The sequence below is a fragment of the Crocuta crocuta genome, unplaced genomic scaffold (genome assembly GCF_008692635.1).
Source record: "Crocuta crocuta isolate KB4526 unplaced genomic scaffold, BGI_CrCroc_1.0 scaffold551, whole genome shotgun sequence".
NCBI lineage: Eukaryota > Metazoa > Chordata > Mammalia > Carnivora > Hyaenidae > Crocuta > Crocuta crocuta.
The window spans coordinates 1,978,755-2,050,843 of NW_027530969.1; the positions used below are offsets into that span (position 1 = coordinate 1,978,755).

The 72,089-nt window shown below is 40.0% G+C and overlaps 1 pseudogene; it reads right to left on the bottom strand.

Moving 5' to 3' along the window:
- Positions 1-36,736: 36,736 nt before the first annotated feature.
- On the bottom strand, positions 36,737-37,230 carry LOC144236105 (large ribosomal subunit protein uL11 pseudogene; annotated as a pseudogene).
- Positions 37,231-72,089: the final 34,859 nt, after the last annotated feature.

The window sequence follows — 72,089 nt, forward strand, 5'->3', positions numbered from 1 at the left end:
ATTTATTTCTGAGAGAGAGAGAGAGAGAGAGAATATGAGCAGGGAAGGGTCAGAGAGAGAGGGAGACACAGAATCTGAAGCAGACTCCAGGCTCTGAGCTAGCTGCCAGCACATAGCCCAATGTGGGGCTTGAACCCACAAACCATGAGATCATGACCTGAGCTGAAGTTGGACGCTCAACTGACTGAGCCACCATGGAGCCCTAATGTTTACTTATTTTTGAGAGAGACAGAGAGCGAGAGAGAGAGTGTGTGTGTGTGGGAGAGGTAGAGAGAGAGGGAGACACAGAATCCAAAGCAAGCTCCAGGCTTTGAGCTGTCAGCACAGAGCCCAATGAGGGGGTTGAACTCATGAACCATGAGATCATGACTTGAGCCGAAGTTGGATACTTAATGAACTGAGCCACCCAGTTGCCCCCAAATAGAAATGATTTTAAAATAAACAAACATAGGGGCACCTGGGTGTCTCAGTCAGTCAAATGTTCAACTTTGTCTCAGGTCATGATCTCACCATTTGTGAGTCTGAGTCCCACATTGAGCTCATTGCCGTCAGCACAGAGCCTGTTTTGGAACCTCTGTTCCTCTCTCTCTCTGCCCCTCCCTTGCTCGTGTTCTCTCTCTCTCTCTCTCTCTCACAAAAATAAAGCATTTAAAAATAAAATAAACAAATAAATTTGGTTATAAACAATAAAGAAACAAAGTGAGTGCTTGGCTATCATCAGAGGTCACAGTTCTCTTTCTTTCTTTCTTTCTTTCTTTCTTTCTTTCTTTCTTTCTTTCTTTCTTTCTTTCTTCTTTCTCTCCCTTTCTCTCTCTCTCACCCTTTCTTTCTTTCTATCGAGAAATTATTTCTGGTGTTAAGGAAGCTTAAAGACAAGGAGAAATGCAGATATGCATTCTGAATTTTCTATTTAGGCTAAGACAAGAGTAAACTTCTAATTTTCTGAGGAGTCTTGAATTAGATTATGAGCTCTTTTTTTTGGTAAAAGTTTATTTATTTTGAGAGAGAGTGAGAGTGTGCACACAATCTGGGAAGGGAGAGAGAGAATCCCAAGCATGTTCTGGGCTGTCAGTGCAGAGATGGATACAGGGGTCAGTCTCACAAACTGTGAGATCATGACCTGAGCTGAAATCAAAAGTTGGATGCTTAACTGACTGAGCCACTTAGGCACCTCTAGATTGTGAGGTCTTGAAGCCTTCTCTCTCTTCTCCCTCCCCTCTCTCTAGTAGCACCTTGAGTTTAGTGGACACAGTGAGATTCATAAGACAGCTATCAGGAGACCCATTCATGTTATAAGGTCGAACCACATGAGCTTGCTAATGCTCTACCATTTTTGATGATAAAAAAGGCAATTTCATATGGTCCAATGTACTATTTAGGTTTCCAGGTTTACCCATTTCATCTGGGGGCTCTTCCCACAGCTCTGTTGAGTCATCCTTCTCTGGGAATGGAATGCTTCCGTTTCTAGATGCTCACAGAAGTCTCAAGTCCTGGGTGGGGAAGGATGGCTTGTTGACCTCATCTTGCCTCTGTGTCCTAGCTTTTCACAGTTGCTACTGGAACCCAAGTTCAAGGAGTGACCTTCCTCCCATCCGAGGAAGGATCTGTTTTACCATTAAAGATGGATGAAATCTGGCTGACTTGAGAACTGTTAAAGAAAAATTACTTGTGACACTTGTTAGAGATGGTAAGAAAGACGTTGTTCAAAGGTACCTACTACAGTGAGGTTCTGTGGTAGGAGAGAGAGAATGGGCTCAACTTCAAATACAAGAAGGAAAGGGGGGATTTGTAGGTGAGGAGCAGAGAAGGGATAAGTGTATGGAACATTACTAAGACAGCATGCCAGGAATAGGGGCATTCTTGCCAAACAGACTCAACATGATACTTGCTGAAGGCAGGCTACAGGGATCCCATATTACCAAAGGTGGTGGCAGATGAGCAGTCTGAGCAGATAGTGAGGGTGATCAGCTATTGAGGATGGACACTCACTCCAAATTGACTTATCAAGATTCTTGTTAAAACTGGATTTAGAAGATCAGAGATGGAAGCCCAAGGTAGGGCCTAGTCGAGCAGGGCTCAGAGAACTCTGACTAAAGTTTGGTCAAGGAGAGAGTCTTTGTCAGAACATAACTATTGATCAAAGTTGGGATGCCTGGGTTCCTCCCCAAGCTCTGCTGTGAGTTTGCACAGAGTCATTCTGTCTCATAAATACAACATTCCTGCAGCAACCCAAAGACATCTACATGTTACTGAGATCAGGATTTAAATCAGGAGGTAGTTCAGAGCTTCTTCTGAGCTAGGAAGTCTGCTATTTATTTTTAAACTATTAATGTTCACGTAAGAGTAGGGGTCAGAGGCTCTGTCCATCTGATGTGAAAATAACTGTTTTCAGTTCTAACAACTAATCAGTTCTGTGAGGGGAAAAAAACCAGAAAAGCTGTTTGAATTTTAGTCAAAAAATCGTCAATCTATCGACCCTGGATTAACATATATGTTTTCTGAAAGTCCCAAGAGATGAATTTTCATTGTCATCCTATCTGAGAGAGGGAACATGTCAGTTTCTGCCTGCTGAAATCTGCCATACAAAATTCATGCCTGCCACTGGCCCTCAGACTGAAGGATGAGCTGCCAGAGGCTGTCACAGTTTACTGATCCTGTGCTCAGAGGTGTGTGCTTGAGAGAGCAGGAGCAGGGCCACCCTGTGGTAACCTCAGCCTCACTCCTTCCACAGACACACGTGCTGAGGTTTGCACACAGCCACGTTCATGCAAATGCACACTTGTAGATACAGACACATAGATCATCCACAAACCTCCCCAGTCCCACATTCATACCATAAGCACTACCACACACCCCACTGCTAGTGGGAAGGGAACAGGAAAGATGGTTAAACTCAATCTCAGCATAATTAGTAGACAGTATCTCACATGGGGTAAAGGGTGAGGAAGACAAGCACAAAGAATAGTCTAATTCAGAAAAGTGGTAAGGGAGAAAAATTAAGAGGTTGTGCAAGCAGCAGGTGGACTGAGATGGGGAAATTACCCTGGGAGTGGTGGTGGTGGTGTACATGACAGTCATTCAGCGGCAGGTGGTTTGGTTTGGGCAGTCTGGGTCTAAAGTAGCTGTGCAACTTTGGGGCAGTCACTTTACCTCTCTGGGTTTTAGATTTTCTACCTGTAAACAGTGAGTGGGGGAGTGTTGGTATTAATATCACCTAGAAGGCTTATTAAAACAGAGTGCCTGGTTGCACCTCTAGAGTTTCTGACTCAGTTTATGTGGGGTGGAGCTTGATACTTTGCATTTGTAACAAGATCATGGGTAATTCTACTGCTGCTGGTCTGTGGACAACACTTTGAGAAGCACAGGAATAGAGGAACTCTTATTAGGTTTGGAATCCTGTAACCACGGGCAGATATGAGGACTAAATATAACTCTAAGTTGTTGCAGTTCTCAGTCATCAGTGACTTTGTCCTGCAGAGGTCATTTGATGATGTCTGGAGACATTTTTGATTGTCTTCAATTAGGGCATGTGCTATTGGCATCCAGTAAGTAGAGGCCAGAGATGCTGTTAAACATCTTACAATGCACAGGACAGCCCCAACCCCCAACAAAGAATTACCTGGTTTAAAGTATCAGTAGTGCCCTGGTTAAGAAACTCTGTTCTGAGTGATATTCAGCTAGGTTTGGTTTTGGATGAGGTTGGCAGATGCTGAAATACACTGGGCGGTAAGATGGATATTGAGTTCTCCCATTTCCTAGGAAGGAAAATCTTCACAAAAACCACCCAAGATTCTGCGAGCCAGATTCTGTTCTTTGTTCCAGGACCTCACTCAAGGCTGAGCATGGCAATTGCGACCCTTCAGAATTACAGATCTCAGATCCCAAGGAGGCTGCCCAACAAAGCACAAGGGCTGGTTCCCAGCAGAACACATTCCTGAACCCACATCCATCCAGGCTCTGTACTGGATTAGGACAGTACTAGGTGTTGATTGCATTGTGTGTCCTTTCTCTGCTTCCAACTCATGGGCTAGTGAATGAGGGCAGCCGTGAACATTCTGATTACAAGCTTCACATATCAAGTCCCTAAATTTGCAGAATGTTGTAAGCCAGAAAGACTCGTGTGTGTGTGTGTGCACGCGCACGCGTGTGTGTCGTGTGTGTGTGTGTGTGTGTGTGTGGTGAGAACCACATATTCAAACCATTCCCTATTTCTGCACCTCATCCTGCCAATTACAATCTGCTTGGTGGTGTGAAACTGACAGCCGGCAGCAGTGATGGAGACAGGAGAACGATGAACAGGGCTTTGTGCATTCTCAGCTTTAGAGAGAATGTTCAGTGGGGCGGACAGGCATGTAACTGGCAGGTTTAGGAATCAGTAAAAACCAAGAACTGGAAGTCCTAATTTATTGTCTGTTTCAATACAAGGCTAGACACAGGCTATTTAATATAATGCATTGTTTACAAGTGGAGGAGAGTGGAAGTTATTGATGCATTACAAATGCAGGCAAATGCATCTCATAAGCCAAGGGGTAGGTAATAACAATTGCAGAAGACTAAATTTGACTTTAATCCCCTGAAGAATGGCATGCATACAGCTTAAAATGATAAAAGCTGTAAGGGTGTGGGGTAAGGGAAGAGGGAAAGAAGGAAGGGAGAGAGGGGAAGAGAGAAAGAGAGAGATAAAAAGAGATAGAGAAATGAGAGCTGATTTTCTTCTGGGATTATGCGTTTCTCAATTAGGAAATAGAGTGGAAATTGAAAGAAAAGATTTTTTAAAACTTGTTTTGATCAACAGCAACATGCTTGGCAGGGTGTTTTCGGTAGCAGGTCTAGCGTCATGGTCAAGCAGCTTGGAGTGATTTAAAGACCTGCCAATCCCTTAGATAATCCTAAAGACAGAAATAGAAAACAAGTCTTCGTTTGATTAGTGCATGTAGCCTGTTCTGTGTTGCCCTTTTCTGGGGTTGTTAGAGCCAAGGCCACAGTGACTGGGTGTGTAAATCAGTGGGTTTGTACCACTGGGTGTGTTAACACGCTTGCCCTGCCTTTGTGGTTAAAATTCCTCACTGCTGACACTTTGTGCATGATGCTTTGGAAAGAGCAGGTGTCCCGTGAATGTTGGCTGAGTGAATAGGGGTGATGCAGATGCTGATGAAGAAACGATGTAGCTAGACTCCATGTTTCAGAGACTCAGCAGCAAAGTGGCTTAAGAGTAAGCAAAAATGAGTCTGCTCCCCACCCACGTCAAATCTCCTCTGAAATATTATTGACAAAAAGTGTTCGGGGGCACCTAAGTGGCTCAGTCAGTTAAGCATCCGGCTCTTGTTTTCGTTCAGGTCATTATCTCATGGTTAGTGAGATTAGACCCTGTGTAGGGCTCTGTGCTGATAGGGCAGAGCAGCCTACTTGGGATTCTCTCTCTGTCCCTCCCTTGCTCTCTCCCTCTCTCTTTCAAAATAAATAAACATTAAAAAAGAGTGTTCAAATGCTGACTGAAAAATCATGTGATAGGGCACCTCTTGTCCCTGAGGCAGCCCAATCCTTCATGGATGGGATTTAATAACTGTTAACCTTTATTGGGTGCTTACTATGTAGCAGTCACTGTGCTAAAATCTCTATGTGGTTTATCTTTATGCTTATATCCAACTTAGGAGGTATTACACATCTTTTCCTTTTAAACATGTGGAAATTGAGGCACAGAGAGTTTTCACCACTGGTAACTGGTGGGGGAGGCTCACTTGGTGGGTCACACTCGGAACTGTTGGGGACATTCTTTGTTTTGACCCTAAGTTGTGCTTTCCATTGCGCCCAATGGACCCACGGTAGGCGTCAGTCCCATGGGCTGGTATGCCCAGTGTTGGATTTCTATTATCAACATGGTTCACATTTGCCTGGTTTATGGATGTGTTTGCAGTGCACCATCTGCCTTCTCTGGTGATCCAGTGGCAAACAGAGGGAAAAAGAAGATTGGCAATGGAAGATCTTTCTATGACAGCTTTCTAAATGTGACAGCCAAGTGCATCCAGCCTGGGTCATGGAGCACAGAGTCCCTGGTCATAACTGCAGGAAGGCACTATTTGTGGATCACTCTAAGATAAACAAGTGAACTTACTCTGGAGAACGAGCAATGGTCTCAGTGACCCCATCTGTGCACTTAAGCTGGTTGAATCCTAAGGGGAGCCAGAATTTCCACCTCTCCAGGCTACCCCCAATGTGGTAGGCCTTTAGTAAACATTTGTCAACTATCTGATCTGACAGCATTTCTGCTGATGGTAATGCTGCCAGCTTGTGTCCTCGGAAAGCCTAAGCCTGGAGAAAGGAAACATTTTTTATTTGGAAGAATGATCTTGACCATTTGTCTGTGACTTTAGGGTAAGAAGACGTCACAACCTGCGGTCCTGTTCTCTTCCAACTGGCTTATATTTTCGTGCCTTGTGTTATGGGTGTTTGCCCTTTAGGCACAATGGGGGTCTTTGCTTGCACCTGGTTTCCTATGGAAAGCTGTGGACAAGTCATTTCCTCTCTCTGGAATTAGAAAGGTCTCTCTAGATGCTTCAAAGAGAGAAGCTAAACAATTTCAAACAAAATATATGACACCCCCCCAAACTATTGTGATTATTTCCTTCTCTTTCTGAGGACTGTGTCTTCTAATGGAATCTTAATTGTTGCAGTCAAACAAACTTGAAAAATCAGAGGTATCTTTGTCCTCTCTCCTGACTCTCACATCTCATCAATTGCTCATCCTAGTGACTTTATTTCAGAAGTGTCTTCTAGGCCAGTTTGGGTCTTCATCAGCTCTCAGGTGAGCAGTTGTGGGAAACTCCTAACTGGCTTTCTTGCCCCCAGCTCTCAATCAACTTTGCTCCTGCACACAGGCAGAGAGAATTCCCTAATGTGATGGTTTTCAAACTGCCCTTGGAGCCCTAGGGTTTCCCAGAAGTGTTGTAAAGTGAGAGGCCAGGGCTCCAGTTTGCAGAAGTCTCTGGGGGTCCTCAGCGCACTTTAACTGCTTCTAATTTGAAAATCTTTTGAGACTTGAAAAATAGACTTAAAAAGCCATAGAAAATCAGCTCTACTTGTTATCTGTTGTAGGACTTTTGCATGAAATTTCACTTAGAGAAATCTATAACTAAGATTTTTGAGAACCCTGGTCTAAAATACAAGACTTTGTTGAAGAAACTATAAGATGGAGATTTAGTCTAGATTTGAAAGCTTTCCCAGTGGGAGAACCATTTCCTCAACTTATATCTTTGTTCCCAAAGGTTAGTGTAGCCTGGGGACATTTGGGTTTCTTACAAACTGAGGTGGGGGATAGTAAGAGTGAGGAGAGTCCAAGGAAAGGTTGGTTGAGTTGATTCAGTTAGTCTAAGACTTGTTATTCAATCCCCAGGAAGACAAAACAGGAAATGGTTTGAACTGAAGCTGAAATTGAACAGGGGAATCAGTTAGATATCCCTGCTATAAACTAGGGAGAGACATTTGTTTCCTTTTCTGCTGTTGGTAGGGTGACATACTTTGGAAATCTGGAGAGGGAGAAGATATTTAGTGAGTCCTGGTCTCATTTGTGTTTTACAAGCAAAACCAAAGATGTTTTCTCATTTGTGTTTTATAAGCAAAACCAAACAGTTTGGTTCAAAGTTCCCAGAACACAAGAAACGAGGTATCTGTTCTCTATCTTTCTTTCTGGTCTCTGTTATAGAACATGTGAGGTTTCCCAAAACTGGGGTCAGGTATGCACTGCCCTGGAAAAGCTGTGACCTTTGGTCAGAAATTTTCATAGGTTCTGATTGTCATGTACATGACCAGACTTGGCTGGGATGGATGGTTGGAATAACTGAGTCAATGAATGTGAAAGGAAATTTAATATTTATCAAGTTCATTATATATGCCAAGATTCAAAGCAGGTCAGTCTGATGGCCATGCCTATGTTCTTACTTAGCATGCCATTGAGATAATTTAGAAAGTCTAATTGCTATACAAGTGTGGGATATGATGATGATGATGATGATGACGATGATGATGATTACTCTTAGTGTCTGAGAAAGCATGAAACTACAGGTCTCAAAGAGGAATGTGGATGTATTTTTAAGTGATTGTACTATGCCCTCTCCAAAAAATATTTAAATAAAAGACATAGAACTAATAAAGCTTAAACCATGAAAACAAGAGTAAGATAACAAGAACCAAGTAATAAAAGGGAGTCAGGAAGTACTTATAGACAAGAAAATGTAGGCTAGATAGCCATTTTTCCTGACTTCAAAGAACCAGTTTTCAATATCTCCTTTAAATTCCACACTCAACAGTATCCCATCCAGAAGTAACAATGGTGGGAGTATTCACACCACGGAAATTGACAAATACCTCAGATCAGGGATCCCTTCCCGCAGCCCACCCCTCCCCCCAAAGCCAGTTGTTAAGTATTTACCAGCATATCAGTGGGCTATGGACACTACTACACTAGCATGGCATGCTTCAGGCATTTGGATCTGCTCTCCATGAAGTGTGGGTTCCCTACAATCAGTGGGAATGCTTTCCATTGTGATTACTGGTGGCAGTGGTGATGGCATCACCCAGTTGGTGAGTGGCTAGGATGAGAAGTATTTTCTCACCTCTTCTCTTCTCACTCTTCAGAGAGTCTTTGTTTTTAAGAGACAAAACCCCCTAAAACTGGCTTAAGCAAAAAGAGAAAGTCATCAGAAGGATAGAGGTGTCTCTCGAAGATCCCAAGGACAGAGTACACACTTGGGTCTCACAAAGGGCTGGAACCAGCAACTGGAAAACTCTCAAGAGGAAGGCTTTCTCTGTCTCTCCCCATGCCCTCTTTTCTCCCTCTCTCTCCCTCCTCCTCCCTCCTGTGCATATTCTCATTCTTCTCTCCAGACATCTACTTTATTTTTTCTCTCTGCAGACCACACTTCTCAGTTCAACTTCCATATGGACACAATATAGTATACTTTGTCTTGACCATATTCCAGTTTAGTCCCCAAAGGAGGCTACTAGAATTTGTGAAATGATGATCACTCCTTGGAAGAAAGAATCTTGTTGGCACAGTTTGGATTAAGTGGTCATCCTTGGTCCACTTGGCTGTGGTTGAGGGGATGAGGTCACTTGCTACTGTTTCCTCCTCAGCATTGGGAGAAGGAAAGGCAAGAAGATGAGTTGACTGAGGTGTCTGTTGTAAGTATGCATTAGTGTCCCCTGGTGTTTGCACCAATACTGAGGGATATGGATGCCAAATCTGGACAATAAGACATACCATATTGGTTAGATTCCCTTTGACTGTGCATGGTCCTCCCTTACAACAAAGAATGAATTGTATTAAAGGAAAAGTTAACTCTGTTCTTAATCTTTTAACATTCATGTTTCAGGTAGTTCATTCTACATAAAAAGAAAGAGAAGAATAATGGTATGGGGAAGGACAAAGAGAATCATGGCAGTGAGACAAAATATCAAGCAGTCTTCTGGCCTGCACCTTGTCTCTTGATAGTCTGCATGTCATTTTCCCAAAACAGATAATATATCATATTTACATGCTGAGTGTTAAAGCCTGATGCAGCATTTACTGGTGAAGAAATTCTTTAAAAAAATTTTTTTAATGTTTATTTTTGAGAGAGGGAGACAGAATGTTGGTGGAGACAGAGCATGACTACAATTTATTGAGCACCTACTATGTGCCAGGCATTGCTTAAAGACTGTTCATACATAATTTCTAATTCTTGCTACAGCTTTGTAGTATAGATGCCTGTATTATCATCCCTATTTTGCAGATCAGCAGCTAGGGTTCCGTAGAGAGCCAGAGCTACATAGTTGCTACATAGTTGGTACTTGGCAGGGCCAGGAATTGGATCTAGTTCTCTGTCTTTAAAGCTCGCCCCTCTGTTCCGNCCAGAAAGAGTCAAGAGATGGAAAAAGGAATCAAAGGCAGAGTCATCTGCAAGTTACTGAGAAAATAAAGGGGGGAGGAGGGGAAACACTTATTTAAAAAAATTTTTTTAATGTTTATTTTTGAGAGAGACAGACAGAGCATGAGCAGGGGAGGGGTAGAGAGAGAGGGAGACACAGAATCTGAAGCAGGCTCCAGGCTCTGAGCTGTCAGCACAGAGCCCAATGCGGGGCTCAAACCCACAAACCATGAGATCATGAACTGAGCCAAAGTTGGGAGCTTAACCCACTGAGCCATCCAGGCACCCTGGTAAAGGTTTATTTTTGTTGGAATTTCATTACGGCTTTATTTTATTTCAGTTTCCACGTGGTGATGATATATGCCTTATTTGAAGTTGCTATCACTGACAGTTATAAGGCGGATGACATGGGGCCTTTAAAGGTCTCTCTTTAAAAATGAAAACATATATTATGTGTAAATTTTATAATTGGCCCCTGATGTAAGACATTTCCAGAATACATCACAGCTGGAGAGCAGTGGACAGGGCGAGGGGGCGCCAGAGGGACTGAAGTCTGAGAGGCAGAATGGTAAACAACACTGCTTCTAGGGGCATAGGCTTCAAGACAAAGAATAGCGTTCCTGTGTGATTTGTTGTGGAGAACTATTTGCCATGCATTTGTCTTTGTAGCCATGTCTGCTCCCCTTGAGATGAAAACAGCATGACATACCTGTTTTAATTTTGAAGAACTGAAAGGGCTTTTAGGAGAATTGTCCAGAAAGCCAAGAAAAAGCATCAGTGATTTATTGCTCTGAACTTTGAAATCTTTGTAGTTGGATATCACTCCTTTCCTGTATTCCTGATGCCTAGATAGTCTGTATATATTGTTGAGATCACATAGCAACTAATTCAAGTCATTTGGAAATCATTTCAACCTCAGAGACAGGTATTTTGGGAAATATTAGTAAAAATTCTCACTAGAAAATGAATTTTTATGTAATATTTTTTAAAATTGTGGTGAATTAGGGGCATGTGGGTGGCTCAGTCAGTTAAGCATCTGACTCTTGGTTTTGGCTCAGGTTATGATATCATGGTTCATGAGTTTGAGCCTCATATCAGGGTCTGTACTGTCTGTGTGGAGCCTGCCTGGGATTTTTTCTCTCCTTCTCTCACTGCCCATCCCCTCCTCATCCCACTCTCTCTCTTCAAATAAATAAACTTAAAATTTTTTTAAAATTGTGGTGAGTTATGCATAACACAAACCCCACCATTTTAATCATTTTTAAGTGTATAGTTCAGTGGTATTAAATATATTTACATTGTTGGGCAGCCATCAGCACCATCCATCTCCAAAACTTTTTCATCTTCCCAAATTGAAAGTCTGTCCCCATTGTTAAAATTTTTTTTAAATGTTTATTTATTTTTCAGAGAGAGAGAGAGACAGAGAGTGAGTGGGGGAGGGTAGAGAGAGAGGGAGACGCAGAATCTGAAGCAGGCTCCAGGCTCTGAGCTGTCAGCACAGAGCCCAACATGGGGCTCAACCCATGAACCATGAGGTCATGACCTGAGCCAAAGTCAGATGCTCAACTGACCGAGCCACCCAGGCACTCCTAAAATTTGTCCCCTTTATACTCTAACTTCCCATTTCTCTTTGCCCCGGCTCCGGGCTACTACCATTCTACTTTGTTTCTATGAATCTGACTACTCTAGGTACCTCATATATGTGATACTGCTTTTCATCTTGCTCCTGGCTTATCTTACTTAGCATAATGTCCTCAAGGTTCATCCAAGGTATGGCATGTGCCAGAATTTTGTTCCTTTATGAGGCCAAATAAAATTTGTTGTATGTATAGATCACATTTCATTTATCCATTCATTCCCCAACAGGCACTGGGTGTTTTTACCTGGAAATGAATTTTATTTTATTTAAAAAAAATTGTAGTGTTTTTATTTATTTCTGAGAGAGACAGAGAGACAGTGTGAGCAGGGGAGGGTCAGAGAGAGAGAGGGACAGAATCTGAAACAGGCTCCAGGCTCTGAGCTGGCTGTCAGCACAGAGCCCAACCCAGGGCTCAAACCCACGAACCGTGAGATCATGACCTGAGCCGAAGTCGGACTGAGGCCACCCAGGCGCCCCTGGAAATGAATTGTAAAACAGTGTTTTATGTGGGAACAAATACTGATGACTCACAGAGACAACTGTCTTAAGCTTGCTTTTCAGGGCCATTGGAAATATTTTGATAAAAATTCTGTTTTATAGATTCAGAGTCTAAACATTTTATGTAGGATTGTAGTCAGGTTGCTCATAGCTAGATCTAAACCAAGTTGGGGGCCAAATATTCTCGTGACATAGATTCTGTCATTTAAATACAGTTGATGCCAAGTTTAGATTCTGCCTATGGTAATCGACCCTGAACCAATCCCTAGAAAGTAAAAGGCCTATCAAGGCAAAAAATGTGATTCGTTTTCTAGGGTCATATATCCTTGAAACTTTTAGGGTCTTAATTTAATTGTTGATGCAATTACACTGTTACCAGAGTCAGAATGCATGGAGAGCCCACTTCAGCCAGGAGTGAACCTGGTGAGTTTGTTCTGACACAACAGAGTATGTGAAGTGGTTAAGGGCTGCTGCAGGCAGGGACAGAGTGCCACAGGTAGTCACCTAGCAATGTTTTCACAGAGGCAGGGAGGGGAAACAATACCTATTTGAATTTGCAAATTACTGTTCCCAACAAAATAAGTAAACTTAGAAGTTCTCTATCTTCCTCTAGGATTGGGGAGAACATGGAGGTTTCAGGCAGAGGTACTTGGGGAAACAGAAAGCCAGTCATGTAGGAGGAAAAACCAGTCCTGAGGTGACAAATAACTGGCAAATAGGCATTCAACAGAGAGCACTGATCAAAAAGCAAGCATTCTTCCTTAACTACAGTAGTTGAAGGCTCTTAAAAATTGAGGCCAAGAGACAGGTACTTTCTGAAATTAGTAATAATGACACTAATCTCAGAAAGTAACCATTCCAGCACAGAATGGCATAGAACAAGAACAGCCTGGGATGCACAGAACCAGCATCACATGAGAAGAAAAGAAATCCCCGCAAGACCAGACAAAAGCCATTCCCTGCCACACCTGACTTAAAGGCTTTTCACCAGTTCCCCAATGAGGGGAGACTGGAAGTTAACATCAGAACATTGCTGTATACTTCTCATTGCTGTTGTTTGTTAATTGTGTTTAAGTTAACTGTATATTAAACCGTAGGTAGTTCTCATTCCATGGTGCAGATTCATTGATTTCCAACCAACCTTTTTGTTATCTTCATAATGCCTTGATTTAGAAAGCCTCTTCAGGTGTTCTTGTAGACTGATTTGTGAACCAGCTGGAACCTTCTTACTTCTGCAGGGAGAATTCTGGTCCTGAGCATCTTCCTTATGGAAGACGGCCTTAGCCTGGATTATTCCTGTCTGCAGGGCTGCATGGTAACCCAGCTATGGTTATGGAAATGAAAGGTTAGCTTCAATTTACTGCCTCGATTGATTTTTGTGTTCTACCATCCTTTCTGTTTCTTTCCAGTTTTTTCTTGATGCTGCTAAAGATCTCAGCAGATGCAACGCATGTGTGGGAGGAACTGAGTTTCCCAAATGGCTTCACTCCCGATAGAAAGCAAAGAAAAGGCTAGCTGGGCTAGTAATCACTAGCCCAAGTTCTCAAGACTGACCTTGAGAACAGGTAGGGGCCATTTGCAATGATAATATAGCAGCCTGAACACAGGGCAGGGAGCAGCTAAGGGTGGCTGCAGGTCAGTGGCTGCCTCTTGAGGTACAACCCTAGAGCTTATTAAAGCAATTAGCCTTTGGGGTTGCCTAAATCTTCCCTCCTAACGCCTGTTGACACACCCAGGTGCAGAGCACTTGCTCAGCTAAGGTAACATGTCCCTCTGCAGGGCTGCTCTGTGCCAGAAGGTGTTCCCTGTGTTCATTCCCCTCGTAAGTTGACATGCCTGCCGGACTTCTATGTATGGAGACACTGAAATTCCTTTTTCCCTCCAATTCTTCTTTTTTTCTGGTGGGGAAAGGGAAAATGGATAAGGGTAGGCTCATTTTCCACTGACTTAAAGCTAACTGCCTTTTATTTTTAGCTGATTCCTTGGGGGGCCTGGATTCTGGGATGAAATATGACTTTCGTTCATCAATTTCTGAGTCAAAATTGATTTTCTGGATTACCTCAGATGGGACCTTCCCCTTTGCCCCTGTTTTGACATCTGTGAATTGGAAAATTCTAGGTTGTTTTTCTGTATATTTCATAGGCATATAGAACAACCAACAAAGCTGTGTTCTATTACAATAAAATAAGTATTGGGGAGAAAAGAGTCTAGGTTCAGTTTTCTGAAATGTTTTTATAGATAGGAAAGGCAAGTTGAGAACATTTACAGTTAGATGCCCTCTATTACATATGACAGAACTGTAGTCCAGAGAAGGCATATGACTTGACAAAGGTCACAGAGTGGCTTCATGGCAGAGCTGGGTCTGGGACTCAAAGCCTCTGACTCTCAAATTATGTCTCCCCCTGACCCCCATTGTGCTTTGCTCTTTTCCCATTGTCTTTGTTTAATGTGTCTTGTCAATTCTGAAACCCTAGACATTTAGGTGCCTGTGTACACCACTCAAAAATGATTCTGTGTAGAAATGAATGTAATTAAACTAGCTTTTCCTTAACAATGGGGCAAGATTGACATTTTAGCGGCTTAAGTCCTTTTTTCCCCCTGACAGATTATTTTCTTTATTCAGATAAAGCCTGTGTTCTATTTTGAATGCTGGGAGAATGTAGTTTTTTTTTTTTTTTTTTCATTTAGAGTTTGAGGCAATTAGAGCCACAAATTAATTTCTCACATTAAGAGGAATGTTTTGTCTTCTGATCTGCACCTGCTCAACCCCATTTCCAGCGATTTGTAGGTTGTGATACTAAAGAGGAAGAGGAAATACTTAGGCAGGGTCAGAGGGAATTACTAATGGCAATCAATAACTACGGAGGATTTCAAAACTCTGAAGAGACATGGCATAGTGTTATGGAAGACAGTGGAACCACTTAGTTGTGGTTTCACTTGTATGGGGCTTCCGGAAAGATCCAGAATTGACCACCAAGCATCAAACAACTCCATTTATATGTCTTTTATTCACTTCAGACTCAAGGACAAATTCATGTATCTCCTTTACCTCTCTGTCCTACTCCCAAATTTACTTCTCTAGTATTTGCAGTCTTTGTTAAGGGTGTCAATGTCCACAGCCATCAGAGCCAGGAATCTTGGTGCCTCATTCCTCCCCTTCCAGCATGGACAGGTTGGCTTCTTCCCCAGCATCCATTCCTTCCCTTTTCCATTGCTTACAGGACCTTGATTTCCTTTGGGGAAATCACTCCACCACCACCCCATATTTGTTACGTTGTTTGGGTAGAACTTACCCTGCCCCTAGTCCTGATTGTGCACCCTGATTAACCAAAGCCAATCAGCACGGCTCCATCTCTCTTGCTACAGAGATTGGCTCAGAGGCCCAAGCCATTTTGTGTATGGCTCTTCCCTGGCCCAGAGATTGGTTTGGTTGGCCTAAATAGAGTAAATACAGGGGTTTTGTGCAATGGCTGCAGGAAGAAAAATGTCTTTTTTTGTTTCAAATGGGGTGATATGCAAATCACTGGAGTCTGGAGACTCTGAGACACTGGGGTCTGGAAAAGCTGAGCCCATTTTGCTACCATGAGAAAGCCGGTGCGAGGGTGCAGCCCATTCATCTGGGACAGCAGAGCTAAGTGAATCATGGCAAAACAGAGTCAGAGCCCAGGGTCTCTCTCACTGAGGCATGTTTGGGCCCATTCTACAGCTGGATTCTTTCAATTACATGGGTAAACCAGTTTCCTTTATTTTTTATGCCAGTTTGTGTTGAATACTCTAGCAATCAAAAGTATCCATAGCTCATATACTCTCCTCTAGTCATTCATTACATCCTCCTGATTTTACTTCCTTAATATATCTCAAATCCTGCCTCCCTTTGCTCTCCATACTTTCACTGGATAATACACTAGTCACTATCTTAGTTATTGGGACCCAACTTAATTTTTGAAATAACATTTTTATGATTGAGAAACTTTCTAATAATAAGGAAGCCAAAAAAGTCAGAGAGTAGAAAGCTGACTGATGATCCCCAAAGCTACCAAATATGTAGAGTGTTTGTTTGGAGAGAGAGAGAGAGAGAAAATGAGAGGGAAGGAGGGAAGGAGGGAGAGAATCCCCAGCAGGCTCTGCCAACACGGGGCTCCCTCTCATGACTGTGGGATCATGACCTGAGCCAAAATCAAGAGTTGGTCACTTAACAGACTGAGCCACATGGGTGCCCCTATGTGGAGTGTTTTATATTCCATGGAAAGGCCTTAGGTAAACAAGCCCTTCATGAGTCTATTCCAGTTTCCTAAACTCACCTTCCACACCCCTTGTTCACATGACTCATGCTACAACCACCCCATGTTTCTTGACGTTTCTTGAGTTCCACAGTCTGTTATGGCTCTGTGTTTTCTATTTCTTTTTAATATTTATTTTCTTATTGTATTAAAAAAACACATAACATAACATTTAGCATCCTAACCATTTTAATTGTATGGTATTATTGTGTTATTCACACTGTTGCAAAATAGTTTTCCAGAACTTTTTTATCCTGAAAATCTGAAACTACACCCGTTGAACAACAGCTCCTTTATTCTACTCCCTCAGCCCCTGGTAACCACCATTCTACTTTCTTTTTCTATGAATGTATCTACTTTAGATATCTCGTATAAGTGGGGTTGTACAGTGTCTTTTGTGAAATTATTATTTCATTTAGAATAATATCTTCAAGATTCATCCATGTGTTAGCATGTGATAGAATTATTTCCTTCCTTTTTAAGGCTGAACAACATTCCATGCATGCATATGCCATGTTTTTTTAATCCATTTATGTGTTAATGGACATTACATTGCTTTCCCCTCTTGGCTATTGTGAGTAATGCTGCTATGAACATGGGTGTGCAAATATCCCTTCAAGACTCTGATTTCAATATTTTGAATATATACCTAGAAGTGGAATTGCTGGATCACATGATAATTCTATTTTTAATATTTTGAGGACTCTCCATACTGTTTTCCATTTATGGAAATGTTGTATCATTTTTCAACCCCACCAACATGGCTCAATCCCTCCTTTTCCTACCTGGAAAGCTATCACTCATCCTGTAGTGGAAACTGGAAATGTATTTGTCTACCATATTGGGACAGATGTAGAAACACACAAGCCTGACCAGGACCAGGGATCAGAATAGATTGACCCCAGGCTCTTGAGTCAGGTGGTCCAGAGACTGGTGATGGAAGCATAAATAGAGCTCAGGTGGATATAACAGAGTCGCACAGTCCAGAAATCAGGGCCAGAGGGTCTGGCAGAGTTAGAAGGGGGTCATGCAATAGCAACCCAGTTAATGGTGATTCTGAGCAGGAATTGAAAAAGAGGGGGCAGACCCCAGAGCTTCAGGTTCTGTGTGGATAGCCCTGAGCTCAGTGTGGTTAATCTTAACCAAAAGAAGTCAGAAGATAGGAAGAGAATCCTAACCTTGATGTAAGGACTGAGAGAGTGATGCTGAAATTAATTTCAATAGTCATTTTAACTTAGGATATGAATGACAGGAAAGGAAGGCTAAGAAATGGCTGAGAAATCACAATTGCATGGGGAAGAATGCCCACATTGTTTGCTTATTTTCAGAAAGAATTTGTGAGGCCACTGAGAAGAAGGTATTCTCCCCCTCAGGGATACTAGGATCTGGGGATGGGAAGTGTGCATTTTGAAGAAATTCTTCAAGTAATCCTGATGCCTCCTTGACCTGCACTTCATGCCCCAGGATTGCCCTGAGGGTGATCCTGCATCTTCTTGTATCTTTGATTCTTCTGCCCTCACTTCCTCCATATATACTATCAGACTATACCAGTCTCTGCCTTTGCTTGTGTTGTTCCAGAATGTTCCTTTTCCACATTGCCTTCTGTCACACACCAGTGCATTCCATTCATATCAATCATCCTCAAGCCTTCTATTCTTAATTCTGTCCCCAACCTTCTCTCCCCCTCCACTCCCACTCCCTCTGCTGCCACTGTAACATGACATTCCACTTTAGGATGCATGCTTTGTCTTACCATTATTTACCTGCTCTTCTCTCCTACCAAAGATGAACTCTTTGAGGGTTAGGACTGTTTTCCCTCTTCGGAACCTTAGCTTTCCTCTCTAGAGACATCATAGTAGGCTCAACACGCACATGAATATATGCTTGGATCCATCAAATGGAATAAAGATGTGAGGGTACTTTGTAAGACAGTAAGTACAGCTGAGATGGAAAGCATTATCACCGCTAGTCAAAAACACTGAAAAATTTCAGAAGTCTTCAAATTTTACATTTCCCTTGAATGTCCCCCCAAGACAGAATCAATGACTACTTTCTTGGAATTCTCTCAGTATGCTGCACTTGACATTTTTTTTTCCAGGATGCTTTATGCAAATTTCCAGCTTATGCACTTGTCTCTTTTGGTAGCTAGAAAAGTCCTTTAGGGGAGAAATGTGATGGCTTTATCCTGGGGATCCTTCCTGGAACCAACCCAGTGCTTTGAACATTAATATTAGTGGGCTTCCTGCCCTCTTCCCTCCCCAGGGCAAATACATTTATCTGCTTCTAACTTCTCTCCTTTCCTGCTCTCAGAGGAAGAAGCAAACCTTTACTCCATTCTCCTGTGCCCTTGGGTGTTGAAGATGGGGCTGGATCTAGTTTACTTTAATCACTGACAGCTAATGTGTCTGCATGATGGATAAAGAGAAGAGGCCTCTTTACCTCCCTGAAGAGAAGCCTCAGGGAGAATTAGACAGAGAAGGGACACAGGGGCCATGTGGAGGACAAGACTTCAGATGGTGAGGGTTTCCTGAGCAGCTGAGGGAGCCCAGTGGGGTTCTGCTGGTGTCTGTGCAGAGCGCAAAGCATCCCTGATGGGGACTGGGCCTGGGATTGGCTGGATTTAATCAGGTTGCACAGCACCTTGCAGGAGCAGCCTCTGAGCTGACCTCTGCATCTAGCCTAGGATTTGGTGCTCGCCTGAGCTTAACATATATAGTGTTACCCTGCTTATTGATCCTGTCTGTCTGTGGTGAAGCAGCTGCTGTTTTCCTCAAATGGAGGCCTGTGTGAGCGTGCTGTGAACTGATGACCAGCCCAGGGAGGAGTCTGGGGGAAGGGGAAAGGCTGCAGCCACAAATAAAGCCTGGAGCCTCAGGGATGGCAGATGGAGCTAGCTGGCATGGTGTGGAATCATGAGATTCTGGGGCAGGAGGAATAGAGATCATACAGTGCATCATTTAATGGATAAGGACCTTTCTAATGAGGCCCAGGGACTTGCACAACGTCATTGAGATAGGCAGAGCCTCAGTGAGAACAAGTCTCACAGCTGACAGACTAGAGCTCTGTCCATGGTACCATCAATTGGGCACCTTGGTAGACAAAAGGGCTTCAGGGAAGTCAAACCAAGGACAGCTCTTCACTATCAAGGGCTGAGAGTCCATGGATGGATCAGGAGAGAAGCTGGCTTGGGCCAAGAAAATACTGGGATGGGGCAGAGCAAATGGGTCATGACATCTCTTGGTGGTCCCTTGCTCCAGTAATAGGCCTTACCTATCTTATCCTGCAGCTTTATTACCTCTGTTCTTTCTTTTTAAAAAACTTTTTACTGTCTATTTTTTAGAGAGAGAGAGAGAGAGAGACAAGCATGAGCAGGGGAGGGGCAGAGAGGGAGGGAGACACAGAATCTGAAGCAGGCTCCAGATTCCCAGCTGTCAGCACAGAGTCCAACACAGTGCTCGAACCCATGAACCATGAGATCATGACCTGAGCCAAAGTCGGACACTTAACCTACTGAACTGCCAAGGTGCTCTGATTACCTCGGTTTTGTTAGTATGTGCTACTTGTCTATTAATGTTGAATAAGGCTGATTTCCTCCTTTTCTCTGTCTTTTTCTTATCTTTCATTACCTCCTTCCTTCTTCCCTCCCTTTCCTTCTCTATTCCTTCATGTGTTTTTCCTCCTCCCTTGCCTCTCTCCTTCTTTCCCTACTTTTTTATTTCCTGAGACCCACTCTTGTATCAGACATTGTGTGCTGTTGATCCAGAGATGAAAAAGATCAGTTTCTGTCCTCTAGGAACACACGGTCTAGAGGGGAAGAGATGGGCAGCTGGTTGGGTCCTGTTGGGGAATTAATCTTTGGCTTGAGGACTCCTTTACATGGAAATAACAAAAGAATGTCTAAAATAACTCTGGAATAAAACAAGATGCTCTTAAAGGCAACCCTTATCTCTCAGTGTGAGAATCATTCATGTATGACTCCTACACATATATATTTCCTCTACTTCCCTGACACCTCCTTGAATTTATTTATATTTGACCTTCAGCAAACTTTCATCTACATTCATGTATTTTTATAAACAATAAGCAAGTAGAAGGACATTGCACACAGATACACATTTATGGAGTGACATCCCTACACAAATACATATCCCTCCTCAAACATTCTTGAGTATAAATGTATACAAATGTCAGTTTATGTAGGGACACATACATACAGATATCAGCAGAATGACATAAATATATACATATACACATACATGAAAAAAATGCTGTATTAGGATTTGCATAACAGCATTTTGGTTGGAGAAGGACAGATCAGGGCTTTTTCAAAACAACAATGACCATGAGAACAACAGCACATCATACCTGAAGAAACATGGCCAGGTTTTAAGTGATTTAAAACTTTGAATGCCTTGATCTCATAGCAGAGCTCAGACAGAGAAATTTCTTCCAAAAAAGCTTGTGTTCCATCAAAAGAAGCAGTAGAAATCTAGTTTATTCTCTTGGAGGAGCACTTTGTTCAAGAGAAGCCCTTCCTCTGTTGTTATTGATTTGTTTCTGTCACTAGACCATGAGTTTCTTAAGGCACCCAGTGTTGTAGTCACCCAGCTCCTAGCACAGTGCCTGATTCAGGGTAGGGGCTCAATAAATATTTATTGACTGGTCAACGTGACTAACCAAAAGCAAATGTAATACCCATGCACATGCACACACACAATGGAATACTAGTTAGCCATAAAAAGGAAGGAAATCCCACCATTGGTGACAACGTGGATGGACCTTGAAGGCATTATGCTATGTGGAATAAGTCACACAGAGAAAGACAAATACTGTATGATCTCAATTATTTGTGGAATCTAAAAAAACCCCAACCAACAAAACTCAGAATAGAAATTAGATTTGTGGCTAGCAAATGGAAGTGGGGAAATTGTGCAAAGGTGGTCAAAAGGTACAAACTTCTAGTTATAAGATAAATATATTCTACAGGCGCCTGGTGGCTCAGTCAGATAAGCATCAGACTCTTGATGTGAGATCAAGTCATGCTCTCAGTACAGAGCCTGCTTGGGATTCTCTCTTCCTCTCTCTCTACCCCTGCCCCCCTCAAAATAAAATAAACTTAAAATTAAAAGATAAATATGTTCCAGGGATGTAATGTACAATATGATGACTACTGTGAATAACTATATAGTTATGACTATAGTTAAGAACCATATAGTTAATTACTATAGTTAATATCCTAATACTGTTTTGCATATTTGAATATTATTAAGAGAATAGATCTTAAATGTTTTCATCACAAGGTAAAAAAATGTGTAACTGTGTGAGGTGATGGATGTTAATTAAGCTTACTGTGGTGATCGTTTTACAATATACAAAGGTTACCCCTTCAATTTTGGTGCATTTCCCTTCCTCTCCGTGTAGATGATATCCTCGATTTCAAACTCCTTCTCTGCATAGTCATATTATTATAGAGTCTGGAAAGCCAAGAATGACACTCTCTTTTGAAGCTACACTTCTGGATGTGATTTAGACAGTATCAATCGGCTGCACTAGGGGCAGACGCACAGTTGATGCTGAGAGGGGCAGGAGACTGCATTGCAGTAGACATGGTGGGGTTGGGGTTCATTTGTGTAGTGGTGGCTCTCTGGTTCATTTAGGAATTTCCTGATTGAGGCAGGAAATTAGGTGGTCCAATTCTGCTCTGTGATTTTTGTGGGTTTTTTTGGGAAGGTCAGTATGGAGTCTGTCTGAAACTATCTGTCTCTCATACCATGAGCCGTGCATGGGATTCCTTGTTGTAAATCCCTTTCTTTTCAAATCAGGGAGAGTGGGTATGTTCTTTGCAGCTTATCCTGACTAATCCACTGTCTCAGGGACAAGTGTGATCTGCGCTTCAATTTTAGGGAAGCCAGGAGCACAGTTCACATTGAACAGATTAGCTTTCTTATTACAGTATCCATGTGAAATGGTTATGAGATATAAAGACTGCCCATCTTCTCAAATAATAAAACCTGACATGTTATTTGAGATACAGAGATGAAAAAGACCAATTAGCTTGCAGTCTAGAACTGGAGAAAAAACAGGAAAGCTGCTAGGAGGCTTTTGGGCAGCAAATCTAGTAAGAATGCAACAGAAAGTGGGGGTCAGCTGACACACCGGGACCCACAATGGTCAGGCCCTGTAGGAGGATACTATGGACTGAATATCTGTGTCCCTTCAGGATTCATATGATGAGGCCCTAATTCCTGATGTGGTGGTGTTTGGAAACGGAGACTTTGGGAGGTAATTTGGTTTGGGTGAAGTCATGGGTGGAGCCACCACCATGAGACTGATGCCCTAATAAGGAGCTGAAGAGATTAGAGTTTGCTCTCTGCCGTGTGAGGACACAGGGAGAGGGCAGCCATCTACAAGCCAGGAAGAAGGCTCTCACCAGACACCAGATCTGCTGGCCTCTTGATCCTAGACTTCCTTACTTCTAGAGGTGTGAGAAATAAATGTTCGTGGTTTTACCCACTCAATCAATGGTATTTTTATTATAGTAGCACAAGCTGCCAAGACAGAGGGGTAACTGATGCAGCAGTGAGCAAAACAGATAATGTTCTTGCCATCATGGGGCTCACCTTTTGGTAGGTGAATATGGACAGAAAGTAAAATGACAAATATATAATATATCAGGTCAATTCACTGACAGTTTATGTATGCTTGCCTCAACTTTTCAGGAAGTCTTAAGAACCTTGTGGGAAAATGACCCCATAATATTGCCTAGCATTGTGACCCCATAATAATGCCTAGTATTGGACTCATGGTAAATAAGAAATAAATGCTTGTTGACTTATTACTTGAGGTTAGCTGGATTTGTATGGAAAGGCAGAGATATATGAAAATTGGGTCTTGCTTACATAATTCCAAATGCTATGGACAATTTGCCTCTCACTGGGCTGGAAGTAATATCTCTTGCTTCAAGTTCTATGAAATTTTTTTTCTCTGTAACTACTATGATTGTTTTAAAAACCCAATGGTACAAATACATGCTGAACATATATTACATTTATTTCATCATGACTTGGTTAAGGAACAATATAAAAAGGAAAGAGAAGGAATTTTATTAAAATCTTTCTAAGCACTATCCCCAAAGTACCACTCTAATATGTGCTATTATCCTATACTCTCCCCTTTAAAATAGATTTTTTTCCTACAAACCTGCATAAATTTTGCTTTATAGCCATTTGCCTTCTATATCTATATATCATTAAAACTTTATTGCTTTAATACAAAATTGTATGCTCCTTCTAATTACAACAAAGCAAAATGATGTTTGCACATGGACAAAAGCCAGAGGAGACTAAGAAAAAAGGAAGTCAGTTATTGGGCGAGGCTACTGAGACTAAGGGTGGTTCTCTCTTCTCTTTTAGATGTTCCTTTAATGTTCTTATCTCATATTTATAAGAGGCTATAATTTAGCATTGATTAGGTTTGAAAAAGAAGTTTCTCTGATTGAAAGGAGTTTAATGCCCAGCAGAATGACCCAGAGAGTGCTGGAATGTGCCAAGATGCTGCTGGGCTCAGTGAAGCGGGCTGAGGGGTGCCCTTGCATGCACTCTCCACACCTAGAGCATGCAGAAAGGATTTGCCCTTCCCAGATGTTGCAGCCTCCAAGGTCTAGGATCTTAGCTTTAGAAGGGCCTCAGAACTCTCTGGAACTAGCTTCAGCCAGGGAAAGCACTGGGCAAGGAGGTCTATGGGGAAGCCATTGCCATCAAGGCCCCTTTGGATCTCTGTTTATGTCCCTTATTTGTTCTTGCAGGCTTGATGTTATCATTTTGCTATTATCTCCCTTCCTTGTCTCCCCTGCCCCCACCCCAAAGATGTAACACAAAGAGAAAGGAACTATGAGTCTGGAGAAACTCAGATCTAGTTATAGTTCTGCCACTAATGCTTAGTACATCCTCTTAACAAATTACTTAATCTCTCAGAGTCCCAGTTTCTCACACACAAAAATGAGGATTTTGGCGATCATTTATGGTATTCCATGACTCTACGATTCTAAGAAAAAAAAAGGACAGTCATTCATTTTGTTCATTAGGCAGAGCTTTGGGGACTAGTCCAGGAATACTACTGTTGTGGCTACTTAAGAGGTCCCCAAACTCGGAAATTTAGGTGCCCAATCTAGTTTCTACAAATCAACAGTACTGCCTTTTCTTTTTAAGTTTATCTATTTATTTATTTTGAAAGAGAGATTGAAAGTGGGGAAAGAGCAGAGAGAAAGAGAGAGAGAGAATCCCAAGCAGGATCCACAAATGCAGAGGCCAATGCAGGGCTCAAACTCACACTTAACTGACTGAACCACCCAGGCACTCCTCTACTTTCTTATTATTTTTTTTAATGTTTTATTTTATTTCTAGGAGAGAGAGAGAGACAGCATGAGCAGGGGAGGGTCAGAGAGAGAGGGAGTCACAGACTGAAACAGGCTCCAGGCTCTGAGCTGGCAGTCAGCACAGAGCCCAACGCGGGGCTCGAACCCACAAACCGAGAGATCATGACCTAAGCGAAAGTCGGACGCTTAACCGACTAAGCCACCCAGGCGCCCCTACTTTCTTATTTTTAAAGACAGCATTGCTAGGTAAGCTTGGACTTACCAACTAAAAAAATTCTACTATTCACATAGCTAGGAACTTCTACCTTGTTATGCAAATGTACAACAGAAGGCATGAAACAATGCAGGTTTATAATGACAGGAAGACAAGGACCTCAACTGGAAGAGGGGGGGGGGATAGAGGGAATGGGACTGTTGTTGCATATTAGGCTTTTAAAAAATTTTTAATTGAGAGAGAGATAGCAAGTGGGGGAGAGGCAGAGGGATAGAGAGAACCCCGGGCAGGCTGCACACTCAGCACAGAGCCTGATGGGGGGCTCAATCCCATAACCCTGGGATTATGACCTGAGCTAAAATTAAGAGTATGATGCTCAACTAACTGAGCCACTCAGTTGCCCCCATACTGGGCATTTATAAAGGTAAGTTCCAGAAACCCAAGTCAAAAGCAGACTTTATTGGCTTATGCTATGAATGTGTTCCCCCCAAATACTTATGGTGAAATCCAGCCCCATGGTGATGGTATCAGGAGGTGGAACCTATGGAAGGTGACTAGGTCATGAGGGTAGTGTTCTCATGAATGGGATTAGTGCCCTTATGCAAGAGGCCCCAGAGAGATCTCTTGCCCCGTGTATCATGTGAAGGCACAGTGAGAAGATTCTCTGAGGAAAATGTTCCTCCCCAGATAGTGAATCTGCCAGCACCTTGATCTTGGACTTCCCAGCCTCCAGAACTGTGAGAAATAAATGTCTCTCGTTCACAAGACAACTGGATTATGGTATTTTGTTGGAGCAGCCCTAAGAACACACCAAAAGAGCTCACATAATAAAAAATCCAGTTCTGCACTCACCTTGACTGAGGAACTCTAACAATATCATCAGATCTAAATTGTTCTCTTTCTCTGTCTCCTTATCCTGGTTCTTCCATGCTGGCTTCATGCACAGGCAGGCCCTTCTCTCAAGGTGGCCTCTGTCACCCGGAGCATATATCCTGCTCACTTCCAATCTCACCCCCCAGGGCACCCACTTTTTCAGCTATTCTTGTTTTGGGTTCTTTTGATTAGTCACTTTTATAGTCTGTAAACAAATAATAATATACCAAGATAATGAGGCTTCTTTCAGTGCTTCTTTCTTTATCAATATCAATTTCTTTTCATGATAGAGAAAGATCAGGTCATTCTTACCTTGTCTAGCCCAAGAGATATGGGCTAGACATATCATTATGCTCGGTTTCTTCTTCCCTGGATGACTTCAGCAGCTATCAACAACATATTTACTTTTCATTCTTGTCCTAGTCACTGTATTTTTACTCTTTATTTTTAAAAAATAGTTTATTGTCAAGTTGGTTTCCATATAACACCCAGCGCTCATCCCCGCAAGTGCCCTCCTCCATGCCCATCCACCACCCTTCCTCTCCCCCAACCCCCATCAGCCCTCAGTTTTTTCTCTGCATTCAAGAGTCTCTCATGGTTTGCCTCCCTCCCTTTCCCCCACTATTTTTCCCCTTTTCCCCCCACACTGTCCTTCGTTAAGTTCCTCCTAATTCTCCTATACGTGCAAACATATGGTATCTGTCCTTCTCTGCCTGACTTATTTCGCTCAGCATAACACCCTCAAGTTCCATCCATGTTGCTACACATGGCCAGATTTCATTCTTTCTCATTGCCATGTAGTATTCCATGGTATAGATAAACCACATCTTCTTGATCCATTCGTCAGTTGATGGACCCTTGCCTCTTTCCATGTTTTGGCTGTTGTTGAGAGTGCTGCTATGAACATTGGGGTACATGTGCTCCTATGCATCAGCACTCCTGTATCCCTTGGGCAAATTCCTAGCAGTGCTATTGCTGGGTCATAGGGGAGTTCTACTGTTAATTTTTTGTTTACTTTTTATTTTATAAGAGGAGGAATCCTCTGCTCTGCTTCTTCCTTTCATTCCTCCCAACTGCCTTCCACTTCAAAGCTGGAAACAGCTACATTGTATTCTGTAACCACTGTGGATTTTTCCAAGATTTCTGTATGTTTTGATTCTATAAGCTTAAACCAGGAAGCATTGTTTATATTATTATCATCATGTAAATATTATTCACTGATGTGCAAAGTACCACACCTGGGTTTATTCTCTGTGGGAGTAATACCATCGCACTTTGCCACTCGATGGAGATTGTGCCTACTTTTTAGTTCAAGTAGATAAGTTTTTACACTCCACTACTTGCTTCTATCATATCCTCAACTTTTTATAACTTCAAATCCTATTTCTATTGTTGTTGTTGTGGCTATAGTTTATATTAGTGTATGTGTTTTCTTGCTTTTTTTCTACTTACTTTTACAATCCCTTTATCCTTGGTATTCTGAAATTTCATCATGCCCTGTCCAGGTAAGGATATTTTTTCATCCTTTGAGCCTTTGCTCAGAGGCTTTCTTTTTAATCTAAAGACTTGTGTCTTTCTTCAGCTCTGGGATGTTCTCTTACACTATTTCCTTGATAATTTCTTCTCTCATGCTTTCCTTGTTACTGCTTTCCAGAACACTTGTTAATCTAATGTTGACTTCCTGTCTGATCTCTCCCTCTTAAAATATCTCTCATATTTCTCAAAATTTTTTCTTCATCATCTCTGGGAAATAGTCTCAAACTTATCTTTCCATCCTACTACTGCACTTTTTAAATCTCAACAACTGTACAGCCAGATTTTTGAATTCTAACAGCTCTTCCTTATTCTCTCTTGGCTCATTCATAGAATATAATTCTTGGTTTTACAGATTTTGCTTTGCTTGTGTTTTTAGTTTTCTTCTGTTCCCTGAATTTTGGTGTGTGTCTGTGTATGATTTTTCCTGCTTGATTTTTCATTTACATTGCAAACATTTGTTTACATTTAATACCAAAACAATAGAAAATGACTGGGATTTCTGTGTATAGAACTGGGGTTGTTGACTGTGAGGCTTTTGGACAGGACAGTTGGGGAGTAGGCTGTTATGGAAGGGCCTCTACATGGAATTAAATGGAGGACTCTGTGGAGATACTGATTAGTGGGTGCCTTTATTCTCCCCCTCCCCCCCGATAGCATTTAACTGTTTTTAAAAATTAAGAATAGCTCAATTTCTGGCCAAGGAGAAGTATCTGACTATGGCTGTCCTGCATGGAGGGGCCACATATCCAGCAACTGGCCTCCATTTTCTCCTGGTGTTCTCAGCTCTGCTTCCCACACCTGTACCTGAGTCACCTGCTATCTATCTCAGAACCTAGAGTTTTTCAGGTCCTTCAGATCCCTTCATTTACATCCGAGGTGGATGCATCCTTTGTTTCCTTTCACCAGTCAACATTCTTCCATCTGCTTTATGTCTTCCAGCAATTTATTGAAACTCTTCATCTATGTTGTCTCTTTTCTTGGTTCTTTTGGGGCAATATCTTTGAAATGATTTTTACCATATTCATCTTTTTTTAAAATTTAAATCCAAGTTAGTTAATATATACTGTAATAATGATTTTAGGAATAGAATTTAGTGATTCATCACTTACATATAACACCCAGTGCTCATCCCGACAAGTGTCCTCCTTAATGCCAATCACTGATTTAGCCCATCCTCCTCCTATATCCCACCAGCAACTCTCAGTTCATTTCTGTATTTAAGAGTCTCTTATGGTTTGCTCCCTCTCTGTTTTTATATTATTTTTGCTTCCTTTCCCTTATGTTTTGTATTTTAAATTTTAAATTCCACATGTGAGTGAAGTCATATGATATTTATCTTTCGCTAACTGACTTATTTCTCTTAGCATAATATACTCTAGTTCCATCCATGTTGTTCCAAATGGCAAGATTTGATTCTTTTTGATCACCAAGTAATATTTCATTGTATATATGCACCACATCTTCTTTATCCATTCATCAGTTGTTACCGTCTTTTTCATGAGATCTTGGAAGGAACTGAGAGACCCATGTATGCTTGATACCTCACCCTGAAACACCCAACTTCATGCTGATGTTAATTTTGTGTTGGATGACTGTCTGGATTTTCAATTGATTATGAATGATGAAGAGACTGAGTTTACTTCAGAATCCTCCAGTTTAGGGCTGGAAGGAACTTTGGACTGTAAGAAGTAAATCCCACCTATCTCTTATTTTCTTTATCAGTCATGGTTCAGTCAGAGAAGCACGACCACTGGATATTCATTTATTTATTACAGGAATTTGGCCTTACCCCATTGTGGGAAGTGATTAAAAAGTCTATGATTGTTATCTTTGTGTCACATCCTGGCATTTGAATTTGGCAGTGTGGGCAGGAGAGATAAATGTAAAGCAGGGGAGAGTAGGAACACTGTGGAACCCAAAAGCATGAGCGGGAGCCTATGAGGATGGAATAAAACAAACCTGTGTCTGTTCTTATTGCCTTTGACCTTGGTGGTATGGATGTCCTCCTGAAGAAGCTGGTGCCCTTCATCACAGCGGTAAACACACATCTATTCCAGGATGTGGTGAAGCTGAATAAGGATCTGAGGGAAGGCAGAGAAGCTTCGGGCTGACTGCTACCCACACTAACAAGTAGAGCCAGCATGTGACAATGTACATGAACTGCCTGGTCCCCTGCACCAGCCTGCTCAGCATAAGAACAATATGGCTATTACTTTACTGTGATCCTCCAATTTTGGAGACCTGTCCCAGGTGGGAATTTAAGGGAAGGGAATTTTAGGATCTGGTTTGGTTTCATCAACTTGACACACTGGTGAACCACCACGTTTCAGATTTGAAAAATTAGGCTCAGAGATATGATGTGAATTATCTAAAATTCAGTAATTTTTTCAGTGGCAGAATTTGGACTAGAACTAGGTCTCTTGATTATCAATTCAAATATTTTCTAAAAAGTTCTCCCTCCCTCATTAATGGACATAACACATTCTTATTCAAAAAACTAAAAACTTAAAAAATCATTTAATTATTAATGAGTTCCATCATTTAAACTCAATTATTTTTAATATTTTAGTGTATTTCCTTTTTTTAAATGTTTTTATTTTTATTTCTGAGAGAGAGAGAGACAGCATGAGCAGGGGAGGGTCAGAGAGACAGGGAGATACAGCATCTGAAATAGGCTCCAGGCTTTGAGCTAGCTGTCAGCACAGAGCCTGATGCGGGGCTCAAACCCATGAGCCATAAGATCATGACCTGAGCCGAAGTTGGATGCTCAACCGACTGAGCCACCCAGGCACCCCTCCTTTTTATTCTTCTACCTATGCATATCTGACAAATTTTCAAATTTATACTATACATACATACATGTGGATAGTTTCTTATGCATTAAATCCTTATCAGCATCATAAATAATTTATTTAACTATTAGTTTAAAAAGAGACATTAAGGATATTTCTAATTTTCTTGCTATTACAAATAATGCTGAGTAATACAAATAATGATGAATATCTTTGTTTATACATTTTTATTCTATCCTTATAACAGAATGTTAAAATTGGCAGCAAATACTCTGAAATTGCTTTCAACAAAGATTATACCAATTTGTCAGAAATGTGAGAATATCTGTCTTCCTAAACTTTTGATTGCATTGGATATGATCTTTTAACTATCTTTGTTATCAAATTTTATCTTATCATTGTTTTAATTTGTATTGTTTTGACTACTTGAGAGGGTGAAAATTTCACCTGAGTTTGTTAATCATTTGTATTTAATTTTGGTGAATTGTTTGTTTATCCACCTATGAATTGAAGGTCTTAATTTTCTGTATTGTCTTTCACTCTATTAAATATGTTAACTCCTTGTTATTTTGTTACAGATACACTTTTCTCCTGAGCAGTTTGGTACTCTTAGTCATAACAATGCCAGACAATAGACCCCTGAGAACAGAAGCACAGCCATGTGGAGGATGGGGACAAGCTGACATTTAGAAATATTCTAGTCAAGAGTTCTTCTTGCTGTTTGTTTGTTGAGGATGCTGGTATTGAAGCCCAGCTGAGTCATTAGGTTTAGCAGGTAACTCCTGAGTAGATCAGCAAAGCCAGGTGGGAGCAGGGGGAGGGCAGAAGCTTGTGAAGGGCATAAGCCTAGGCCTCCCTTAGAATCAGGAAGAGTGTCTGATGAAGTGTATGTGATAGGAACAGTTGGAGAATGTGACTCTGACAACTTAGAGTTATAGGCAAGCACTGTCCTCAGACTTTTGGGGAAGCATATTTGAAAAAGTTCAGATGACAGATGGATGCAATTCCATTCCCTAGGGTGAAGGAAGCTGCTCAAAAACTATGACAAACGCATGTAAGAGGATCCTAAAAATTTAAACTTGGAGGAAGCAGCCAAAATGTTTTGCTTTTCAATGTAGGAAGAGAGCAATGGGAAGTATGTTTGGATACAGATTTTATTCTCGAATGACCAGTGAATTTTCTACATAGTGAATGAGATTGATATTCTTACCTACGTAGGTTGTATATATCATATATTTCATATGTGTTGTGAATATATGTTAGGACATAAAGCATAAATGATTAACGTGGGTGTGTTTCCTTCTGTCTGAAGAAGCCTTTATTTATTTGGAGGGACTGTTAAGAAGAGGGGTTCTTGCCAGGTTTGGAATATGAGAGAAGTCGATAGTATAAGAAAGGGAATTTTACTAAAAGTCGATGTAGACTCCCTTTAATGTTCCAAGAGACATGAGAAAATAATGGTATCTCCTCTTGTTTTTTATCGTCTATTGAATTGTACTTTTGGTAAAGAGTGAACCACCCATGTCTCATAAAATTTTGCCTTCAACTTTGGTGTATAAAAAAGATTCAAGGTACAGGGTGCCTGGGTGGCTTAGTCGGTTAAGCCTCCAACTTTGGCTCAGGTCATGATCTCACTGTTTGTGAGTTTGAGCCCTGTGTCAGGCTCTGTGCTGACAGTCAGAGCATGGAGTTTGTTTCAGATCCTGTGTCTCCCTCTTTCTCTGCTCCTTCACTACTCATGTTCTGTCTCTCTCTCTCTCAAAATAAATAAACATTAAAAAAAAGATACAAGGTGTAAGATACAAGGGTATATAGCTTTGTACTCTCAAAGGCCTTTGTGTTAATTTATTTGGGTCCCATTTCTTTCTAGGGTTTGGGCTTTCTGATTTTGCTCTGCTGCTTCCTATACTGGGAATAATAATTCCTTTCTTTCTCTTCTCCATGTAACAAACTCCTATGCACACTTGAAGAGCCAACCCACTTATCACCTTTTCTCTGAAACCTTTCCCAACTTTCCTGGGCATGATGAACTCCACTTTTCCTAATGGACAGCTACCACATTGGATTGTTAATAGTTTCTGTGAGATTATAAACTTCCTAAAGTCTCATTGCTCTCTATATCCTCACCATCTAGCCCAGAGCCTACCAAGTATACAGAAATGATTGAAGTATAAAGCACAGAAAGTCTTTCATGGTGAATGGACTTTGTTTTCTTTTTGTTTTTCTATGTGGAGGGACTGAGAGTAACATTTCCCGGCCTCCCCTTGCTCTGCTCCCCATCCCCTTCATGTCTCCCCAGGGGAGGAGGAAGGATGCCTCTGATTAGCTTAGGCTCCTTGGTCAGGCTTCAGGCAGTTGGCCTTGACTGAGGGGTGAGTTTAATTCTGGGGTGAAACATGAAGTTCTCTGTGGCCCTGCACCTGAACCAGCTTTTATCAGTAATAAGTCTGACAAGCTGATCTTAGTCTGGCTGACTCTCTGTGTCTGTTTCTCAATTGGTTCCTGACTCAGGAGTGGAAGAGAGGCATTATCTATTGCTCCCCTGCTAAACTCCCAACATCTGACATTTGTACAGTGCTTTTCAGTTTACGAAGCACTTCCACATCCATTATTTCAAGGGTTGTAAATAAGGTAACAAAGTACTGTGGGAGTTTTGGGAGCAAGTGATTAATATCAGCTGGGGAAGCCTCAGCTTACATAGAGCTGCATGTCTGTAGGCCTAGTTCAGCACAGGTGTCTAGCTGGAAAGTCTCTGAATTCTGCCCCTTCCAAAGAAGGAAGTATTCTGCCTATACAAAGCAGGGAACCAGCAGGGGACATTAGCCCATTTCCAGAATTTGCCTTATCTACTGCCTAGTTTGCTTTTCTGATCCCCTGCACGTCTTGTGCATCTCTCCTCAATTTCTGACATCTATTGGTTATGCACTGGTATTTCCAGTTCTTACTTCAGGAGGCTCATGCTTTGTCAATATCTTTGGACATGCTACATGACCTGGCATTCTTATGGGTCAGGACCTGATCATCACTCTCTAGGATCATGGCTCTGTGACCATCGCTCCTTTCCCCAATCTCGCCACCATAAAATCAGCTGGCACAGACAGCTCGAGTTCTAATGTTCTGTCATCATTGGCCTTAATAGCTTTAGAAGTGACTGGATCTCTGCTCAGTCACAGCAAAGTCCTCATGACATCAGAGATATTGTCACACTAGAGGCAAACACTGGGTAACTTTGTAGATGCCAGCACTTTTCCCAGGATGTGGGTCCACCAACAGACACTGCATTGATGTGGATGTGCTAAAAGGCATTTTGGAACAAACGGCTTCCACAAAAGTGCCAAATTCTAATTGACATTGTTTTTCAAAGTGTTAGAATATAAATTGAATTTCAAGGCAAAGGGAAAAAAATTAGAATTGGAAGTAAAGAAAGTGAATTTGCAAGCAGAAATAAAATGAGTCAATCTAATTTCAGAGCCTGTCCTGAACCAAGGGTAAAATAACAAACACTGTTTGTGAAAAAAGAGAATCTAATATTTATAAGGGGTTCAACATCTAAGGGATGATAAATTGCACTTGAGAGGAAATGCTGCATTAGATAAATTTTATCTTGACACTGAACCCTTTAACATGCCTGTAGAGCTTGTCTTGTACATCTGTTGTAGCCCACATACCAGTCTGTCCCTGGTAGTCACCGAAGGGTTATTTTGCTGAGAAAAATCTGTTTGACTCAGAAGCTGGAAGGGAGAGAGAAGCTCAGAGATTGGAATCTAAATGAGTAACGGAAAAATTTCAAATGGCACCGTGGCAGGGAAAAGATGAACAAGTCTGTGATAATTGACACCTCTTCTTATATCCAATTCCATTCTATATGATCTCCAAACACATTCTTAGCCTGGCTTAACATCATTTATGTCTGTTTGGAATCACAATAGAGAATGTGACAAAGGAAATTGAATCAGTGGGTGCATTGTTGGATGAAATTATCTGTGGAGACACAAACCCTTGGAAATGGGACATGAGGTGGTCCTGTTTTTACTGTGGGCCCTAAGTACCTGTGGGCCTTCTCTGATAACAGGTGTTGATAGGACAGGACAGGAGAGAAGGACAGAGTTGCAGGTTGGGGGTATATAGGCTTGAGTGGGTAGGGAGTAAGGGGAAATCATGTGCGTTTGCATATGTGTGCACACGTGTGTGTGTGTGTGCGTGCACACACACACACACATACGCATGCTTGCCTACAATGAGTGTGGGATGAAAATCAGAATCTAACAAGTGGGGAATGCAGTTGTGGTCAGGTGAGGTTATGGCCAGCAGTTTCTGCTACAACATCTCCTTTCTTTGCTTCCTAATTCAGCTTCTTTAGTTGGTGATTGACCTCATTCATCAAAGGTTCGGAAGAGACATGTAAGACAACACACTTAAGGCAAATAATCCAAACTATGCTTTTAGGATAATCTAGATAAAGGGTGGACATTAGTCAGTGTTCATTTAATATCAAGTATGATAGTTTTGTATGAGTGCATTTTAAGTTCACATAAAAAATGAGATGATTGTGATATTTTCTTACCTTATAAGTATTTACTGATGAATGTTTGATTTGACACTATGGATATTAATTTTTTGATGCTTATTGATTTTTGAGAGAGAGAGAGAGAGAGAGACAGAGTGTGAGTGGTTGAAGGGTGGAGAGAGAGGGAGACACAGAATCTGAAGCAGGCTCCAGATTCCGAGCTGTCAGCACAGAGCCCAATTCGAGGCTTGAACTCATGAACTGTGAGATCATGACCTAAGATAAGTCAGATGCATAACCGACTGAGCCACCTAGGCACTCCAACACTATAGATATTAAATAGATATGGATTCAAATTCAGTTTCCACCTTACCTTGGGAATTTTGAGTTTTTTGAGCCCAATTTTATCACTTGAAAAATGGGGATAAAATCTACCTTGAAAGCTTGTAACGAGAATGGGTTACATGAAAAAAATGTGTAAAGGACCTAGAACACATTAGGTGCTCATTAAATTCCCTTTTCCTACATTCTGGATAAATTAGATTTGATTTTTTTAAAAAGAGAAAAGTGTCAAATGGTAGATTTTTGTTTCAAAAAGTCATTTTTGTTTAGATCTTGAATATTTTATCAAAGCACTTCATCCCAAATCTTCAAAGTAAAAGTGATAAAAAAAATAACATATAATTCTTTTGGAAATAACTGAAAATTTGAAGAAAAGTTTCAAGAATATAAATAGTACAAAGAAAACCTGATTACATTTTTATAAGGATTTACCTATAGTTAATATGTTATATCTCATTGGTTCTATCATTCTCTTTTTGTCTCTCTCTGTATGTATATACATATACATACACACACATATATTTTATATATTTATAAGTATATATATATAAAATATAAATTTTATATATACATAAATATATATATACACCTTTTTTTCTGAACCATTTGAGAGTGGCATACATCCCAGCCCTTACCCTTCAACATTTCAATGTGTATTTTCTAAAAAAGGATGTTATCTTATCTTACCATAATGTAGTTATCAAGCTCAGTAAAGTTAACATCGATAGAATACTTTATATCTAATCTACCATCCTAATTCCAGTTTTGTTAATCAACCCAATCATGGTTTTTTACAACATATTTCTTTTTTTCCTGCCAGTATAGGATTGGTTATTGCATTCAGTTGCCATGTCTCCTTTAATCTTATCAACAAAAATTATATCTTACGATTTATTTGATCGCTGATAAATGATATACATGGCTGGCTAATGTATTTATAATTTAATTAACAGGGCAATAGAATAATCAACATAGCAACAATTTTTAAACTCATCTACCCAGCTTTTGAGTCCTCTGTAATCTGCCCTCGCTTTTTTTTAAGTTTATTTATTTATTTTGAGAGAGAGAAAGAGAGAGCACAAGTGAGGGAGGAACAGAGAGGGAGGGGGAGAGAGAGAGAGAATCTCAAGCACTAACAGTGAAGAGCCCAATACAGGACTGGAACTCATGAACCATTAGATCACCATCTAAGCCAAGATCAAGAGTCAGATGCTCAACTGACTGAGCCACCCAGCCACTCCTGCTCTTACTTTATTACCCCTATGTTGCTCTCCTATGGAGGTAGCACCTTGTAGCTGGGAAAACACAAGCTTGGGGCAAGTGCTCTGGGTGTGAATTCTGCCTTTTGACTACATGGTCTGTGACAAGTTTCTTAACTTCTAGCCCCTCCAAAAACCTTGTAGCCATTCAATTAATAATTGAGGAACCAATAAATAAATCTAGTTAATAGGCTTGTTAGGACAATTAAATGCAATCATTTGCCTAAATGAGCCCACAAAGGTTCTTGGCACATCAGAGTTTCTCTGAAAATCCTTTGCCTTCTTCCTTGCTGGAGCCCGGTAGTTGCTACATTCTTTCCTGCCTCCCTAGCTTTGTTTATGCAGGTTCCACCTCTGCCTTGTCTTTCCCTCTTTTTGAAGCCTACTCAAAGCCCAAGTATTTGCTAAGATTCAGCTCTAGTTGTTTTTATATCCTTCATGAAGTCCTCATTAATTTCAGTACTCTCTCTACCTTTAAAGCCTTCATGATCCTTTATTGAAGTATTTTCCTTTGTAGTTCTTAACTAGCTGGGCATTCCCCTGCTCCATTGTTGATGTCATTTATGATGTCATGAGAGCGGCTGCCATCAGTATTGCAACCCACAGATGGGCAGTCCCAATCTCTTTAATGATTCCAGAGAGATCTCTGGCTAGAGATCAGTGCTGCATCTGTCAGGCAACACTGACAACTTGATCAGCAGTGATGTTTCCACTGTGCATGATGTTTTTCTGCTTCTTTCTGTCTCTTGGAGGTTCCTTGAGGGCTTTGATAATCAGATCAGAGCCAGAAGGTTCCGCTTCAATCTGGACCTGTGTATTCTGAATGGTCAGTTTCACTGCCATCCTCAGACCCTTCCCATCACCAGTTGCATTGGTGATGTCATCACCAACCTTTTTTGGAGAAAGACCTAGGGGACTGATCTTCAGGGCTATGGCAGATGTGGCATGGACTGCCCCACCTGTGCACCTCAGGTATATGATTTTGATCTCTTTGGGGTTGAACTTAGGTAGCATGGTGGAGGTGGCTAGTGTGGGATGAACAAGGGTTTGGGGTGACCGAAGAGAGTTGCATCTAAGCCCCCTCCCAGCCAAAAGCCTAAAGTGAATGAATGAGATATTAGAACACTCAAATTTAGGGATCCCAATAAGGCCATAAACATAGAGAAGCTCTCACAAAAAGAAGGGAAAAAACTAACAGTTACCGAGCAGTGCCTGGTGCTTTCCCTTCACAGTTATGTCAGTCCTCACAATGGCCTCCACAGGGAGGTCTGCATAATCCCATTTTGCTGATGAGAAGTCTTTGGTGCAAGGTCACAGAGCTGGAAAATGGCAAAGGTAGATTTTGAACCCACGGTTGGTTCCATACTTCCTTTTAGGTTGGATTGCCACCTATGCTGAAACTTATGTTAAAAAATATTGACTTTTAACACATGAGTGATAAGTACATATTAAGTTTTTGAGAAACTAAAATGGTAGCAGAGATGGGTGTATCTGACCTCTTGCTCAACATTAATTTTTGTCCCTGTGAATGAAGGTAGCCTGTGGTTGACTCAATGTGACTCAAAAATGACAGTTTTATGTGCTTCTGAGGGAGAACTGGTTGACTAATGGGTAGTTCAGAAACCTTTTACACACAAAGAGCTCAATAATTTTCCACTTTAAAAGTGTCACTTGCAGGTATCAGTTGAGGACCGGCAATGGCTGCTCAACAAATAGGCATTTATGACGAGCGCTTCAGTGTGAGAGGTTGGACAAAACGACTTCTTGGGGCCTCCGCATGGATGTAATCAATCTCATCAAACCTCAGGCCCAGTCAGAGGCCAGAGTGGAGCATTTATCTCCTGTTTTGAGCTGTTATGCCCCTGTTTTGAAGGAACACACCTTATCTCCCCAACTGAGAAGTTCTGTGAGGGCAGAGACTTGACTTTTCATTTTTCTTCAAAAGCAACAGGTGCAGAGTTGGGCATATAGTAGGTACTCAGTAAACACTAATTGAATGATTATTTCAAGATCATTTAATTCCAGATGCTTGTAATACAGGGACACTGAAAGCAGAGTTAGAGCAACAGGGGACTCTAAATAATGGTCCTGAAGAACCATTACAGAGTAGATTGGGCAGACTCCCCAGGAACAGACAACATTTACTGCTTTAGAGATCTAGTAGCCATTTTGTTATTGTTGTTGTTAAACATGGACTTAAGTAAAAGAATAGGCCTCTTTTCTCAACTCTGATTCTATTTTGGTCTTAACCCTGACAACATGTGATGCAGAAATGAGCCTGTCGTTGTCCCTAATAAAGGAAGTTTCTTGAGTTAGAAACACTAATCAGTTGTAGCAGGTTTTAGAGATGTGTGAGCCAGCATCAAGATTTTTCATGAGGAGGAGTATGGAACACCTTTGTAAAAAAGACAGAGTAAAGCTAGATCATAAGATTTTACTCCTACAGTACCTGATGGAATGAATGACTAAAAAGTCAAAACAAAATAAAACACCAAAGAAAGTTTTTAAAAAATGATAAGCATCATTTAAACAAGAAAAAGTACATTATTTTGTTATATTTGATCCTATTATAAAAGTATTTCTTATATCCAGTTTATTTAAAAAATTGTTTAAATGTTTATTTTGAGAAAGGGAGAGAACATGTGTGTGAGTGGGGGAGGGGCAGGGAGGGAGGGAGAGAATCCCAAGCAGGCTCCATGCTGTCAGTGCAGAGCTGAAAGTGGGGCTCAAACCCACCCACGGTGAGATCATGGACTGAGCCTAAATCAGGAGTCAGACACTTAACTGATTGAGCCATCCAGGTACCCCTACCCAGTTTATGCACACTGCTGGGCTGATGTGCACTTTAATATTATGGGGTGCCTGGCTGGCTCAGTTGGTTAAGCATCTGCCTTCACCTGAGGTCATAATCTCACCATTCATTGGGCTCTCTGCTATCTGTACAGAACCCACTTTGGACCTTCTGTTGCCTCTCTCTCTGTCCCTCCCCCACTTGCACACTCTCCCTCTCTCTCAAAAATACGTAAATAAAAACTTTGAAAAATCTATTAATAATGATTTATATCATGTGGTGGTGTTTGGGCTAAAGCTTCATCTTTGCATATTCTATGTTACTTGAATTCTTTGCTATGTATATACATTATTAAAAACTCAATATATATTTTGAACGCAAGATTAACAACTTTACAGGTATTGCAAACTGAGGCAACTTCCTCCTGCCCATGTATGCCTGTATGTATGGCCTTAACAATCAGCTTCACTTTTTTTCTTACTCTGGACACTAGTCAATGTATATGTAGCTCATTCTAGCTGTAGAATTTCTTCTCCTCAGAGTTCTGCCCTGTGGTGTTGCTATAGACTGAATGTTTGTGACCTCACCCCCACCCTGCCAAGTCACATGATGAAATCCTAACCCCCCAATGTGATGAAATTTGGAAGTGAGGCCTTTGAGGTGTGATCAGATCAAGAGGGTAGAGTCCTCATGAATGGGATTAGTGCCTTTATAGATAAGACCCCAGACAGCTTCCTTACCCTTCTACCATGTGAAGGCATGGTGGGAAGATGGGCAGCTATTGAACGAGGAAGTGGGTTCTCACGAGACACAGGATCTGTTTGCACTTTGATCTTGGACTTCCCAGCCTCTAGAACTGTGAGGAACAAATTTCTTTTGTTTACAAGTCACTCAGTCCACAGTATTTTGTTAGAGCAGCCTAAATGGATTGAGACAGGTGTCTAGTCTTTCTTGAGATGGCCTATTATTTTCTTAATGTTGAAGTTTTACATTGCTACTGCTAAGGATGGCAATTTTAGCCTCTCATCACTGTTTTTCTATATAAATCTTTTTTCATAACTTTGGCTACTTTCTAGGATAAAATCTTAGAAGTAGGGTAAAGTATATGATTTCTCTTTTTTTTATGCTCATGATTTCATATAGTCAGATTGATTTTCAAAAAGGCTATACTAATTGATGCTTTCACTAGAGGTATTTACAAAAGTGCCTCTTCCATAACTCTCTTACAGTACTAATCATTTTTTTTGACATTTGTGCCCATTTAATAACTAAAAATGATATTTAATTGCTGCTTTCATTAGCATTTTTATTATGAGTGAGGTTGACTGGCTTTCATATGAGGATCAAATTTTTTTAATTTCAGTGGAACTCTATAAGTGGGCACACAACGCAATTATATTTATTTATTAGAATTAGAATTTGGGGGAGGGTGTTGCACATGGATGGGCGGGAAGCCCTGATGTCAGGGATACCAGAGAGGAGGCCTCAGTGACCATACTGCTGGTAGGTGATGAGGGCCTGGACCAGGCAGGGAAGGCAGGAGTTTTGGTTGCATTCCATCTCCACCTCTGACTTCCTTTTAGGCTTACAGATTTCCTGTTACAATTTTCCACTCTGAAAAATTAGTATAGCAATAACAGTGTGACCCAATTAATTTCATGATGTTTTTAATCTCCTTAAAGTTGGGTGAAGTTTTATAATTCTCCTGAGAGATCCATTTCTACATTTCGCATCTAGAGAGTCAATACTTCAGAAAAGAATCTGGCTGCTAGGTGATGAATTTTGTTCCCTGTGACACCTTTGTGGGGAAAGGTGGAAATAAATTCTACGGGTCTAAATATGATGAGGAAATACCCTGATTTGCTACCAGATTTCGCTACTACTGGTTAGTCGCTTGGCTTTTAACATAAAGTCCTTGTGGGTTACATTTTTAAAATAAAGAAGCAAAACCTACATAGTCAGGTTTTAGCCAAAGCAAATCCTGATGAAAAAACCACCAGCCCTCTGTCATTCTGAGCTGGATTGTAATTCTTTGTTCTCTGTAGACTTCAGATAAAAGGATTCATGTGGGATGGTAGATAGGGCGGTTTTAATTTGGATCAACTGGACTTACTGCTGGATTTTACACCAGCCATGCTGTGAGGCAGGTTCTTTGTTTTCAGCAATTATCAAACTAAGCCTAATTAAACTTGCTTTGCTTTGATGTACTGTAATGTTTTCCATAATTTTATATTCCGAACCATTTTCATAAGTCCTTGTTTGAAATCAAGGATAGACTAGGGATTCATTTTATATCTGTCATGTCATGATTTAGTATGTATCTAATCAGGTCTTAAGATGCTTACTTTGGGTTGATATAATTCAACATTCTTCTTGTTGTTGTGTTTTTGCAATTGGGACCCATGGAATTGCATTTAAATACAATATGCTAATATAATAAATACAATAGACATATGTGGAAGGAAAGTGCAGACTTTCAATTAAATATAGATCTTTCATTATATAACACACTCCTCTAGCTTGTAAAATTCAATTGATTTCCCTTTTTGTTGTGTTTTTCCTTAAGGAGACTTTTTTTTTTTAAACAGCTCATTTGGCCCAGTTGACTCCATGTATATTTCTTTTGTGTAGATAAGTTAAACAAGGTACTTGGTTGTCTTTTTTATATTCACAAATTGTTTATTTCCCACTTAGTGGAGTGTCCATTAGATCTCTTTTGCTTTATGGGTGCTAGCATAGTAGAGGTGAATGTTTTTAAAAGAGCATCAAATATAAATAATTTAAAAACACATGTACTTTGTTCATTTAGTATCATATTCGGGATTCTTGTTGCCACAGTGCCCTTTGCTGCCTTTCAAAATAGCCTTAATTATGTGTGGGGGGCTTTTTTAGCCTAATTTCCTGTGGCTTTTAGCTTATCAGTTGGAATGGGCAGATGATACACAGCTTGATCAATTACGTTGCACAGATTCCTCTTTCAGCCCAAGTGTAAAGGGGACTTTGCTACAAAGACCCTCTTATACATTTTTGAATGAAGTAATTCCTCTCTCTTCAAGATTTGTCATGAAGAAATATTATTCTTATCTGTTGCTATGAAAATCAAGAAAACTTAGGACTAAATTATTATTAATATTAGAAAAACTTTGTATTGCTGGGCATAATTTAATAATATTTTTAAAAACTTTGTGTGGTAGTATAATCCATAGAGGAAAGTGAGTACACAGCTCAATGAATTTTCACAAACTGACCACACTTGTTTAAGCAGTACTTCGACCAAGAGAGAACATCCCCAGCATTCCAGAACATCCCCCCTCATGCTTCTAATAACCAGTCACTGCTTCCCACAACTCGCCACCTGAGTAACCACTTTCCTGATTTCTAACACCATAGTCCTGCCTGCTTTTATGCATTTTATACATGAATTATACAGTAGGCACCCTTTGATGTCTGGCTTCTTTTTTAAGCATTGTGTATGCAAAATTCATCTGTATTGTTGGATGTAGCTGTAGATGTCTATCCACATTGCTTCATCCATTGTATGACTCTACCACAATTTATGTATCCATTTTACTGCTGATGGCAGCTTTATGTGGTGGTGGGGGGTGGTGAGAAGAAACTAGAAGAGGGGTCAAATGACTTCACCTTTAATTCCTGCTCTCGTATTAGCTGGAATTGTATTCAAGCTAAACAGATTTGGTTCTAACCTCTCAGTGCTTGTTCATTCTAGATAGTAAATACCTGGAGAATAAGGGACTAGCTAGTTTATTTTTCTTCTCCTACTAACTCAGTGATTCCTACAAAGACACTCAAATGAATGTTGATAGGATTCAAAATAGCTTGCCCAACCGGAAAAGCAATAAAATGCAATTATGAGGATGTAAAACATGAGACATGAGAAAAATAGTGCAGGACCTTCCAAAAGAAGAGATGGCTAAAAGATAGAGAAAGGGGGGAAAGATATAATATAAAGCAGCATAAAACAATACTTATTTATTTTGCTATCATGTAAATGAGCCTAATTAAATAGAGTTTGTAGGGCATTACTAAATCATCTGATAAAACATATAAATAAAACAGTGTTTTGGTTTGCTATTTTCTTGTTCACTGCACAGTAACCTCCCTTGATCTCCCATCCTTATTTTAAATGTATTTTGTTGAATTCACATGATTGTTTTCGACCCCCAAAGCAGCAACTGAACTGAATAAACAAATAATTGTATGAAGTTGACATCCATCACAGCCATGTAAACGTTTGGTATTTCAGCCAATTTTGCTTTTCTAATTTGTTTTTGTATCAGGATTCACTGTGGATTCTACAAATTCTAGGGTTTTTCTTTTGTTTTTTTGAAGAATATATCATAACTTCTGTTATTTTATTCATTTATTTTATTGACTTGATCGAAGTTGCCCCACAGTCTCAATAATCAGTACACTAATATGTGAATAATTGTTGCAATGTCCCAGTAAGGGGTAGTAAGATAATTGTAGAGTTAATACCAGTACAATAAATAAATTATTCATTAAAACATACAGTGCCTACTTGAATATATTGTTGGATTCTAAAAGCATCTAGTATTTTATTGGAGACTCTCACTTTGATTAAAAAAAAAAGATGGCCCATTCATTCTGGTAGATTCAGAAAGTTAATAATTTGGCTGCTCTAGGAATTGACCTCAAGGGAATGTGAACAAGTGGCAGACTTGGAAGAAAGGCAGGGTGGAATTTGATATGGCTGATTTCTGATCTATCTTTGTGTATTAGTTTGTTAGATCTGCCATACAGAATACAATAGACAATGGCTTACACAATAGAGATTTGTTTTCTCAGAGTTCTGGAAGCTGGAAGACCAAAATCAAGATGCCAGCAAGTTGGTTTCTTCTTAGGTTTCTCTCCTTGGTTTGCAGATGGTCAAGATGACCCCATTGTCTTCATATGGCCTTCTATTTGTGTGTGTCAGTGTCCTAATGTCCCCTTCTTATAAGGACACTAGTCATATTGGATCACTGTCTCCCTATTGACCTCACTTAACTTTAATTACCTCTTTAAAGATCCTATCTCCAAATACAGTCACATTCTGAGAGGGTTTGGGGGAACTAGGACTTCAACATACAAGTTTTGGTGGGGAGATACTTCAGGCTGTAACACTCTGTCAAAGACAATACTTGAAACTGCTTTCTTTCTAACAGAATCCATGTTGTTATCCATGAGATCATAACATCATAATGGAGGAATGCCGTGAATAAAATTTCTTGAATTGTTAAGAAACTCATCAGAAAATTTTTACCTTCTTTAAAATCTCAAACAGTGAAATATAATGTGTGATTAATTATTCTGTGTAATTACTTAGTACCACTAATATTTGGCCACTTGAAAGAATTTCCTGAAAATTCTAGTTTTCACAAAGTAATTTTTCAATTCCAGTGAATTCTTCGATGTAGTATATAGTAAGACCATATACTGCCTATATACCCATATGCAAATAAAGTTCACTTGAACTAATGGGTTAGACTCTTGTGCAAACTTTCTGATGCATTGTGCGGCAGTAATAAATAGGCAGGAAAAACTGTAGATCTGACAAGGGGTTAAAATCTGATCTAAATAAAGGACTCCTACAACTCAATAGCAAAAAACAAACAACCCAATTAAAACATGGCAAAGGAACTGAATAGATTTTTTTTCACAGAAAGCATGCAAATGGCCAACATGTACATGAAAAGGCGCTCGACATCAGTAATCATCTGGGAAATGGAAGTGAAAACCACAATGAGATATCACCTTGCACCTGTTAGAATGGCTGTCATCACAGAGAAGAGCTAGGAAGGGTTGTTGAGAATGTGGAGAAAAGGGAACCCTTGCACACAGTTGGTGGCAACCTGAATTGGTACAGCTATTATGGAAAACAGCATGGAGGTTCCTCAAAAACTAAAAATAGAACTACCATACAATCCGGCAATCTCTTTTCTTGGTAGATACTCAAAGGAAATGAAATCAGCACCTTAGTATCTGTGCTCTCATGGTCATTGCCACTATTTGCAGTAGCCAAGATATGGGAACATCCTTAGGATGCATATGTTTCACCACAAACAAAAACAAAGGACATATGTTCATTAGCTTGACTGTAGTAATCATTTCACCATATAGATGTAGGTCAAATCATCATGTTTTACACCTTAAATATATGCGGTTTCTATTTTTAAATGTACAGGAAATAGATTTTTCCAAATGCATAATAGATGTGAGTCTAAAGAATGAGAAGTTAGAATCCCTGGGGATTTCCCAGAATTCCCACAACCAAACCTTATATTGTAATTTTTCACACTTTATTTATGAGTTTAAAAATAGTAAGTGACCATAATAATAAATAGTGAATTTCTGTGATGGTGTTATATATACAGAGGTTTTCTATACAGAAAAATCTACCCTGTATAATAAATGACTGGTTTATATAAACTGATATATTGTGAAAATATTATACATTTCAATAACACACAGAACAATGTTTTCTTGATAAAAACATTTGATAGTAGAAAACACCAAAAGAAGGGACCAAATAAAGGCCAAATAAAAATTCTGTAACAGTTTGAAAGATACTACAAATATTTAATATTTAAAAGTTGTCACCCTAAAATAAAAATTTTAAATCACACTACATATGAATTGTCCTTTCCAATAGTTTTGATCTCTGTTTTGTGACAAATATTTCAGACATAGAGAAATTTCTTTCATTTTATATCAATATTGGTAGGAATATTTAAGGGTACATCCAGAAGCATCTCCAAGTTGGATATCAGGGTTTGTTCTGCTTCATTTAATCTCATTTCCTCCTTTGCTAATTTGGATTTGAGATCAATTTCTAATTTCATACTGACATTCTATGACAATTTTCACATCTTATTCTCTTTGCATTTTTTTCCTGGTAAAATATTTATAAAAAACTATAATCTGGGGGTGCCTTGATGGCTCAGTTGGTTAAGCATCAGCCTCTTGATTTCTACCCAGATCATGGTCTCATGGTTCTTGTGAGATCAAGCCCCATATCAGGCTCCTTGCCGACAGCTCTGAGACTGCTTGGGGTTTTCTCTCTTCCTCTCTCTGCCCCTCCCTCACTCTTGCTCTTTCTCTTTCTCTCTCTCAAAATAAACAAACAAACGAACAAACTTAAAAAAAATACAAACTATAGTCTGTAGATAATATTCAACTATTGGAAAACATGTCAATATTATTGGGTAGTGTTTGAAAAGTATAACATTTGGATATACTAGTAAATTTAATGGCACTACACAGAATCATGTGTTGGCATTACCAATTTAAAAACTTATTTGGCTTCTAAAATTTGTTATTTCTTAGAACATCACTCATAAGATTTTTATAATGTATTCTATGTGTTCAATTTAATATCAATTTTATTTGCAAGAATGATTTACCTACCATTAAGAGCAGCAGCAGAAAAAGAGGCAAATATATTGCTGTGCATGTGATCACTGATCATCCTGAGACTGGTTTAGCTTAAGAAAATAGGTGTCATCATAGCAATGTGTGACTCAAGAAACTGAAAAGAACAAAACCATGCATATTGAATGGCTGTGACCCTTGGCATACAGCGCTCTTCTCTTCCTTTATGAACAAAAGACTTTACCATTCCATCCTATCACAAGTGCCGGGTATAGACATGCAGAGAGAGTCCCCTCATACCTCTTTTCATGACCAGAAAAGATTGACAGTTTCCCTCAAGGTTTTGAGATGGAACTAGTAGGACTCTGAGTTATCACAAGAAGCCCCTGATAATTTTGAAAGACTTCTCAGGTGAGACTGTGTAATACCTGGGAAGATTTGGCCAAGATTTTGGTGTAACTTCTCAAAAAAAGTTGATGCCCATCATGGATAATGCTGGACAGTCTACCATGTTTTACCCTTACGTATAGTCTTCGGCTGTAAAAGTCTGTTTCAGAGTACATGGCATAGTCTGTACCCTCTTACTTTGCTAAAACTATTGTCAGTGCTAACTGTTGCTTAGTTTAAGCAAGGTAATAGGGAGCTGTTTTCTATGAATGACAGTGTGATTGCTTCATACAAGGTGATGTGTAAGTAGTCATGTTGAAGTCTTGCCTATGGTTTCATCTCCTTAGGCAATTTCTTATAAGGCATTTCAATATAGTATTCCTCTCTATTAATCTTTCAGGCTTGATCAACATGGAAAACAAAATGACCTATGGAAGTGACACGTTATAAGCCAGGGTATTCAATAGTAGATGATTCAAGCCATTCATATTCATAATACTTAGACAGGCAAATGGATCTAAGTACCAAGTTGCATATGTAACCCACACATGTAAGAAGGCATGAAACAGTAAAGTAGTTAAACCCCATGGGGCAGCAGGTGGCTGCTTTTAACTCTAGCTTCAGTGAGGGAAGGGGGCAGGGTGGTGAGTGAGGGAAGTTTCATGGTGAGAGACAGGGCATAATCATAGAAAAACTGGCTGCTGTGTGCTGGGGGAGTCTTTCAGGCTGCCCTTGGCATTAAAGGCCATTACACCAGCTGAGGACATTTGGAGGCTGGACAGAGTAAGGGCCAGTAATAGAGTCCTCTGGCGTTGGAAGGGAATTACCTCCACAGCATTTCCTGCATTTCTTGGTGTTTTTGAAAGGCAACAGAGAAATCACTAGAGCAATAAAAATGCCCTTAATGTTTTTGAGGCACAAGCAGGTAGAGTGATATTTGAGCAGTTGCAGACAGCAACTGGGAGCACTTCAAAACCAAAAAGCAAATGGACTCTTGTGGGACCTGCAGGGAAAGCAGGTCGCTAGGCGACTCTGTCCACCCAGCTGCCCCAGCCAGACCTGGGCAAGTCATTCCTGATCCTTTCAATTTTCTCCACTCACCTTCACCTTCCTCCTCTTCACCTTGTTTCTAGTTTTTTTTCCTTAAGAACTATGTTGCTATGGACATTTTATACATATTTTCTGGTGCATTTGTGCAAGAATTTTATCAGATAATTATAAATTGTTTTTATAACATTTTAAATTACTTTTTTGAGTCAGGGGAGGGGCAGAGACAGAGGGAGAGAGAATCCTAAGTAGGGTTCCACAGAACCCCATGCGGGGCTTGAACCCATGAGCCATGAGATCATGACTTGAGCGGAAAACAAGAGTCTGACACTTAACCGACCTAGCCACCCAGGTGCCCCTGACTTAAAAAATATTTTTTAATGCTTTATTTGTTTTTGAGAGAGAGAGAGACACACACAGAATCAGAAGCAGGCTCCAGGCTCTGAACTGTCAGCATAGAGCCTGATACAGGGGTCAAACTCACATACTGCATGATCATGACCTGAGCCAAAGTTGGTAACTTAACCAATTGAGCCACCCAGGTGCCCCAAGATTCCCCTGACTTTTAAACTTTTTATTCTGGTGGGAGTTTTATTTATTTTTAATGTTTATTTATTTTTGAGATAGAGAGACAGAGCATGAGCAGGGGAGGGCAGAGAGAGAGAGAGAGACACACACAGAATCTGAAGCAGGCTCCAGGCTCCAAGCTGTTAGCACAGAGCCTGATACAGGGCTCAAACGCATGAACTGTGAGATCGTGACCTGAGCTAAAGTCAGACGCTTAACCAACTGAGGCACCCAGGTGCTCCTGGTGGGAGTTTTAATATGCATTTCTACTCAGCCTTCATGGGGAGCTTACATGTTTCTTCCTTGGAGATGCTATCTCTGACCCTAAATCAGCTGCTGGATATCCTGGATTTCTCCTACAATGCACTCTTCAAAATTAATAATTACATATTCGTTTGTGAGATTATTTGATTAATACTAGTCTACTCCACTGTTGTGTAAATTCCACCAAGTGGGATACAGCTCTTGTTCTCTGCTGTGTTTCTAATGCCCAGCATATTGCCAGACACATAGTAGGCACTCAATTTACAGACTGAATGGATGGATGAAGAAGGATCAGATATGACACCAATCCTGTGTAATATAAGACCTGGATAGGACTGAGAAATCACTTCTGGGTGAGAGCTACATCAGTCACAGTGTGTGTGTCTGGGGGGGTTCATGCCAGAACCCCAAAGAATTGTGCCATTTTTTTGTCATTTGTTCTATGTATTTTTATAATTTCTTGTAAATATTAACTGTTGATAAACTGCATGTAATTCCTTCTGAGGCAGTGATTCGTTCGCAATCAATGGATTATGAAATCCGGAATAAAAAGAAGGCCTCTAGTTGAGGTTCCGTAGAAAGAGGTAGCTAAACTAACTGGGGCCACATGCATGGTAACTGACAATCCTGAAGTTTTCAAGGACTTGGGAATTTCAGTGCTAAAGCCATAAAACTCCTCAGCATATCCAGGGTTGGATTGCAAAATACCATTTTCAGTTACCACCCTGGGTCCCCACTGGGAAGCCCTGAAAGCATCAGCCTTTAAAGGACAGGATCTAACATCGTAAGAACGCATTACATCTTAAACCAGGCTGATGGCAGTGTTAGTGGTGTTGGTTCATTTTAAGGGGCCCATTCATGCATTTTGGAGGGATTTTTATTTATTGTTTGTATTTTCTAATATTTATGCATGATGTGACTGAAGCAATCAATAGTTTCCAATGGAAAATGTTAGATATGTGTATGGGAAAAGATAAAAACTCCCCTGCAGAAAGAAACCAGACCAATGGTAAAAGTACAGCCATAGGAGTAGGGAAGGTTTTGGCCAATTTGTGTATGGGTGACCCTGTAGTTGTATAATAAGCAATGGGCAGTGCAGAAATCTGTCATTTAGGGGCCACACCCATTTGTAACACCAGAAAGGAGAGTTATTGCTTATGAGACACAGCATCCGTGTTCATTAACATAGGCTGTCATGGACCAAGACGTCAGCAAGTGAGTTTCTAGAAAGCATCTCCAGGTTATAGAGTCAACCTCATGAATGCCAACTCTACTAGATGATGAAGTGGTTCAGTAATGGCCGCATTTTGCGGGGGGTAAATTCAAGGACTTTGTGAAGCAATTTTGTGATGTTGCATTTATGGATTGTATAGAACATCCAGTTGATTCCATGGATGATCATTTATTGGTGTGTGGCAAACAGTGCAGTGTTGAGAACCCTCTCCCTTCTTTATGAAATTCTTACTTCCACTAATTTCTGTTAACACCCCTCCTTCCTGGTTTTAGTTCTGCTTCTCTGGTAGCTTCCTTCCTTCCTTCCTTCCTTCCTTCCTTCCCTTCTTACTTTCTTTTCTCTTACTTTTCTTTTCATATATATATTATTGTGCTAAAAAACATATAACATAAGATCTACCCTCTTAATAAAACAATGTCGTACATCGGATCTCCAAAACTTTTTATCTTCCGTGGCTGAAATGGTATACCCATTGCACATCCGTTCCCCATTTCCCCCCCACCCCCCCAAGCCCTTGGCAACCACCATTCTACTTTTGTTTTCTGACTGCTCTTTCTTGTCCTTTGGGCTCCATTTCATCCCAAGGGGCCTATCCTTGTCATCAGGGACATTTTGTCCCTGCTCGTCCTCTTCTATGGAAAATACTCTTCCCAGGGTGACCTCATTATAGTATCATTTCTAATAGCAAAAACATGATTTTGAAACAACTCAATGGTTCAACAGTACAGGATTAGATAAATATGGATTGTTATTTAAGTGGAATACTATGCACCATTTGTTGAAAATTGCACTGTACAAGTACATTTATTGACATAGAGAAATGTTCATGGTACTGCTTAATTAATAAACCATGTTATAATATTGCATGTATAATGTGATCCCATTTATGTAAAAATAGGTAAATACACAGTGACATTTGAATGAATGTTCATCAAAAATATTAACAGTATTGGGGCGCCTGGGTGGCTTAGTCGGTTAAGCGTCCGACTTTCGCTTGGGTCATGATCTCGCGGTTCGTGGGTTCGAGCCCCGCATCGGGCTCTGTGCTGACAGCCAGCTCAGAGCCTGGAGCCTGTTTCAGAGTCTGTATCTCCCTTTCTCTCTGACCCTCCCCTGCTCACGCTGTCTCTCTCTCTCCTAGAAATAAATAAAACATTAAAAAAATATATTAACAGTATTTATCCCTGGGTGGCAGGATAATACATGATTTAAGCATTATTTCTGCTTGTCAGCAGTTTCTAGTTTTTCTACAAGGAACATATATTTCTAGCATAATGAAAAAGAAATATATGTTGTATGAAAAAATTCTCTTTGGATCTGAGTCCTGGTCAGCCAGCCGACTGCATAAAATACTGCAATAAATATTTAAGCAATCATTTCAGGTGCAGAGCCAGCCCCACTTGGGGAAGGAGGCCATGCTCAGTTACTTACCAGTCCTTTGTAAAGACAAATTTTTCTTATTGTAATAGATGCCTAATTCTTTTTTTTCCCTGGAAACTCATCGTATTACAGAGCAGTAATGAACAGATTAAGGAATGATCGGGCCCTGAATATGGCATTATTTTATTGTTGCAACTATTGTAAGAGCCAAACTCACTGCAAAGTGTGGGAATGCATTCAACCCACTGGAATGCAGAAAACACCAAAGCTTTCACTTTGAACTGCTTGTCTTGCCCCTGGACCCATGTAACAGGTACCAGAGCTTAAACATCTAGATGAATGATCTGGAGGTTATATCTTCAATTGTGTTATTATTATTTAAAAAATTGTAGAAGCCTTTTTAAAAATGTTTATTTATTTTTGAGGGCAGGAGAGGGGCAGAGAGAGAGGGAGACACAGAATCTGTTTTTTGTTTTTGTTTTTGTTTTTAATGTTTTATTTATTTTTAGGAGAGAGAGAGAGAGACAGCGTGAGCAGGGGAGGGTCAGAGAGAGAGGGAGTCACAGACTGAAACAGGCTCCAGGCTCTGAGCTGGCAGTCAGCTCAGAGCCCGACGCGGGGGCCAAACCCACGAACTGCGAGATCATGACCCAAGCGAAAGTCGGACGCTTAACCGACTAAGCCACCCAGGAGCCCCGGGAGACACAAATCTGAAGCAGGCTCCAGGCTCTGAGCTGTCAGAGCCAGCCCAGAGCCTGATGTGTGGCTCAAACCCACGAACTGTGAGACCATGACCTGAGCCAAGGTCAGATGTCAGCCCAGGCGTCCCTAGAAGTCTTTTTTGATCCATAATAATAATAATAATAATAATAATCATACTCCTTCTGCCTGGCTCCAAATACAGTGCAGAAACTTGTTCATGCCATCTCCAGATTCACTCTTAAAATCCATCCTGTATCTTTATAGCCAACCATATTTCTGACTGAAGACATTAATGTCTAGTTTAATCATCTGCTTTATTCCCCATGTTTTTTCTCAGAAAGACTTCAGAATTAAAGATTAGCCACCAGAAATCATACTTAAAAGAACGTCCCTCACGTTCTGAAGCATTCCCCAAATGAAATGAGGAACAGCAAATCATCAAAACTACGATTTAACTTTCCAAGGGATGGAGTGAAGAACATCACCCGTTTGAACAAGTGATTCCAAGTCTTCTTGGGAAAAACAGTTGGTTATTTTCTTTAGAATTCTGTCACTTTGAGAGTCTGATTGGAGTTCTTAAAAAAAAAAACCGTGGCTTTCAGTCAGAGACATTGGGCTCCATCCCTTAGCAGCTATGTGACCTTGGGCTTGTCACTTAACCTTATTGAGTCTCAATTCCACCGTCTTTGAGGTGAGTCTTATTATACTAACTTCATTAAGTTGTTTCGAGGATTAATGATTGGACAGTCATCTCTCTCACCTGGCCTGCAGCCATTCTTCATAGAGCTCTGAGAGTCTCTTGTATAAAGTAGTTTTGATTTTTACATGGCTGATTAACTCACAGAGGTAGTATCTTTTACTACAAAGTTTTATACATGAAATGAGGTGCCAAGTTAACAGCCCAGGAAAACAGAAGGCTTATGTTTTTCTGCATAATAAACCATGAAGAAATGAGTTGGGCCAGCTCTCCGGGCCAGCTCTCAGTGCAGTGTGCCTATAAAACACAAAATGTACATACAAAATCTTCTTTAAGACTCTGGGTCACTCTGACTGAGGAATGGAATGCTATGATTATCCAGAAATGTTCTAGAACCTGTAGCTAAGCTCTAGAATAGCCAGGTTTGTTTAGTGTAGCACTTGCACAGAAATCCTATTAGTGCCAGACACTGGGTATTGGAGGTTCAGAAATAAGACCACCTCCCTCCAGGGTCCTTGGTCTTGGCGGATGAGAAGCACCAGCTAATCACTTCAATAGCCTATGGCAGAACCAGGAGTGAAGTTTTCCCAGGGTGCTCTGGGAGCAGAGAAGAGACATATTCAGCTCATTCCCTGACAGAAGATTGGGACTGACACATTTTGATATAATCAGTAGGAATACAAGCCCCAATGAGGCTCCCAAGTGGGCTTCAAGAATATAACACATACTGAATGGAGAGAGAAAAAGACTCTTAATTTCTCAGGGAAATGGAGCCCCATTTCCTACCTCGCACTTGTACATCAAAGGAGTTGCTTAGTCAACAAAGAGCTGGGGCACAGCTTTGGGGAACTTATGAGTAGAATAGGTGCTTCACTTCCTCAGGCTCAGCACCTGCTATAAACAGACACTGAGGGGAAAAGTGAGCAGGGTGTTGCCTGATTGCCAGGAACATATAGTCTAGTGGAGTAGATTAGTTCCCCAGGGCCTCCATGAAAATTACCACAAGCTGAATAGCTTAAAATAGCAGAAATGTATTCCCTCAGTCCTGGAGGCCAGAAGTCCCAAATTGAGGTGTCAGTAGGGCCATGCCCACCTGAAATGCTGGGTAGAATTCTTCTTGCCTCTTCTTAGCTCCTAGTGGTGACCAGCAACCCTTCCCATTCCTTGGCTTACAGCTATATAAGTCCAATGTGCCTCCACCATTAAATGGCATTCTCCCCGTGTGTCTCCAATTCATCCTCACATGTGGACACTAGTCATGTTGGATCAAGAGTCTGCCCGACTCTAGTATGCCCTCATCTTAGCTAGTTATATCTGTAATACCCTATTTCCAAAGGAGGTCACATTCTGAAGTACTGGGGACTCGGACCTCAGCATATCTTTTGGGGGAATAAAGTTCAACCCAAAGCAGGGAGATAAAGTGAATGCACCGATGTGAGGCCATGTCAGCAATTCTCCAGAGCTCCCCGGAGCCCTCCCCCCCGTCCCTTCTCCAGCTTCTATGCTCCTGCAGGTGTTCTGCCTACATTTGTGGAGCTCCCTGCCTGGGACTTCCCATCTCCCAGAGCAGCCCTTAACCTCTTGACCCAAGAACAAATTTAGGTATAATTTAGACTCCAAAGGTCCCTGGGGATGAGATTGCGCCTGGGTCTTTGCCTGAAGTTACCTGTTGATTGGCTTCTCCTTTCCTCTCCTATCCCCAACTCCACCCATTCATTTCTTTAATAAATGAACTGTACCTGAGTCCTCATCTAGGGGTGTGCCTCTGGGGAACCAAACCTATGATAGCAACTATAATACAAGGCAGAATAGAGCAAGGCCAGACAAAGTACATGGGGACTTTAGAGGAGGAAGGGAAAGAGCATACTTGAATGAAAGAATCAGGAGACTGGCTGGCAGACAATTTTTAAGAAGGTGGAGGAAGAGGGAGCATGGATGGGATTATGTGCTTTTCAGAAGAGAAGCAGCCTACTGTGAGGCTAGCATGGCATCTGGCAGTCTCTAGCATTTGGAATAACCACTGAACAGTTTCCAGTGATTCTCCAAATATACATCTCTGGTTCAACTCTGAGAAGGCAGAGATGAGAGCTGGGGGTTTTCCTGTCTTTTTGTAGGGGACAGTTCCCTAAGCCTGTGCTGTTGGGGTCCATCATACTATATGGTAAAAACAGTGTGGATATAGAGATGGAAAAGCCTGGGATCCTGCCTCACTCCCTTGTGCTGCTTACCTCTTGGGCTTGTGTCTTGGATCAGTGAAATGAGACGGTGGGGCCACCTGCCTTCTAGCACGTTCTGAGATCTTTGGTAAACTCCGTTCCCATGACCGAGTTGGGCCTCTGCATACATAGTAGAAATATTGCAGGGCATACTCTTTGTGTCTAGCGGAGAGCACTGTGCCTGCTTTTTGAAAAGTTATGTTTTATCAAGTATGTCTCCCAACTCTTACTCCCTCCCACTTCCAGCTTTTGGCACCTCCTGTCTAATCTCCTCTAGTTAGAGTCAAGAAGAATAATTTAGAATTGTCAATCAACTGATAATTACTCTTTAGGGTGAAGGAATTTAGGTTAATTTATTACCTATCCTAAACATTTGAAAGTAAAACCTCTGACTCAGTGTGACTCCTCTTGAAGGAATTGAAAACACCTGCAAGCAGGCAGGGATGTTCTTTGTTTCAATTCAGGAGATTTGCCATTATTTCCAAAAATCACACTTTGAGGAGCGCCTTGGTGGCTCAGTCAGTTGGGCATCTGATTTTGGCTCCAGTCATGATCTTGCAGTTCATAAGTGAGTGCAAGCCCCAAATCAGGCTCACTGCTGTTAGTATGGAGCCTGCTTTGGATCTTCTGTATCTTCCTCTCGCTCTGCCCCTCCCCTGCTTGTGCCCCCTTTCTCTCTCTCTCTCTCTCTCAAAAATAAATAAACCTTACCAAAAAAATCACACTCTGATGATCATCAGAGAAACCTGAAGTTACACCTACTTAAGCCTCCTGGGACAGCAGGAGTTGGATGGGTCGGGATGGCCTCCATCCACCCCCTTCTTCTCCTTATAGAGGCTGAGTTGTTGCACCTTTGGAGGTCTGGGTCTCAGACACCTGCAGGCGCAAAGAGCAAGTTTACCAGCTCTAGGACCTGGCTCCTATCTCGGCTGCACTTGAAATGGCTGGGCAGGCCTCTCCTGCTGAAGCTTCCCTAGCTAAGTCTCTGCTCTTTGTCTGAGCTTGGGGAGAGACCATGTCCTTTTTCACTGTCTCTAGACTCTGATTCTGGGAATGCAGACAGAACCTTTATGAAAGTGCTCTCTGAAGTTGGGGAAGAGTGCTCTTGATTTCTGGGGAGGCCCCATCCACAGTCTCAGGGCTCTAAGTTTCTGCTGTCCCAAGTCCCCTGCTACTCAGGACAAAAAGCAGAGAGTGGCTGACTGCTGCTTATGGACACCTCAGGTAAGAGGGAGGCTATGGGATGTGCAGAAAGAGATTTTGTTCTGAGCAACCAGGAGACCACGTTTATAAGAGCCGAATCCTGTAGCTCATGTGAAAAAAGATCCTCAATATTGATGCTGACTGTAGTTGCAGTAAAGTAAGGAGACAACAACTAGAAACATGTGCGCTAACTGAAGAAGTAAGCCTGCTCATGGCTATTTACATTGATATCATTTCAGTTATACCAAAATGCCCATAATACTTATACTGATGTGTATTATTTATTTTTGTATTATATTTTTTATAGTTTATTGTCAAGTTGGCTTACATATAACACCAAGTGCTCATCCCAATAAGTGTCCTCCTCCATGCCCCTGATGTGTATTTTTAAAAGTTTATTTATTATTTTGAGAGAGAGAGAGAGAGAGAGAGAGAGGAAATCCTAAGCCAGTCCCACACCATCAGCACAGAGCCCGACTTGGGCTTAAATTCACGAACCATGAGATCATGACCTGAGCTGAAACCAAGAGTCAGATGCCTAACCAACTGAGCCACCCAGGTGCCCAATACTTATGTGTATCTTTAAGCGTTTTGGATTAATGTGATTTATACTTTCTATATACTCAGCTTTCTGTTGCTATTTAATTATTCCCCCTTGCTTCATTGAAGTATAATTTACATACAATAACATTCTCCAAGATATAAAACATTTTAGTTATGCAAAAATGTTTCCTCCAGTCCTCTTGTGGTCAGGCCACTTCCCCAATGCCGGGCCTAAGGCAACCACAATCTGCTTTCTGTCACAATTAATTCATCATATCTAGAATTCCATATAATTAGGATCATACAGTGTTTACTGTGTCTCACTTATTTAGTGGAAAGTTTTTGAGTCTCACCCATGTTGTATGATTTAATATTATGTTCCTTTTAATTGCTAAGTAGTAGTCCATTTCATGGATGTTTCACAATGTATTTAAGCCATGTATCATTGATGGATATTTGAGTTGCTTCCAGTCTGGGAGCAGATAGACACATTCACGCACAAATCTTTGTGTGGGCATATGTTTTCATTTCTGTTGGATGAATACAGTACTGTACTCTGGATGTGTAACATGAGTAGTGGCATTTAGGAAGGTCTTGTACTTGTTTTGATATTCTCCTTTGTGTCTTGAGCAGTGTGCCATTTGTGCATCTCCACTGGTAATGAGAGTTCCAATTGCTCTATGTCTTCATCAGTCTCTGTTACTGTCTACTGTAGCTACCTCTTCACATCTCTAAAACTAGAGAAGGGATTGGTATGTTGTGAGAATCTTGACACTTATCCATGAACACACTCACCACCTTCCCACCCTTTGCCATCTTTCTTTTGGACTTTGGCTTCCATGAGTTAATAAGAGGCTAAATAAACCAGTGGAGAAACAAATAGAATTCATGGAATCATGAAGTTACACAATTGTGGTTCTCTCTTTGTTCTCAAGCTGACACTGCTATGTTGTCTAATATCTACAGTTTATGGAATTTAGGCATAGGGATGTTTTTCAAGCAGAGAACAAGAGAATTAAATTGCTTTTTATCTGTGACCAATAACAACTCTGAGAAATGCTAGTTGAGTTGTCCTGTAAGAATAATGTATGTTTGCCATAGGCTGGTTGTCTTTAAATTTAATAAATAAACAGAGAGTTAAAAAGAGAGCTCTCTTTCAAGTACAACTTCTCCAACATTGTAGCCAGCACCAGACTGTTCACTACATTCCTTGTGACAGAATTATATTCATTAGAATAAAGGCTTCCTGAAATCCAGATACTTTACGTATAATTCTTTGCCCTTATCTAAAAGTCAGTTACCCTGCTCTAGAAGAAATCAGATTCATTGTGCTCTTCAAAAAAACCACATTTGATATAGTCACTTTGTGATTTTATAGACATTTCCTTGAAGCAACCAAAATATACGTTATAAGAATAGCCATTTCTTCATAACAAAGATGACTTTGATATTTTCCTCTACTTCCTGTGATTTCTTAAAATATCATAACAGAACATTTCTGTTTGCTTTAATTTTTTTAAACATGTATTTATTTTTGAGAGACAGAGAAAGACAGAGCATGAACAGGGGAGGGGTAGAGAGACACAGGATCTGAAGCAGGCTCCAGGCTCTGAACTGTCAGCACAGAGCCAGATGTGGGGTTCGAGCCCACAAACTGCAAGATCATGACCTGAGCTGAAGTCACATGCTTAACCAACTGAGCCACCCAGGCGCTCCGAAGCATTTCCATTTCTTAAACATTCTGGTAAATATGACACTCTGGCTTATACTTCTGGACACATTTTAAGTACAGCAAGTTGTTATAATATAATAATGAATCAATTTAAGAAGTAGGTAGACCTACATAAAGAAAATGCTAAAATTCACTGAGGCAGAAACAAACAAAAGAAGTGGAGAGACCTATCACTTTCATCGATAGGAAGACTAGAGATGTCTGTTTTTTCCAGTTTATGACATAGGTATAAAAAGACTCCAATCAAAAACCCCAAAGATTTTGGGTAAATTGACCAACTTATTCTAAATCTGTCAATAAGAATGAATAGGAAGTAAAATGATGACATTAAAAAAATAATATTAACAAAGAAATACCTCACTAGATGCTGAAGCATTTTATTTTGTTTTTATTTTTAAAGTTCATTTATTTATTTTGAGGGAGGGAGCAGACAGAGAGGGAGAGAGAGAGCATCCCAAGCAGGCTTCATGCTGACACAGAGCCCTACATGGGGCTCCATCCCATGAACCATGAGATCATGACTTGAGCCAAAAGCAAGAGTTGGAAGCTTAACTGACTGAGCCACTCAGGCTTTCCAGATGTTGAAACATTTTATAGAAAGTGCTTGGTCTCACTGAGAAATCTCTATTTTCTTGTTTATCTGACCATGCAGGGTTTGGTAAAGATGATAATAAATATTTCAGCATAAATGTGGTAAAATAGGTTTATAGTTTTTACTTTTTTAATGTTATTTTTTCATTTTAGAGAGAGAGAGAGAGAGCATTTCGTGGGGGAGAGGGACAGTGGAAGGGAGGGGGAGAGAGAGAGAGAGAAATTGAGAATCCTAAGCAGCCTCCACACCCAGCTGGGAGCCTGATACACAGGGCTCAAGAGCAACTCAACCAACTAAGCCCCACAGGTGCCCCTACTTTTTTTTTTTTTTTAAGACTTATTTATTTATTTAAGTAATCTTTATACCCAGTGGGAGGCTCGAACTCATGACTCTGAGATTAAGAGTTTCATGCTCTATCAACTGAGCCAGCCAGGTGCCTCTATATTTTTTACTTTTGAACATTTCACTAAGGGAAAACTGAACAATAGCTTGCTCTGGTTGGGCTGAGGTTTTTGCCCACAAGGGTCAAATTCATTCCAATACCATTCTTGTGTGGACATCATGCTTTCCTTTATGATGGTCCCTGCTGATTGCCTGAAAGTGACATGGTGCTTTTAATATTAGTAAAGGGGCACAGTAGCTTTCCATTAGTGCATTTCTTATAATGCTAGGATGTTCTGATTGGTTCCAAGAGCAGATGGATACTGAGAGCATTTAAATGAGAAAATAAGCATATTATTGATACCTAGATTAACAGACAGACTTAGTGAATCACTAGAACTGCATCCATAAGCATCCTTCATAACTTCCGGCTTCTCATTTTCATATTAACTGGCATGAATTTCTTCTAAAATACAATAAATGGGAAGATGAGAGGAGGGGAAATGGACTTCCATTAATATGGAAGGGGAAATAATCCCCTCCCCCAAGAATTAGGTAGCTTTTTAATTTCAAGTTCCAGGAGATGAATAATGTAAATATTTCCCCAGGGTGACCTTGATTGGAATTCTCACCCAGTCTGAGATAGCCGGGGGAAAGACAGAGGTGGATTTTGTAGAGTCCATACCCAGGGGCTCTCGCATTCCTCCCCACTTTCCATCCATAGCGCTGCTCAGGTCCAGGGCTCAATGCTCCAATCAAGGATGAAGATAATGAGTGACAGCTTGCCCTGGACAAGAATGACTCAGCACTATGACTTCAGGTATAGGATGTTAATGCAGTGAGATACATACTTGGTGGAAATAATTATTTTTGAAACTATCTGTAACCTCTTCACAAAACCAGACCTACACCTCACTCTGGGTCTCTGACCCACTCAACAACAACCTCATTCATTTTGAGGCACTGGTCTGCAGAATATGTTAGGCCAGTGTCTTCCTATTCGGCCTGCCAGGTTATCTGTAAATACTCAGGTGGATGTAAGGATGCATATTTAGTCATTTGACATTTATTTAACACCTCTCTTCCAAATGTGAGTACTGTAATATCTTGGTCTGGAATAATCTCTTCCTTTCCCATAGCACTGATGCTGATCAGTTCCCAATTTATATCTCTGGCCCTGACATCTCATTGTATTTCAGAGTTGTATTTCCTGCTGCCTATGGGACATCAATTTATAAGCCAAATATCTGGGAATCATCCAAAACTCCTCTGTGCATCTAATCTCTTATATCCAAGTCACAAAGACCTGTTTATTATAACTGCTAAATATTTCTCAAATCCATCCCCGCTTGTCCCTCGTTTTGGCCACTAACGTCATCTAGAAACCCTCATAATGTCTTGCCTGGAATATATTAGCAGCCACCTCACTGGCCTTGTTGTGTGTCCTTTCAAGCTAATATCTATCATGCTTCCAGGGCAGTCTCCCTAAAATGCAGATGATTTCATCATCGCCCCATTTAAAGTCCTTCAGTGGCCCCATTAGCAGTGGGGCTAAAGGCCCATCTCCTGAGCATGCCAATGTACTGCCCTCGGGAGTGGGCACTTGCTTACTTCCCCAGCTGCAGCATTCACCATCCCTGTTCACAGTGGCCTTTCTGGCCACTGAATTACCTGCAGATTCCCAAATAAGCCTTGTGTTTTTAATACTTTGCATTGCTACACATGTCTCCACTAAATGAAATGGCTTTACCCCTGTATCTATGCACTCTGCCACATTCAGCTCAAACTTAACAGCCTTTCAGGAACTTTCTCTGACCTTGCAAGGCAGAATGTGCTCCAATAACACTTTGTTGCTTAGGGGTAATGAGACAGAGCTAGAGGGGCACACCTGCAGTCTGCAATGCAGGCTCAGACCCCTTTTTGCTGTCTTATCTCCTCCAAAAACTGAAGGTCGGGAGGTGGTGTTTAACCTTTAAGTTAGGTGGCACCTGGAGCTTACCTACTGACCCTGGGGCCCCTGTGTCTGCAACTGTGATCCCATTTAGGGTAACATGGCCTTGAGGGTTATACATTAAAGAGATATGAACATTCTTGGCTTTTGTGGGAGGTAGGAAACAAACAATACACATGTAACCCCAATATTTTCTTAATCATTATTTTGAGATGATTCCAGAAAAGAATTTTTATTTTATTCTCTGGTGTTTTGCCTATACTGTGAGGGGATAGAGTCCATTCCCTCATGTTCAGTGTGGGATATAGGAGCCCCTGTCAGGGTTTTCTAATCATCTCAGCAAGCTTATTATAATACGTACTGTTGTATTTATTCAGATATCAGTCACTTTACCTGTATTCCCTGAGGACACAAGCCTCTTGCATTGGTTTTTATCGCCTAGGCACACTGCCTGGCACATGGTAAGTGCTCAGTAAAGCTTGTCTTAGCATATAATTATAATAAAATAATATAGTTTTTCTTATTCCATCACTCATAGTCTTTTTTATGTTGCTCTTGATATTAAAGTGGCCCTGAGGTTAGAATTAGAAGATTTCTCTTGGATTTTTAATATTTTCATATTATTTAGGTAGCACTTCATTATAATACATCCTGTAAAGACACAGGAAGAAAAGGACAGTCCTGGCGTTTGTTGAGGAACGCAGGATAATTCCATGTTTGGTCATTCACTGATGTTGTAGTTACAAGTGGAAGCCACCAGATGGCTTAAGGAAATGAATTTATTTCCAATCGAGGTTTTAGCTGAGAAATCTGGGACTAAGAAAAGCATGAGTGGAAGGAGATCAAAAAGCTCCCTGTAGTGAACCTCAAATAACTGACTAGTATCACCTGATACAGAAGTGGGTGTGTAGAGGTTTTGCAAACTTCACAGTGAAAAATACTAAACTGTATCATCCATTCCAGTGTCTACATGCTTTAAGAATTACAGAATAATTACTGAAATTCAGTTCAATTCCGCAAATATTTATTGAGTGCCTAAGTTCCAATTACATCTTATGAAAGGTTTACTGGAGCATATGCCACACGGAGCATAGCTTCCTAAACATGGAAAAATGTACGGTTGACTAGAAATAGAGATGGACGTCTTTTTCTCATTGTGTGCACTAGTGATGGTTAGTGTTTCAGGGAGAAATGCTGGTGGAAAAAATAATTTGGACCTAGACAATTTTTTCATATTATCTACAAACAGAGCAGGTAGAAGACAAAGCAAAACAAAGCAAAAATCTAAATGACTATAGTATTTATAAATCAAAATGCACTGTATATGGTATTTGTGTATGAAAACCGGAGTTGAAATTAGATTAGATTAAAACATTTTAATGAGGCAATTAAAAATAAACCCATAAAAAATAGGCTCATATATAAAAATATCTGGGAGGATATACAGCATTGGTAGAATATGTTCAAATGGCTCTTTTACTGTATCCTCCAGATGCTCTGTACTGCATGAAGGTTTTGGAGCAAGCACATGTTTATTTATAATTTTGAAATGTGGAGAATGAAATATCAATCTAGTTAAAGATAATTCCATTCATTTATTTGACAAATATGCCATGTGATAGGCACTGTGAAGGAAGCATAGCTCAAAGATAGAGTCATGAATTAGCGATACTAATTTCTATTTACACTAACAGATAGTAGGCTTCGTTAACCTTTGCAGACAATTAAAAAATTATGTCAATCTTCAGGGGTGCCTGGGTGGCTCAGTCAGTTAAGCATCTGAGTTCGGCTCAGGTCATGATCCCACAATTTGTGGTTTTGGGTTCCAGTTCAGTGTTGAGCCCCTGGAACCTTCTTCAGATTCTGTGTCTCTCTTGCTCTCTGCCCCTCCCTGCTCATGCTCTGTCTCTCTCTCAAAAATAAATAAATAAGCATAAATAAATAAATAAATAAATAAATATTATGTCAACCTTCAAGCCTGCTTTTTAACATATACATTAAATATAAGTGTCCATCAACTGATGAATAGATCAAGAAGATGTGGTTTATCTATACAATGGAATACTACATGGCAATGAGAAAGAATGAAATCTGGCCATGTGTAGCAACATGGATGGAACTTGAGGGTGTTATGTTGAGTGAAATAAGTCAGGCAGAGAAGGATAGCTATCATATGTTTGCATGTATAGGAGGATTAGGAGGAACTTAATGGAGGACCGTGGGGGGAAAGAAGGGAGGAAAATAGTGGGGGAGAGGGAGGGAGGCAAACCATGAGAGACTGTTGAATGCTGAGAACAAACTGAGGGCTGATGGGGGTGGGGGAGAGGAGAAAGGGGGTGATGGGCATGGAGGAGAGCACTTGTGGGGATGAGCACTGGGTGTTATATGGAAACTAACTTGACAATAAACTATTAAAAATTTTCAAAAAAACTGTATACATTAAATATATATTTAAATATGTTCAATATATGACAGTCAGTGGAGCATATGACTCTTGATCTTGGATTGGAGCCCCACACTAGGTGTACAGATTACTTAAAAACAAAATCTTTAAAAATATGTTAAATATGTTTGTAACTGCATGCTTTAAAAATATATATTTTTAAAAGCCCTTCAGAAATACTCACTACCAGGGGCATCTGGGTGGCTCAGTCGGTTGAGCATCCAACTTTGGTTTAGGTCATGATCTCGTGGTTCGTCGGTTCAAGCCCTGCGTCATGCTGACAAGCTTGGAGCCTGCTTCAAATTCTGTGTCTTCCTCTTTCTCTCTCTGCCCCTGCCCAACTTATGCTCTGTCTCCTTCTCTCTCAAATATGGATAATAAAAATTTTAAATTTTTAAAAAATATTTACTGTCAGATCATTTTTAGACCTCTGAACAAAGGTTGAAGTAGGTACAAAGTAATTCAGCAAAGATTTCTGAGGGTATAACAATTTTATAATTGTTGGTTAGCAATTCAAAAATATTTATTTGCTAATGAGAATTTCATAAAAGAAACCCAATAAATAGTCCATTTTCAAACATGACCTAAAAGTACACAGTTAACTAAAGAGCTAATTTCTTCTGAAGATGTAGAAAAAATAACAGCTTATTATCTTTAGACATTTTATCTTTTTATTCAGGCTATGAATAAACCAAAGGAGAAAATTATCTACATTAATGAGGTAACCCAGGACTTGAGATTAAAAGAATAAAGTTGAATTGGTTAAGATAGTTTACTTGCTTTTTCATTTTACCAATCTACAAAAATCACTGCACTAATGATTTTTGTTAAATAAACTTCCTTCTTTCTCATTACAAAAGTGATATGTGTTCATTCTAGAAAATTTTTAAATAGAAAAAAGTGAAGGAAAAGAATTACCCACAGTTTCATTACGGAGTAAAAACAGCTGTTGGCATTTTGGGTTATTCCTTTTCATTCTTTTTTCTATGAAACTAAAATGACATATATGTAACTGGACGTTGAGGGAAATCTCCCCTGTTTCTCAGGAGGTGGCAAAGAGGACCCAAATCTTCAGACAGAGAGCATCGAGTACTCTATGGTTGAAAAAGATCTTCAAGCAGTGGGGGTCTAACTGCTCATCCAGAGTTTATTAAGAAGTGGTCAAACCTCTCCAGTGTCTATAAGCAAAAGTCTGATAGGGGGTGGGGAGGATGCATCAGAGTCTAGAATGATCTGCCGCATGCAAAGGGCTCCTCTAGTCCTCCTTCCAAAGCTAAAGGGACTATGGGCACTTCTCCCCTGGGGAAATGCTGCTAATACCCTATCTTTGTAGACCCACTCTGTACTCTTGCTAGTAGGGAAAAGGATTGAGAGATAAGCGGTCCCACTGTTCAGCAAGAAGAACATGAATAGGCTCCTCTGGGACAAAAGGACAGCTTGGAAGGCAATTTAGCTTGATTCAACTTGCTTCTACAACACCCAATAGGGTTTCCTAAGGGAGTAGAGATGGGTGGCTGGGGTAGGCCCCAGGAGCTGACACCATGGACTGTACCTCCCGATCAGGAGCTAGAGTATGTTTCCTGTCTGTGGACCCCCCACGTTAAGGTGCCATGCTGTGAGGAGGCCCACTTGGCCATCCAATCAGAGCATCTGGAAGCGACATTGCCACATGGGAGCTTCTATGTCAGTAGGTGTGAACCTGAGAAGCCAGTAGAGAAACCCCCAGAAAATCCCACTGGTGGTCCACTTGAGGAAAGGTGTGTCCCATTTCTCCCATCCTTCTCAGTTCCCAATGCTAAAAAAACTTGATCCTAGGACAAGGGAGAAGGTAGAACAAAAGTGATCCCTTCCCTCTTTATAGCTTTTGGGATGGAAGCCAGGTTTGAGACTGGGAGAGGGAGTAAGTGGGAATTAAAATAGATATGAGTGAAGTCTCCAAGTATGGACTGAACTGGACTGAATTTTTAATAACTGGAAATGAGCAGAAAGCTTGGGGAACCCTCTAGACATCCATAAGGGTTAGGAAGGGAGATTTGGCCTAGTACTTTATGAGATAGTTTGTTTTCTCCATTACATTTGAAATTTTATTTAAGAAACTATATTAACTTTTTATAATTAGAAAGTAAAGGCAGTTAGTTAACCATGTTTATATCCCCTATGTTCTGAATATTCAATAATTACAAGACAGAATTTTTTTTTCTGAATTAAAAAACTACACATACAGAAACCTTCAACAAAATATTAAATTGAATTCAATAGAACATTAAAAGGATCATACATCATGATCAAGTGGGAGTTAGTCCAGGGATGCAAAGATGGTTTGACAGCTGCAAATCAGTCAACATGATACATCATCTTAACAAAATGAAAGGGGAAAATGATATAATCATCTCAATAGATGCCGAAAAAGAATTTGATAAAATTCACTGTTTACAGTAAAAACTCTCAACAAAGTGGGTATGGAAAAAAGCACCTCAACATAATAAAGGCCATATATGACAAATCCACAGCTACCATCATACCCACGATTGAAAAGTTGAAAGCTTTTCCTCTAACATCAAGAACAAGACAGGGATGTCCACTCTCACCTCTTTTAATCAACATAGTATTGTAAGTCCTAGTCAGAGCAATTAGACAATCAAAAATAAATTAAAAGGCATCTAAATTGAAAAGGAAGAAATAGAATGGTCACTATTTGCAGATGATTTGATACTATAGACTCCACCAAAAACCTGTTGGAACCAATAAAGGAATTCAGTAAAGTAGGAGGATACAAAATCAATATACAGAAATCTGGTGTGTTTCTTTACATTAATAACAAGCTGCCAGAAAGACAAATTAAGAAAATAATCTCATTTACAGTTGCATCAAAAAGACTAAAATACCTAGTAATAAATTTAACCTAGGAAGTAAAAGACCTATAGGTTAAAAACTATAAGACATTGATAAAAAGAAATTGAAAATGATATAAATAAATAGAAAGATATTCTGTGTCCATGGATTGGAAGAATTAATATTGTCAAAATGTCCACATGACCTAAAGCAATCTACAGATTCACTGCAATCCCTATCAAAATCTCCAATGGCATTTTTCACAGAACTAGAACAAATAATTCTAAAGTGTGTATGAACGACAAAATACCTCAAATATACAAAATGAGAAAGAAAAAAGTTGGAGGAATCATGCTCCCTAATTTTATACTACAAAGCTATAGTAATCAAAACTGTATGGTAATTGCATAAAAACATACACACAGATCAATGGAACAGGATATACACCCACATATGTGGTCAATTAATATACAATAAAGGAATCAAGAATATATAATGGGGAAAGGACAGTCTCTTCAGTAAATAGTGTTGGGAAAACTGGACAACCACATGCAAAATAATACTAGATCATACACAAATATTAGCTCAAAATGGATTAAGACCTGAAAACATAAAACATCTAGAAAAAAATATAGACAGTAAACTTCTTGACATTGGTCTTGCATCTGACTCCAAAAGCCACGCAATGAAAGCAAAAATAAACAAGTGAGACTACACGAAATTAAAAAGCTTCTGCACAGCAAAAGAAATCATCAACAAAGTGGAAAGGCAACCTACTAAATGGGAGAAAATGTCTGCAAATCATATATTTGATAAGAGATTAATATCCAAAATATATAAAGAGCTTAAACATTAGGTTTTAAATTAGCTCATTAAAAATTAAGCTGATGAAAAATAAGCTTAAACATTGGGTTTTTTTTAACCCAAACAATCTGATTAAAAAATGGGCAGATGATCTAAGCAGGTATTTTTCCAAAGATGACATCCATATGGCCAACAGCACATGAAAAGATGTTTAAAATCACTAATTACCAGGAAAGTGAAAATCAAAATCACAATGAGATACCACCTCACACCTGTCAGAATGACTATTACCAAAAAGGCAAGAAATAATAAGTTTTGACAAGGATATGGAGAAAAGAGAACCATTATGCACTATTGGTGGGAATGTAAATTCGTACAGCCACTATGAAAAAAGTATGGAGTCTCCTTAAAAATTTTAAAATAGAACTACCATATGATCCAGGTATTTCACTTCCGGATATTTATAAAAGAAAACAAAAACACTAATTCAAAAAGATATATGTTCATTACAACATTATTTGGAATAACCAAGATATGGAAACAACCTCAAACATTTACAAACAGAAGTACCCTACAATCCAGTAATTGCAGTACTGAGTATTTACCCCCCAAAATACAAAAACTCTAATTCAAAGGGATACATTTATAGCAGCATTATTTACAATAGTCACATTATAGAAGCAGCCCAAGTGTCTATCAATATATGAATGTATAAAGAAGATATTGTGTATATATATATATATATGCACAATAGAATAGTATTCAGCCATATGAAAGAATGAAATCTTTTTACTTACAACAACATGGGTGGAGCTAGAGAGTATAATGCTAAGTGAAGTGAAATATCACTCATATGTCAAATTTAGGAAACAAAAGCAAAAGGAAGAGAGAGAGAGGGAAGGAGAGAGTAAGGTGGTTAGAAGGTAGTGAAGTGGAGAAAGGGGGTTAATTGTATAGTGGCAAATGGTACCTAGACTTATTGTGGTGATTGTTTTGCGGTGTATACAAGAATTGAATTATTATGTGTATACCTGAAACTAATATATACAAATTTTACCTCAAAAAATACACACTAAAGAAGGAATATAAAAGAAAGAACACAGAAGAAAATGAAAATTGCCTACACTTTTGCCATCCAGAGATAACTACTCTTAACATCCTGATGTATATTCATCTGGCTTTAAAAATTTCTCTCTCTCTCTCACATTTAAACATAATGAAACTCCAAAATAACTGTATTGTGTTAAAATAAAATAACTGTATTGTGTTAAAATAACATGTTGGAGACAAAAGTGTCCCCAAGAAAGATATGATTAAATGACTGAATTATCTTCATAAGTAGTTAACTGAATTATTGTTAATAAGTTACCTGTTCATCAGGCTTTAAAAAAACCTACGTAAATCAGCTTTAAATTAGATAACACTATATCATTCACTGCTTCATTCAAGACACTCAGACTCTGCTGTGTATCTAGAGGTGTTTTCTGAACAAAGAACCGTATAGCCTAGTTTATTAAACCCAAAGAACTTGGCAATACCACCTTTGGCCTCTGGGTGAACTTGATAAACTACTACCAACTGACAGCTCTGCCAAATGCCCTCTCAACTTGAAAAGTTTGTGATTCAGTGAATTTAGAGAAGTTGTGTTTTCTCTCCCCTCCCCCTGCAATTTCACAGATAAGAAAAACTGAGACATTAAAATACTAGGCAAAGGTCACAGAACTAGTTAACCCTAAACTAGTACTATAATCCAGGCCTCCTCTTTTTTACTCATTCACTTTGCCACTTATTCATTTAATTATCGAATGTTTATTAAGTCTCTCCAATGGCAGTCCAGGGCCAGGCTCGTCATGTCTTATCACAAAACCAAAAATCATAAAGTTAAAGTTGTTAGCCATTTGGCACTATATAAAGTATTTCCACTTGGATTATTTGTTTACTGGTCCCATAACCTTAGCAAGCACTTAGAGAAAAAAACCATAATGTTGACAAATTGTAGTATTCTCAAAAAACATTCTGGGGTCAAGAGGAGAAATTAATAGGCAGAGCATAGAGTTAACTTTTAGGGCAGTAAAAGTACTCTGTATGATAATATTAGATATATGTCATTATACATTTGTCCACAATCACAGAATGTACAAAACTAAGGGTGAACCCTAAGGTAAACTATGGACTTTGTGTGATTATAATGTATTAATGTAGATTTATCCTTGGTGAAAAATGTAGCATTCTGTAGAATGATGTTGATAATCAGAGTGGGAGGTGCTGTTCATATGTGAGAAGAGAGAGTATACAGGAAATCTTGGTACTTCCCTCTTAATTTTGTTGTAAACCTAAAACTGCTCTAAAAATTAAAGTCTTTAAAAAAACATTCTAAAGGGATATCTATACTCCAATATTCACTGAAGCACTATTCACAACAGCTAGGACATGGAAACAATCTAAGTGTCCATCAATGGATGAGTGGATAAAGAAAATGTGCCATATACGACACCTGAAACTAATACTACACTGTATGTTAACTAACTGGAAGTTATATAAAAACTTGGGAAGGGGTGCCTGGGTGGCTCAGTTGGTTAAACATCTGACTCTCGATTTTGGTTCAGGTCAGCATCTTATGGTTTATGAAGATCAAGCCCCTAGTTGGGCTTTGTGGTGACAGGGCAGAACTTGCTTGGGATTCTCTCTCTCCCTCTCTCTCCACCCCACCCTCCTCTCAAAATAAATAAATAAACTTAAAAAAATCTTAGGGAAAAAAAAGAAAATGTGGTATATACCTATAATGGGATTTTAGCAAGTCTTTTAAAAGAGGGAAATCCTTTAATTTGCTACAATGTGGATGAAACTGGAAGACATTATCTAAGTGAAATAAGTCACAGAAGGACAAATACTGCATGATTCCTCTTACACGAGGTATCTAAAATAGTGAAACCATAGAAGCAAGTAGTAGAACGGTGCTTTCCAGGGGCTGAGATGAGGGGAAAATGAGCAGTTGTGCTTCAGTGGGTATAAAGTTTCAGTTATGCAAGATGAATACGTTCTAGGGAGATCTGCTATACAACATAATGCCAATAGTTAACAATATTGCATCGTGCACTTAAAATTTTATGAAAAGAGTAGATTTCATGGTAAGTGTTCTTGCCATACAAAAATGAAACAAAAGGGGACACAAGAATTTTTTTGAGCTTTTTATCGCTTTTTTTTAAATTAAAAATGTTTATTTATTTAGAGAGAGAGAGTGAGAGAGAGAGCAACCTCAAGTGGTGGAGGGGCAGAGAGACAAGGAGACAGAGAATCCCAAGCGGACTCCATGCTGTCAGTGCAGAGCCCAACTCAGGGCTTGATCACAAGAACTGTGAGATCATTACCTGAGCTAAAACTAAGAATTGGATGCTTAACTGACTGAGCCTCCCAACTGCCCCAGGTTTTTCTAATTTTAATTTCAGTATACTTAACATACAGTGTTATATTAGTTTCAGGTATATAGCATAGTAATTCTTTTTTTCCAATTAATGTTTATTTATTTTTGAGAAAGAGAGAGACAGAGTACAAGTGGGGGAGAGGTAGAAAGAGAATCTGAAGCAGGCTCCAGGCTCTGAGCTGCCAGAACAGAGCTCGATATGTGGCTCGAATCCACCAGCCATGAGATCATGACCTGAGCGGAAGTCGGACACTTAACTGACTGAGCCACCCAGGCACCCCTACAATATAGTAATTCAAATTCAACACATTGTTCAGTGCCTATCATGATACATGTACTTTTTAATTCCCATTCCCTATTTCATCCTTCCCTCTACCTGCCTCCCCTCTGGTAACCATTAGTTCTCTGAGAATATGTTTCTTGGTTTGTCTCTTTTTTTTCCTCCTTAATTTGTTTTGTTTCTTAAATTCCACATATGAGTGAGATCACGTGGTATTTGTCTTTCTCTGACTTATTTTGCTTAGCATTATACTCTCTAGCTCCATCCATGTTGTTGCGAATGGCAAGATTTCATTCTTTTTATGGCTGAATACTATTCCTGTGTGTGTGTGTGTGTGTGTGTGTGTGTGTGACTTCTTCTTTATCCATTCATCTATCAATGGACACGTGAGCTATATCCATGGGCTGTATCCATAGATTGGTTACTGTCAATAATACTGCAATAAACATAGGGGTGCATGTATCCTTCTGAATCAGTGTTTTTATNGCGGAAGTCGGACACTTAACTGACTGAGCCACCCAGGCACCCCTACAATATAGTAATTCAAATTCAACACATTGTTCAGTGCCTATCATGATACATGTACTTTTTAATTCCCATTCCCTATTTCATCCTTCCCTCTACCTGCCTCCCCTCTGGTAACCATTAGTTCTCTGAGAATATGTTTCTTGGTTTGTCTCTTTTTTTTCCTCCTTAATTTGTTTTGTTTCTTAAATTCCACATATGAGTGAGATCACGTGGTATTTGTCTTTCTCTGACTTATTTTGCTTAGCATTATACTCTCTAGCTCCATCCATGTTGTTGCGAATGGCAAGATTTCATTCTTTTTATGGCTGAATACTATTCCTGTGTGTGTGTGTGTGTGTGTGTGTGTGTGTGACTTCTTCTTTATCCATTCATCTATCAATGGACACGTGAGCTATATCCATGGGCTGTATCCATAGATTGGTTACTGTCAATAATACTGCAATAAACATAGGGGTGCATGTATCCTTCTGAATCAGTGTTTTTATA